General features: G+C 40.8%; 1 protein-coding gene across 1 annotated transcript; it reads right to left on the reverse strand.

Annotated features, from left to right (window-relative positions):
• Positions 1 to 21895: 21895 nt before the first annotated feature.
• Positions 21896 to 56895, reverse strand: PPM1A (protein phosphatase, Mg2+/Mn2+ dependent 1A). The gene is made up of 6 exons (XM_064460995.1): positions 56217 to 56895; positions 41047 to 41898; positions 39164 to 39281; positions 34118 to 34226; positions 32088 to 32145; positions 21896 to 29725 (listed from the first exon to the last, which is right to left on the reverse strand). Exons 2-6 carry the CDS (start codon positions 41878 to 41880, stop codon positions 29696 to 29698), a joined length of 1149 nt encoding a protein of 382 aa, XP_064317065.1. The 5' UTR covers positions 41881 to 41898; positions 56217 to 56895; the 3' UTR covers positions 21896 to 29695.
• Between the last annotated feature and the right edge of the window lie 4053 nt (positions 56896 to 60948).

A 60948-nucleotide genomic window follows, 5' to 3' on the forward strand; every position in this document is an offset into this window, starting at 1 on the left:
GTGTTTGCACAACTATTTTTCAATGGAGCAGCCCTCCCAAAGCAGCCTGAGAAAAAGGAAACAGCCCCAGAGAGTCTTCTGGGGCAGAGCAGTCTCCAGCATGGTCAACTCTTCCCTGAAGATGCTCTGGCAGCAATTTCCACATATGCTAACAACAGTAAAACACTGCTCTATATAGCATTCTTCTCACCAGCAGATCTTGAAGCACGTTATGACACCACCACTATCTCCTTTTCACAGGCAGAGATGATCAGTCCCCTGGTCATTCAGGAGGTCATCATACAACCAAGAACAGAAGAAAAGGCAGCCGAGTTCCCTGGCCATGGCTCCAGCCCCTAGCCCAGAATACTTCTCCCCAACAAGAGCTGGGGAAGGTGGTAACGCTACTTTTATATTGTTTGATGATGGGAAGTCAAGCCTATATCATAGCAATCTTGATATTCACATTTAGGATGCCTCTGATTTAAGTCCTTGTTTGACAGGTCTTCTTCACCTTGTGAAGCCCAACCTACGAAGGCAGGGCTTGTGAAACACAGGAGGCCGTGGGGCTGCCGCTGCAGGATTGTTTGAGGAACGCACCATGGCAGCACAACTTGCTGAGCCAACCTTCCCTCAGGTCAGATGGGATGCTGTGTCTTCCTCAGCTGAGAGCCTGGTGCCAGGGTGCCTCGAAGCCACCCGCTCTCCTGCCCACAGACAAGGGCTAACGGCAGCACACGCCGTTGGCCTGCCTGGTTCAGAGCTGGTGTCTGAGGAGGACGTGAAGGCTGAGTCAGGCTGCAGATTGCAAGAGCTGGAGCAGTCAGGGTAAACTTCTCTTGACCTTTCCCTAATCTGTCGGTGTTTGAGCACAAAACCTCAGGCTTTCATGCACCACACGGTTTCATTCATTTTTACGGCTACAGTCACGCTGTGATTATTCCAGGTTTTTCTGTTTCCATCCCCTGGGGCACGACGAGCCGGGCACAGACAAGACATCTTCTGCCAGCAGTTCCGTGCTGCTCTTTGTCACCGTGCTGCAGCGCTGTACCATGAGGGAACTGCTCCTCTCAGCCTTGCTGGGCTTTTTTCATCAGCTGAGATTTTTTTCCTGACAAAAGGAACTGGAGCCCTCTTGTGTTGAATTTTGAGGCTTGCAACAATCGCTTTAGAAATCCCTTTAGGTTAAGCCACCCTAGCTTCACCGGGATGCTGCGGATGAGCTGCTATCAGACGGAATCCGTCTACTCTGCTTGTCTTTACACTATATACAATGACACTCCAAAATAGATTTCAGCTTCAAAATCCACAGACTTAATTATAAAAAGGTAAATAAAAAATCTTATGATATAAAACCAGGCTACTCTTATCTCAGCTACTGAAAAAAGTTACTTTTTAATCACTGGAGTTTAATTAAAGAGTACAATATATGCCGACTATCTAGGTAGCATATATTAGAAAGAGGAGGGATGACTATAGGGTTTGCAATTTCTCTTGAATTTCAAAGCTGCATGGAATAAATCAATCTCTGTTCTCACTGGCTACACAGAGCTGATAGTGGATTTCCACTGAGGGGAAACTTGGTGCGAGTTTCCCTAAACCTGAGATCTTCCAGTATGTGGCTATGGTAGAACAGCACACACACTTTGGAAGAGGCAGCATCTTAATTGCTGAGAATTCCTGGGATTATTTGAAACTGATGTAAATAACCGGCGTTATTTTTCATTAATTTTATTAATAAATTATGCTTTTTGCCTCTTTTAGTGATGTCGGCTTCACAGTGAAAGCTGATGTTGAAACCACTTTAAATACAGGTATGAGCACTTTATTTTCAGAAAGTATTATTTACGCAACAACAGTCACATAATTTTTTCAAAGTTGGGGAAAACCTAGAACTATATTTGCCTTAGGTTTGTATGTGGGGAGGTATTTTTTATTTGGTACAATACCCTTCTGATAAAAGTTGCTATAAAACAATCTATTCAAAGACATTAAAGATGGTTTCTGTTGCAGACTCATTTAAGACATCCTAAAAAAATTGTTACCTGCGGTCTTAAGTCCTATATACAGGCTTCCAACAGTCTCTAGACAGGGATCTTAATTTTATGTTATGCCTTTTAAGGCCATTTAATTAAAAGTTACTAGTACTATTATTATTTTTACCATTGTTATTGTTATTTGCTGTAAATAGCAACGGTATTGTACAGATTTGTGGGATGACAAGGTCCTTGCCCTGTAACACTCACTCCAACTCAAAGACACACACTCTCTGGAATAACATCATGTAGTACGTGGTCTTGTAGAGACACACAGTCCATATGAAAGTCATCCCTAAAAGGGCCCAGGAATGAATCACTTTCTAAGAAGGGTTTTGAAGGTAGGTAAAAACAGTGGTCACATTATTAACATGAGTTTAACCCGTCTGCCACGAGTGCAACACTTGGAAGACTGAGACTCAAGACTTTCCCAGACGATGTACTCACTAGCAAAGACGTAGATGCAAATTATGTGCCTTTCACTGCTTTCATCTCCCCTGTCTCCAAGTCCAGCCCAAGACGTGTATTTCCTCTGTGAAAGAGAGAACCTAAGCTGTGGACCAAGATTCTCTCCAGCAACCAGAGATTTCCAGACTCCCAGCTTGTAAGACAATACAGGGACATGGCTTTTTAGGAACTGCTGAGACACCCTCTCAAAATTCAGGCCTTTTAAAGATGCTTCCAGTTGTTATCTTGTAAAAAAAATGCATTAATAAAAATACCCAAAAGCATTAATCACTTAAAAAACCCCTGTCTGCATTTGGCTGGCGATGTAGATATATTAAGTACAGGTGAAGGTCATATTTGATCTTTCTCCATTTTGCTTCCTAGTTGTCATCATATGTCAACGATCACGATTATAATCTGACACAACACCATCTTCAGCAAGTGATGCATTTCCTCTGCTTGTGGTTAAATACAACACCTACAGACAAAAAGACATTTTATGTTTCAAGACTGCAGGAACAACCACTGGTAGAGATAACTTATAGGTACTTCAGCTTTTACTGTCTGGATTGCAGAGCACATCAGAGATTGAACAACAGCATGCAGTTGCTGACTTTCACCCTGGCACAGCTGAAATGGAAATAATTGGTGCCGATAGTACCTTTCACTGAGAGCTCCTAATACCTCATGCAAACAGCAGCTGTGCGTCTGAGAGACACAGCAGTCTAACGAAGCAAAGAAGGAAGACTCTGACAGAAGACATTACGGTAATGCACTGTAATGGGACTTGCTGATTTGAATAAAGTAGCATGTTAAACACTCCACGGCCTCTTTACTGTATGCCATGGACCTATTTACAACTCTATATTTAAGATATTTGCACTCAATACAATTTGAGACAAGTCAACACGCCCAGATTACAATATTTTTCCATTTACTTTATTTTTAAAAATTTAAAAAGGATACATAGAAACTTCAGCCCCTGGTGGAAACCTGACAGCTATGAACAAGCTTCACGGCAGCATTCCCATCGTTTACCTCTTGGATGCATCTTTTGAAATGAAGCATTTGTCCCAAACCCAAAGGTCAGTATAAAGTCACCTGTCACTTGTAGAAACACTACCAGTCTTGGAAAATAGCTAACGCTTTTCTTTGTAATCATTAGTGTAATAAGCGTGCTTTATTACCCATTCATAATGAAAAAAAGGAAAACATTAATAAACTTACATATTAATAGCTGTAGAGCACCATAACCCATGTTATATGCATGGTATTGTGCCTCAGCCCAGGCCCTGGCTGAGCACACGTGTTCCTCCCAACTGAGTCAAGCACACACTGTAACAAAAACAGAAGATGGACGTGATGATAATGTATACCATTAAATTATTACAGTCTACTACTCCCTTGACCTCTGCAGCACTTTGTTCTTCAGCCATCTTTTGCCATCCAGCCTCTGTCTACGTCCAGACTAGAGCATCCATTATTCCTCCTGCTGCTGCACACCCTCCCCCAGAATATCCCCCTCTGCCATCTTCACCTTCTCAAAGACAGTTGGCTTCATCGCCTGTGCGGCGTCACCGAAGGGCCAGGGGCTGCCTGGACAGGCTGGGTGTTGCAGATGGCTGCTCTGTGGGAAGCTGATGGGGCTAGTCCTCTCAGCCCCCCCCAAGACGCTGGTCTTGGCCAAGGGAAGAATTAGACCATAAGGGCCTGATTCTCTTCCCATCCCCTCTGTCCACTGAGATCACAGCTTGCATTTATAAAAGGAGTCATAGTTTCTTTAAGCTACAAACATTTGTAGTTTTAATTAAATCTTACATTTAACTTGAAATGCAAACCTCTGTTTTCTTCAAAGTTCCTTGACATAATTTTCCTTAAAATTAAGGAAACTTGAAGTGAAAAATTCTCACAGAAATGGAAATGTTTAAACTTTTTAATGGCAAAATGGCTTTTTATGATGAGCTTAATTAAATCTATGCAATTCACAACTTCCTAAAATAGCTGAACCAGTGACTATTTGATTATTTATTTGACATTTGTCTTGGCTGAGAGATTTTGCAGCTAAATCTTTCTCCATTTTACCTAGGGACCTTGCTGAACTCTGGGGCTCAGAGCTGTGTATCTTGTGTGCTATTCTGAAAGCATCTCTTGTGTTGTCTTCCTGCTCCTCAGACACTGGTTTGCCTGGGAAGGTGGCATCTGCTCCTTAGTTACTTGACTTTGTTTTGCCCGGTACCCTCTGCTTAACACATCAGGGGCTCAACAGCGCAGCTGCTGGTGGTGTTTCTGCACACATATTTAACAACTTCCCTATAGGTCCAGAGATTTCCTAAAATCCTCCAGTGGAGGTGTGGATTTGGTGGGGCCACAAGAATTTAATGGCTGAGGGTTGCCTCTGGTGCCTGTAGATCGGGAACTCTCGGCTTAAGATGATGCTGAAGAACATGGTGCTGAAATCTACTGAACACAGCAAACTAAGAGGAGCTTTGTGTGCAGTTTTGCTGCCCCTATTGAGGGGTGAAGATAATCACAAGCCAACGCCATCCATCACGCCATGCGATATGAAGCTGAAGAGGAGGGCTAACAGCTTGGTATGCCTCATGCAGCCAAGAGCTGGGCAGGAGCACACAGGAACCCGCAGTGTGGCAGTCCCCAGCTGCTCATAGCTTCTCCACGGTGCAGGGAGCCCTCTGCAGCGTGCGTTGTGGGATAGGATGGCCAGCAGCGTCTGGCATGGGGGCGGGGGGCAGCCTTGAAGTCGAGCGAGCTGTGACACTGCGCTGCAATGTCACAAGCTGCTACTGCTCGTAGGGCTGTGGAGAATACATGAGAATTGACAGAGAGGTCAGGGAGATAATATGAAGGAGCTAAAGCGGCTGGAAACCTGGAGAGAAAATGACAAATTCTTTTGCACTTTTTGAAGCTGAACCTTATTTACTTCTGGGGACAGATGATCTGAAGAACTGATATAAACTAGTGGGTAAGTTAGAAATTTCAGGAGACTAAGAGAAACATGGGTAATGAGTAGGAGACGAAAAAGAGGCAAAGATGATTTTGTATCCAAAATCTATCCTACTAGAATTTTTCATTTTGTTTAAGGAAATATGCAGAAGATAACTCATTGGTTAAAAAACCCAACAACAATGCAACCAAATGTATTTATGCATGACTAGACCTGAAGTGTAATCCCTTCAATGACACGATGGTCACCCTGGGTTTTTTTTTTAGCTTATATGGGGGAGGAGGGAGGCAGAAGTCAGGCAGTAGCTCCCCTGACAAGGCAAATCTTTCATCTGGCATAAACCTAATGTAATTCCCTTCTTGCCACAGGAACCGTGCTGCGGACACTGAATTTCTGGTTTGTAACACTCTGTGAGCGGGTGTTACAGGGCAGGAAGCACTTGGCACAAGTTAGGTTCAATGGAGAGGAAATTTGCTGAGTGTCCCAAGTTTAAGAGCACCATGTTTTAAGTTCTGCAAATGCAGGAATGCAAACTGGCCAGCAAACTTTTGTGAACTGGACCACAAGTCATGATTAATTTATCAAGCTGTTCTAAATACATCAACTAAAATAATGGAAATATAAACAAAAGTTATGTAATTCCTCCTTGCCTGTGCTTGGGCCCTGCTTGTGATGGTGGAAATATAAACTGAACTAGAGCGTATAAAGAGATTTCCAAGAAAAAAACCTTTGTTTAATGTTTCCTATGCATCAGATATTCCACTTGCCTCCCAGATGTATATTCCAAATCATGCTTTTGCTGTTCACAGAAAATTCCTCCATCTATTTATACTTTCAAATCTATGATCTTATACATTAATAAATAGTAATGAAGTCCTGAAGTAAATACCAATGTTACGGTTTCACTGGAGATCTCGCTGACATTTATAACTATCTGCAGCTTTCATGGTTCAGGACACTGGCAAAGCTTACAGATCCTGTTAAACTTTATCATGTAATTGTACATATGGTCTCTCTTTTAAAAGTATAATGCATGGGGTTTATGGAATATTTCTGTTAGCAGCACTGCATGTGTTTGCTTGCTTTATCAAAAGCCATATTTCTGTGTGGGTGTATCTTAGCTGACCTACTAAACCCACCATTTTTCATCTCAGCTGACACCAAACAGCACACATAGCCTGGACTTTCCCAAGCTATGGAAATATTGCTATCTTGTGATTACTCACTACTCTGAATTAGTCATCTATTTATATGTCTGTCCATTTACACACTAGGAGATAATCCAACAAGACTAATAGCCATTTCACTTCTTGTGTATGTCTTTGTCTATCAACAGGATTACAGGACTTGGTTTGCCGTGGTGGAAAGTTTAGCTCAGTGACCCAAGAAATACTTTCCAATTGAATGTTGTCATTGCCCTGCTCCAAAAGGTGAGAGAGAGGAATTTCACAATACAGCCTGGAACTGAATTGGGCATGGGACAATCCTGGGCTGGGGGTTTCGCTGCTGGCTTAAGGCCAAGCTGAAGAGCTGAAGAGCATCAGTATCAATTAGTTTGAGTCTGGCTTCTCCCAGAGACGTCTGAGTGACCAAAAGGAAAGGACTTGGGATGGAAATTAATTTCAGCCTCAGATGCAGGTACAGCGATCTCTGAGCCAGTTTCTTGCTGAAAGCTCCTGATCACAAAATACTGCCTAACTCTGTGCAAAAAGAGATGCCATAACACACATTCCTTCATTAGACAGAGACCTAAGTATTTAGTATCTTGCATTTATACCAAAAGATGGGTAAGTAGAAGGGTATTCTCCACTCCAGAGAACTATGTTGAAGTATGACTTTGCGCCTTGTACAACAGGGAAGACCACGGCTGCCTCTCAGTCTCCCAAAGGTCCTCCCACCTGAGCAGGAATCAAATAGCTGCAGTCCCTGATCTCTGCTAGAGCTGTTGGGAAATCAGTATGTTCCAGGTAAAATAATGGTTAAAGCTCCCTTTTCACATGGTTAAACTTTCACACTCCAAGGGAGTCCCATGCTCAGCCATCCCCCATCTGACATTAGATTTGATGGAGGCCTTGGACAGTTAGAACGAGAGGAACTGTTCGGACAAAACTTCCTTGGTTTGTGTGCAAAAGATGTCATACAGGTAGAGATGCTGCCAGCAGCTCTGCACTGCCTACCTGGGATGATGAAAGGAACTTCTGTCACTTGCTAAAAGGATTCTGCCAGCACTTCTGAATCCCTACCACTACTCACATTTAAAGGAAAAGTATTGTGTTACATCTTTGGGAAAATTTTTGAGGATGAACCTCTGGAGACAGCCACCTTAATCCCCTGTCCAGTCACTAGTGATGTAAGACCTGTGATCACCACTGCTACTGCTAAGGATGAGACCTTGAAGGGACCGGCCAAGGCAAGCGGGAGGGACTACTATTAAGGTAGATACTAGATGTCAGAAACAGGTGGGATTTTTCTTGCAGGCTACAGGATGGCAGCTCTGAGTGCACAGTGTAAAACCAGCTTTTTAAGAGAATGCATGAAGGACTTTTAGACTCTCTTCTCTCCAGATTTCCAGAGATGTATTTATACTGGCCTAAAGTAAATGTAACATAGAGGAAGGGAGAACGGCTTGCTGCATATGCCACAATACAGATCAAGTCAAGCGAAAAAGCCAGTGTTGGTGGCACATGAAAAATTACCTCCCTGAAGCAAAGTAGGCAACGACTTATGTATGCTGGCTGGAAAAATTGCTTGTTCTACACACTTGTTCTTCTCCTACCTATACCTCTTCCCAAGTAAGGCTAACTAGCTTGGTGATTTTGCATATCACATCTTTTTATTAAACACAGTAATGCCTATAGATGCTGTCTAATGTAACATGTGAGAGTTAAAGCACTTGGCAGTGAATCGTGGGTTAAGACATGTAACTCCATCCCCAGTTATCCTCATTCTGATAACGGAGGGAAAAGCAGCAATGAAATATTTGTGTATCTAAAGAAAGGCTTTGTAAGGTCACGTTCTGATCCATATTTAACAGTGTTAAACTGCAAAATGACAATGAAGTCTGCTCACATTCAACACAAAACTGGAGAAAAGTGTTTGCCCTAAAGTCCAACCTCAAGGACCTGAGAGGGGTTGTACAGAAGATAAAGAACTAAGTTGCGTCTGCACCAATACCAGGAGCTGGCCCAGCGGTGCGTTCAGGCTGAGATTAAAGCAACTAAACTGCTTTCAGCATACACAGTGAGCCTGGTTAGGCGCCCTGCCACTGCCTCTGCTTCGCCTTCTCCATGGCTGAAGACTTTGTCCAACATGCAGGCACACGTGTGACCCCCACCGAATGCTCCGTGGCACCCGGTGTGCACAGACCAAGGGCAGTGCAGAGGTAGGCGCAGTCCTTGATGTGAAGACCAGCTGGTTGGTTTGAAGCCAGAGGAAAAGAAGCGTAGGGTAACGGGAGGGGGAGCGAAGGGTGAGTGCTGTTGGATGTGCGATGTCTGTGCCCCATTAAGGGAAAGCTAGTTGAATATTGCTAAAAATCACAACTGGAAAAATGAATTTTAAACATCTTTACGTGAACTCACTGTATTAGTGCACTGTTTCCTTTATTGGTTGGAACATCTCACTACTAACCCAATCACTTCTTGAGCTGTTTCCTTGCTAATGAGTATAATTACTGGCAGTTCAGATAAGCCCAACGGTAACAAAATAACATCCTTTCCACATTTTTTTTAATTCTGATTCTCCAAAGATGAGGTCTTTTAAAGGTCATATCTTGACAGAATTCCTTTTTTACCCTCCTGTTGTGCTAAAATAGATCAGTATTATTGACCTTGACAACAATGCCTGAAAGGTTTAGTGACAATCTATTCTGTATCAATGAGCACATAAAACTGCTTTTATGGGCTGGGGCGCTCCCTGTGCATTTGATAGCAGGCAGATCGGCTTTTCTTGACAAGGCATCGAGTAAAAAGATTTAATGTATCCATCTCAATGTGAATTGGATCGTACCTTCCTGACATGAGATCCCCAGCCCCAGGGAGAGCCGTGCTCAGTGCTGTGTTGCTGCATTAGTCACTCGTAATGGCTACATGAAGAAACAGAGCATGACAAGAGCTAAATAACATTGTGAGTATGGAAATGTCCAGGTTTCACCAGCCTCTCTGCTTTCCCAGACTTTTTAAACATGAAAAGCAATAAAATGCTTTTAAAGGGGGCTTTTTTTTTTTTAAACCACTCTGTTTTGAAGCATGCTTTGTAAAGGTAGATCTCACATGATGAATAAGGCAGCCATGGGTTCTGTGAAAGATCAGACAAGAACTCTATGTTGGCTCTTTAAAGTGGCTTCGGATTTGGGGTGGTAAAGCAGCCAATCTGCTAATGTTTGACTGCTCTCCTATTGCTGACTCTGCTTTCAGAGGGGCCAGTCCTCAGTCCGTGTATGCCCTTACACCTGCTCTGGGGCAATAGGTCCCGCTCAACTGAATTCTTCTTTTCTTCTGAATTCTTTTCTGCACTTATGCCTGTTCCAAAATAATCAACGAAAATAGGGTTCTAACTCTGTATTTGGTAAAACTCTGGCCAAAATGAAGGCAAAGCAAATGTACCAGTGGTGTCAGTAGGGGCAGGATTTCACTTGCTTAGTTAGAAACAGGTTTTGCCAGAATCCTGACTCTTTCCCCTTGAGTTACGATGATTACTGGGGGAGAGGGGAAGGGGGGAGGGAGAGGGAAGCACTATAACAGATAAATATATGAATAAAAAAGTGACACTAGAAAAGTGTACAATGGCTATTGTTATTCTGGTGTCCTGTATTAAAATTTTAAAGACAAGGCACATGAAGAAAAGAAGGCAAGATGGAAATTAAGAGCTTTGTTTCATAATTTACATTTCTCTGGTTTAAGGGGTTATAAATAATCCTTGTTAATGGGCTGAGTTACCTCCCATCATTAACCTTATCTCCACAATGCCTGTTCTATCATGCTGTTCATTTCAGGGTCAAAAAATTCATCTGGAAAAGCAGCAACACACAGCAGATTCCCCCAAACCCAAGCAGAGAGACATGTTAATCAGCCCCTTCACTACTCCACCACTGGGAAGTCAACCAAAGCTTGGTGTATTTGGCCTCAGGGTGTCCTCCCCTGTATTACCTTGTCTAGAAGTAGCACGGAAGCATCATGGCAACTCTTCGTGATCTCTTCTGGAGATGCAGGATTGTTGTCCAAGGATCAACAGCTTCTGTATTAGTCCAAAGGCAACTGGTATAATTGAAAACAACATTTGGAGAGGAAAGGTGTAGCTCATTGCGGCACACCCCCCAGGACTGGAGAAACTCTGAGTACAGGTACACCATTCTTCCCACCTGTGTGGGGAACAAGGGATGGAACTGGGATGAATGCTCGCCTGTGTACACGCACATTACTGAGCACCAGGGTTTATGCAGAGACCCCTAAAAATCCCGCTCCTCTTTTCTTCTCAAGAGCGCTACTTTCCCAAGAAAGCATGTTTCTGTGTTTCATATTTCACCCATATGAGCTTGTTTGATTCCTGCAGTGGAAGAAGGCACAGAGAATTGTGAAAAAAGAACTTCGATCATGGTAAACTCAGCTGCATTACACATCTCAATGGAAGCCAAGGACTACCACCATCGCTCACAACATCAGTTGAGCGCAGCATAGTTGCTGCAGGTCTAAGAAATCCAACTCAGATGGCTGGTAAAGCAAATTCACTGGCTTTCAGATTCCTGCTTCAGTCATTTAAAGGGTAGTTTGCAGATCAATGGGGTCTTGGAAAAAACGAAGACCCAGTTTATTTGAAATCCAGTCTTGGTTGGAACAAGCCACCGTGGGGTTCCTTTCCTAAGTCAGCCCACTACCTCCAGGTGTTGCTCTGGGAATGAGAACAAAAGGGGGAGGTAGTGGAGGATGAACAAAACCCCCCAAAAGTCAAGGAAAGAATGAGGAGGAGAAGAGAAAAGATTAATCATTCCATCACCAGCAGACTCCTGAGCAGGGCATTTGTTCATCCTGCATGAAAAGGCCTTCCCTTGCCATCCAGAACAATCACCTGGCATTTAGCTTGCCTTCAGCCCTTTTCCCCCATTTCAAGCATGTAATTATTTACACCAGGTGCATTGCTTCAACCCATCTCTTATGACGTCCCCATTCACAAGTAAAGGACTGTAATTTGCCAGCCTTCACTGAAGTTTCTTTGTACAAGTCTCCTACCCTGGGTGTAACATTACATTGACAAGCGGCACAGCACAATGGAAAGGGAAATAGAATTTACCCAGTGAACAAAGGGTATTAGTGCTCCCTGCCTCTAACCCCAGGTGACTGTACAGAGCTGACTGCAGGGTCTCTGGTGACAGAAGGCTTGGGTCACATAAAATCCGTGGGAGTGGCAGCCGTGCCGGCAGACAGCTACACCTGCAGCAGCCCATGGCTGTGCACAACCATGCTGCTTTGTGCCGTTGCTTCGGGTAAACGCTGCCTGTGCTATTTAAAGTTTAAATTAATGAAAGATTTTTGCTGGCAGGGCCCTCGCCGCTGATGGAGGGTATTCAACTCAAGCAGCGTTCATCCCCTCCCTTCCGGCTGCTAACAGAGATTGCCCCATCACTGCTTGATTCAGACAGCATGGTCTGGCCTTTTGTGCGTGGAGTTGCCTTGAACTTTGCTGATGTCTGCATTCACGATCAGGTGTTGTAATAGAAATGCTGTGAAAACTCAGATCGCGTGGCACCCGTGACGCTGACTCTTTGTTTCACTGAAGCTCCTGGAATTTGCCTGTTGCACCCACACAGGGCAGGACCGTCCCTTTGTGTGCAGCCAGTAACACTCCCCGGCCAGGCCTGATCCATGACAGATGCCCCCGGGCACTGCTGTAAAACAAATAAACAGTGGCAACAGTAATGAGAGGAAAGTGAGGTCTGGGGTTATTTTGGTTTGCAGCTCCTGTCCTTTGATTTGGGTTGATGCCTGAATTTGTGATTGGGTGCAGTTCCAGGCATGGATGAACCAGGGGATGAAGAGAGTCAGAGTGCTCCTGCCTTAGCCCTGGCTATGCAGCACACATGCCACTGCATGCGAAGCTGCTTGCAAGCACAAGTCCTTTTCACCCATCTAAATCGAAGGTGTCTCCCTCCCAGAAAAATCCCAAGGTCATGGACCACACAGGGATCCAAGTAAAACTACTGAGACGACGCCAGGTAAACACTGCCTCTCTCATCACTCCTCATTGCTTCTCTTCCCTGAAAAGTGTGTGCAATAACCTAAATGAGTCCTGGACACTAGAGGGGAGAAATTCCTGCTTGTTCAACTTCAGCCTATATCTCCCAGCCTCTGTTGTCTCATCCAGATTTACAGAGTGGAGGCAGTGGGAGCCCCGGTTGCTTCTTTTCAGCAGCAATTCTGGTTCCCAAAGAATATGTGGCACAGTCTGGCTGTGCTTTCTTGTGATCCTGCCCTGAGTTTTCCCTTTTAAAAATTGTTCCTAGTCTGACCTCCAACCAGGAGGCCAGAGGGCAGAGTAAGGTGCACTGGGGAAGGGTCACCACACCATCATTCACACATCACACCTGGAAAAGCAGTGCACCCCAGGGGTCAATATAGGGGCCAATACTGTTTAACCTCTTCATTACTGACCTGGGTGATGCCTTAGCGAGTTTGCAAGTGGTATTAAATTTGGAGGAGGCGTTGATACACCACAGAGTTGTGCTGCCATTCAGAGGGACTTTGACAGGATGGAGAAGCAGGTCAAGAGCAATCTCATGAAGTGCAACAAAGAGAAATGCAAAGTCCCGCTCAGTGGAGAAATAACCCTGTGCATCCGCACAGGCTGGGGGCCAACCGGCTGGAAAGCAGCTTTGCACAGAAGTACCTGTGGGCCCTGTTGGACACCAAGTTGCCCATGGGCCAGGAACATGCCCTCATGGCACAGAAGGCCAACATCCTCCTGGGCTGCCTTAGGCAGAGCACTGCCAGCAGGTCAAGGGAGATGCCACCCATGAAAGCCCCGTTAGAGTACAGGGAAATCTGTCTTGGACAGGTAGGCTCACTGGGAGCTTTTTAGCAGTGGTGGCCCTGCCTCAGCAGTGCTCTCGGCTCTGCTGCCATACACGCTGCACAGACGCTTGAAGATTTCCAGTCCCGCCACAAAACCTCAGCCCTGTTGATATCTGCCATGGGAACTCCCCACTGCATGGCCATTAAACCAGCGCTGCAGCAGATTCCCAGCAGGGAAAGGCAGGGTTGGCTGTGCTCTTGCACGTATAAAAAATTATGTTTTATAATTCTTCCATTTATTTTACTTTCCAATCTGCTGCCAAACTCAAATAAAATTCAGGGGAGGCCAGCAGTACAGAAGTCACTTCCTCTGAACATCCCTAAAGCAGCAGCTTACAACAGACTTGGAGAACAGCATGCTGCTGGCTGCACCAACAGGCAGCTTAGCTGAACTCAGCACAACTTTCTGCTAAAGCCCCTTCTGCTGTCTGACTTACCCCTGCTAGAGCACTGCTCCTTCTCACATGAGCATGCCTGTTGCTTGCTGTGAAGTACACACCTTTCTGCTCTTCCTGCAGATGCTTCTGACTCATGCTGATCTACCAAAGATTAGGGAGCCCAGCTTTTGAAGTGTTCTGAAACATGTGCTTTAAAAGAAAATAAATTAATTGAAGCAATATTGGTCCGAGCCCTATCAAGGCAGACATCAGACAGAGGCAGGAGGAATGTCCTTGAGCCTTTTTTTCCATGGCTTCCTCTGGCCCGCAGGCTGGAGGAGGAAGTGGGCAGATGTTTCAAATGGAGACATTACATCACTGGGTTTTTATATCCTCCATCTGTGTGAATTGTAGGACATAAGTGGGGCCAAACATAATTATTCCTAAAGAAATTAAGGTATGAGCAAGACACATGCACAGCCCCAAGGTGTAGCTTGTGCTACGGGAGAAGTTTGACTTCCCTCTGGGGCAAATGGAGACCTGTGCCTCCTTCCTATCACCTCCATCTTCTCCCTGTAAAAAACCTGCGGTTACCTGTAGAGCTCCCAGGACACCTGGCCATGCCCAGGACCATCTGCGCACTCACTGAGACTGGGGTTAGTGAGTTAAAACCAGGAGCACCAGAAAATAATTTTCTTGAGGGACACTTCTCCTCAAGGGCATTTGAAATAACAGTCTGAGCCTTGCTGTTTGATGCAGTAGATACTTCTCCCATGGACAAGTTATTTTAAATTGGAAAGGAATAGCATAAAAAGTAATAAAACCTGCCTATCTCCAGTTTGGACTTAATCCCAAGCGCTGTAGGAAATGGGCTCACCAGTGGGATCTGGATCCTATTCACTACACAAGCCTTCACCAGGCTTCTGCTTGCCTGTTTCTCCATGGTTTCCTCAGGTCACCCCACAACTACCCTTAAGAGATTTTCCTCAGCTGATGAAAAGAAGAGCACAGAAATGGGTAAGACGCTACACTGCAGCGTTCTCAGAGTTTTCAGGTTCACTTGGGTCCCAGGCACGACAACAGCATGTCTGTTTGTCCTACCCCACCACCTCTCACTGTCTGACTCCCAGAAAAGGAAGCGCTGTTTTACAGCTGAAGAGCAGAATTAGAGACACTCTCCCCTTGGAAAACCTTTGGCATCCCTAGGTGAAGGCTTTTGCTCAGGAAGAAGCATTGCAGACCACAGGTGTAGGTTTACCATATTGCTACATCCTGATCTTTGAAGCATACTGCAAATGCAAGTTTTTTATCAGAGACTACATATTTAACCTGTAGGTAAATAGGAGACCAGCAGCTTTTGATTTTCTATTAATTTTTTATTAATTATATTTCATTTTTTACTAATCCTATTTCATTTTCTATGATCTTTTTATTAATTCTATTTGACTTTTTATAAACTTTCTATTAATTTTTCTATTTTGATTTTCTATTCCATTTCCTCTGCTATTTTTTCACCATTCTGCATTATAATCAGTTGAGACGAATAGACAGACCTGGCCTCTTCCCATTTGTTACATAGGATTGTTTTGTTTTTCATTAACTTCTTTCTCTCTTTACTGCTTTTTGCTCTGGAAAGCATACCCTGTCTGCAAAGAGAAAGAGAAGGCAAATGCAGTATTTTGACCCTCAATTTTTTGTACAGATTTCTACCGCTGAGATGTCTGGACCTTGACTTCACACTGGCCACATTTTCTACTGCTTGGTTCTGCAGCAGCCAGACTTAGTGGCAACAGCCCAGATCCAGCATTCACCACTAACCAGGAGAAAGAGGCCACCCTATTCTAGGACATCTCCCTGAGAACAGGCAGACAATTATTTGAAGCGCAGGAGGAGAGAGGATGAGAAAACTTCAGTAGTGACAGCTGATTTTACAAGCATTCGCAAGTCTCATTTAAAGAAAGGAGATTACTGCAGGAAAATTCAGTGTACACAGCTGGCTGAAAAATCCCTCAAATATAGTTTCCTTTGACTCTCCCTTCTGCAACAGTTGGGACTCGGTCTGAAATTCAAATTAACTTTCATACCCAGCCTACAATTCCATTTTGTGCCCCAAAGCAAAATTTCCTGCATAATTGTGTGTATTTAGGTCAGTTCTCCATTGTTTGCTTCTGCAAAGAAAATAGCTGATTTGCTAGTGGAGAAAATTCCTAATACAGTTTTCAAAAGCACTTTTGCAATTAGAGATTGTGCTTCTGAATGAGACTGCAACGTAGGCGTGTATTTGCTTGGGTAATGTCTTGAGACTTTTTATGTCTGTTTTTGACAGCAGGGTGACTCCATTTAAACACAGACTGTATTTGACATTTATACAGGAATAAGCTGATTTGCCAAACTGTATTTTAAAAAGTAATTATCCTATTTTCATACTTCTATCAAATATTAACCACATGCAATTAATTAACCATTAACAAACCAACCAATTAATATTAATCTTAACCGAGTATATAATATGTGCAAATATTAATCTAACATTTAATCTAGAGAAATAACACTTATCATCTTTTCCTGTTCTAAGGTTATTCTCACTGCAAATTCTCCCTAATATTAACTTGGGTGAATTTCTTTTCTTTCTGAGTTTCTGCTGTGAGAAGTACTCCGTTAGTATCTTCTGTTTATGTTTGGCTGTAAAGCACCAGCCTCGTGCATAGACAGATCTGTATGAACGTTTTAACTCGTACAGGTATAGAATTAAAACAAAATATTCTGAGCTGAGTCTAACAAACAAGAAATCTCTCTTGAATGCTCAGTTAATTGGTTTAGACCAGGATCTATGCAAAGTGATGACTTCATTTCTGTATTTTGCAACAAAGCAAGAAGCACAGCTAAGAACATATTTTCTCCACATCTTAGAGACCCTTGGTCTGGTCTTGTGGCTTCATAAAAATTTTTGAGAATGTGTTGCCAGAACAGGTCCAAACAGTTTGAACACATCATGCAAAGGCCCCATCAGGGCTGTAATTCAGGGCAATGACACCAAAGGTTGGGCGTTAGAAAGCCAAATGCTGATGCTACGAGTAGATTTCTAGACATTAATTAAAAAATCAAAGCAAATCTGTACCACCCCTCTCCCCCAGACGCTTGCAAGGGACAACAAAGCATGGCAGATCTACCTCAGGATGCTGGGATAGAGGGGGGGAAAAAGAATCAGGTCAAAGCACACAATATACAAATCCTTGGGATGCCGTAGGGCACAGTATGCAACGACCTCAGACTGTTTTGAAAATCGATTACAGAAGGCCTTCAGCTGAATGGAGTCAATGACCCTATCTGTGCATGGCAAAAGGAAAACAGCTACATCTCCTCTGAGCTAATACACACGAGGGTTCCTGGTCCAAGATCCTCACGGTGGCTAGCACAAGGGGACCTAAGGAAACAGCCCCTCCCAGTTATTCTTCTTCAGACCAGGAGAGGAAAACATTCTTTTCATAAAGATTTGACTTCCATGAGATCAAAACAGATGAACCCCAGTTTTCCTCCTCCCCTTCAGAAAAACATCACCAGCTGTGCTAGGGGTCACAATGTAATAGACAAAGAACGTGTGTAATTCAGGAACTACAACTGCCTAATGAAATACATGTCAAAAAAGAGACAGCTGGCCTGGAGGCTTGGGCTGCCCAGTGTCTTTGTCTTAAGGTTTTCTCTAGCTAGAAGTACAGCAGAATTAGGGCTGGTGAAACGGGGTGAGTTTTATCTGGTATATCCAATTCCCAATGTCTTCTTTTTTGCACTTAAGCTTGCACCTTCAGGATTTGTAACTACTGTCCAGTTAAAGCTGTTCTGCTTAGACAGCGTACGCCACACCCAGCACATGAGAATGATGGGTTTTGCTCCCAGTGAGCAGAGCATTCAAACGCAGGACAGAACCATTAAGTGTGATTTGGGCAGCAAAGAAGTGGCAACATTAAGACCCATGATGCTCCAAGAGACAAAGGAAAATGAGTCCTATTGTGTTAGTACTTGAGAGAGACTCTGCGATATCTGTTTCCATCATCCTCAGTAAAGCAGGAGAACTAGTGAAGTTCTTGGTTCAGTGACATGCATCAAGTCTGCTCTCTCCACCACTGCTTGATGCACAAAAGATGTTTATGCTAACTATATAAAAACATTTTTAAACTGATAAAGATGAAGGAATTGGGAATAAGGTAGGAGACCACTACTTCTAAAAAACTTGTGAACTGGAGCACAGCGATTACACCACTTAAAACCATACATCCTTCAGACATGGAGAACATGATACACCAGCACCAGTTCACTAGACTAAACACATCTTCCAGGCAACGGTAGAAAATCGTCTGAAGTCAAGCAATGCTGAAGTAAAAAAAAATAATAAAGGATCAAAATTCGCTCCATTACTTTTCTTTGCCTTAGCTAATGTAGACTGTACAATTGTGTCTTCCTTTGTTTCTCTTTCTTCTTTCAGAAAAACCCATAGCAACAGTAGAGGAAATGAATTGCGGGTTCAGTGCCACAAAAACATATGAATGAGCTTACTTCTAAGCACGCAAGAAGCTCGCTGGCTTCAGCTAGGACTGAATGTTCAGCATATGCTGCAGGGCTCTGCCAACGCAGGACCTACCAAGTGGAAATGGACAAAATGTCTACGCACAGTCGGATAAGCTGAGACAAGATATTCATACTACAGCATGAATTAGCTGCCTGTAGAGACGGTAGGAGGAGTTTAACTTGGGTGCTCCTGCACCCAAGAGCCTCAAACCCCATTAGACCAGGTGGTGTAGAAAGCCAACATGCGCTAGTCCTAATAAGAGAATATGTAGAAAATGCACACAGAAAGAAAAATACACCTAGAGGATTTGCAGACTTTTACAGAACAGTCTGGCAGCTTCAGGCCAAAAAGAGATGGTTGAAGAAGAAAAATGAAAGGGTTTGGCTGTATGCGAAAGGTGGCAGAAGGAATGCGCTTCGTTGCATGCAAAGCAAGAACCAACCACAGAACAAGACCCAACCAATTTGTGTACGTAGGGAATATAAAAATTAGGCTAAAGGTTACAGTCTACCTAGAAACAAGGTGATAAGGTGAGTACAGCTCCTTATCAAATTTTAATATGAAAACTTTGTTTATTAGCTATTAGATAATGAAAGCTGGGCTGTGGCCTGGAGCAGCCTGCTTTAACACTGAACTCATGCCCATGCCAAGGTTTTCAGATGCAGGTAAATTGAACCCCTCACCCTCAGCTTAACATCTGAAACTGGGGCAAGGTTCAGCCTCTTAGGCTGGCCACCTATTAATGTTTTTTAACAGAATAACAAAGTTTTCATATTGAAACTCCTCTAAGTTTTAATAGTGTAAAAGCATTAAGTGAATATATTTTTGTAATTAAATATTTACATTATTTCAATTAATGCTTTACATTTCATTGCTAATATTTTCAGTAAAAGCCTGATAAAATCAGCCTTCTGTTTTGCTTTGTTCTCCCTGAAACTGATTCCTGATATCCTGCCAGTCTCCAGTTGATTACTGGGAGCCAACAACCACCAACTGGAGGGCGACTTCACTAACTTTCCTATTCCAATTGTATAGTCTTCTAAGGTAGCTGAAGGTGAGCATTAAAAACCCTCAAATAAACAAAACATTGCAACAACAGCAAAAAAAAAAACCTAAAACCACCTGGAAGTGCACACTTCAGGATACTTTTAATATGAAGTAAAATATATTAGGATTACTTCATATTCTTCAGGTAACAGACCCCCACTATATCCAGGACAGGGGTGAGCACTACAAAACTAATAAATTACTCTTCTAAAGCAATACTTCAAAAGGTTTCTGGCCTTTTGGAAAAAGTAAGTTGGATAAATAGGAAATACAGGGGAAAAAAAGCACAGCTGCGAAAGACCTGGAGGACAGCCATATCCAAATATCCTATTCCTACTGTCTAGATCTTAGTCTAGGGACTCCACAGGTTATTTTAAAAACAGACCAGAACAGCTTTTGTTTCCTTAAATGGCTTTTTGTGTGTGTGTGTGTGCTTGTAACATACTTTGAATTATTTTGTTGAAGTAAATTATACATAGCTGTTTTATCCTGTTTATGGGACAGGATTTAAGTTTGAGTGGAAGGTGACTGTTCTCACCAAGCTGTACTTGGTATTCACGAGCCAGCAGCAAACTCTGACACACTATGTCAGAGCAAAGGGGAAGAGCCATGATACAGCACAATTCTCCTGAAGAGAATCACCAGGACACTGGACAGTGTCACAGACACTTCTACTGCTAAGGAGGAGAGGTAAAGACAAGAAAACGCATACAGCTAATTGTATTTACTTCAATATCTGCTCCTCTGTACAAATAAACTCACTGGTTTAAACGTCTATTCAGCAAACTCCTAATTCAAGATAACTCTAATTGGTATGTCGCAGCAAAATTTTCAGTCCTGTTTAACAGGATTAAAATCCTGGCTAGCAAATCCTAGCAAATATTTTCTTAACGTAGAGGGTGAACACCAGAAAAAGTCACTAATTGGGAAAATAAATCTCTCACAGCTGTGGCTCCTACGTAGGCTCTTCGAAAGGCTGTAGACCAAAAATTTTAAGGTCTCCCACTTTCAGTAGAAACATCAGAAAGTTTGCACTAACTTTGATAACTACAAATTAACTTAATCAATATATGATTTCTTGTTATACTGATGAACTTCCAGTCCTGCAAGCTCACAAATGAGAGCCATACACCGATTTCATACAACTCCCAGAGCCTCTCTCAGCATATGCGTATTTGCAGGCAGAATTGTCTTAGTTATTTCTATCAGTAACTGTAAACAATTCTTCTTGCTACTCTTTGCCAAAATCACCTTCATTCCTTCAGAAAATCATATTAAACTCATATTCTTAAAAATTGCTGAAATCTAAAATCAAAATCATCATTAAATGATTTAACTGGGCGTCAGTGCTCTACCTCCTTTAAATGAACCCACATAAATGCTATCTAATTAAATTCAGACACAATGAACACCTTAAGTTAGCTTAGTATTTCTATCTAAACAGCTCAGATGACATTCAAATTTATTATTACACGTCAAGGTTAAAAAAACCCATTTAAATTCACCAACAATGCTATTCAGAGGTATATTATTCTTTGGCTTTGAGGAAAAATACACTAAAATATAAATTTCCAATTAGATGGGATAAACCATTCTTTTTATAAACTTTGAGCTAGAAAACAAAGGGATATACTCTGTCTCCCATGTTTGCTCCGTTAGTGTGAACCAAGGCTAACAGTCAATCATATCACAGCAATTTCAGTTTTTTAATCCACAGAAAACACTCCCACATTTTGCTCAACAACTCAGTAGTTCCGATTTTTAATCCTTAAAGGGATGGGGCTGAATCTTTAGGAAAGACAACCTTGCTTCAGGTCACAGGTGACAGCAGGACAGCCTCCCGCCCCCTCCCGTTTCATTTGTAGAGTCCATGTCAGAACCCTACCAGCTCTCTGTCTATAAAGATTTCCAGGGAAGGCAAATGCAAACAGATAACATATAGGCTCATTCTCCCTCCAAATCGTACTGGCTAAATCCAGTGTAAAGATGTGTTTCATCCTTTAGTGTCCTTAAATTCTTACAAATTATATTACAGAAGTTTATCCTCTATTTTACAGTACTGAATCAGGGCAGAAGACACAAACATATTTCGCTCCTGTGTGACTTGGTTTTCCAAAAGTCGGGCATCCTAATCAATCCCTAGCTCTCCCAAAAACCCCAGACTGGGTGGTCTCTGGGGAACACCGTGGCTGGAGCCAAGCACATGCTGCTTTATCTTGGAGTTTCAACATGTAAGGGGAAAACCAGTGAAAAGTGGTTTTTTTTTTTATTACTGTAACTAAAAATGATCAAAATAAGCACTCAATATTCCATTTTAATACAACTGCCTTGAATCAGAAAAGGCCTCATAAGTTTGTAAATTAGCAATAATAAAACAGATGTGAAAATGGCGTATAGCATACCACTCAAATACACACACATGATGTAATTGCCTGTTTTATTTAGTGGAATCATTTTTGTAGATTAGAAATATTTCCAATTCCCATTTGCTCCAATGCCAGCCTCCACCATCGACAGGCATAACGCAGTTTGTTCAACTGATTCCAAACCGAAAAAAAAATACAATCTCAAAAAGTTAAGTTAGAAACCAAGTTCACACATTTTCTTTGGGACCAGGAATCTGTACATAGTACAAAATATACATTTATTGAACTTTCTGTAAACACACAGCTTGAATTGTGTAAAACTGTAAAGAGTGGGTGAACTACGTGGAGAATAATTTATTATATATTGTTATACATTCTACTTCAGGAAAATAGTTATGCTCTTGTATATTACTCTGTTAAATTTATAAATTCCATAATGAAGCCGTGTAATCTGCGAACATGCTTTTCAAGCTTAATTCTCTCCATCCGTAACGCACATTTATACAGGTCATCAATGAAAAAAGTTACACTTTCCACAAAATAGATATAAAGAGGTCATGAATTTTCTAAAAAGACAGGCACAGCATGTCACTACAAATGAGTTGTATGATACGATGTCGACTCAATTCTGCGACAAGACAGGTGAAAACTCTCTAATTCAGCATGTTTGTACATGGTCTTAGTAACAAGACAGATGCTAGAAACCAAAACCTCTGCTTTAATAGACTTAAAGCAGCCAGTTGCGGAAATCAAACCTCACACTCTTCAAATATCGAGCACTCCCTGGCTAGGAGAATCTAGGCTTTTGTCTCGTATTAACCCTTCACTGCTAGCAATTCAGTTTCCCAAACAGTGAACTACCCGGCACGATTTGCCAAGAACATTTGCGTAATTCAGCACTGACTCCAAGAACTAGATTCCTGGCACCAAAGAGTTAGATCTGGTTAATAAATACAACTTAACTCTTGGTACTCAAGGTCACTGTGAATCACACCATCAGCAATAAAATGTAGCCTAGGAAATCCCAACTTCCAGCATTGCACGGTTGCGCTGCATTAACCCGCAGAACGCGTGGCAACGGGTACTGCAGCGTCTCACGTACTGGGGCCTCTGTTGTGTCATGCCTGGCTTCCAATGTCAGAATCTGGAAATTTCAAGTTGCTGCAGACTTGCCAGCCTAGCATTAAACACTTGGCAAGAATAAAAAGTCCCCCTAAAAACACTGACAAAGATCCTTTCAGTATGTCTATCACTACACATGGAAATAATGTTATGTAAATTCAGCACATTTATTGCTAGATTTTTAGGGTCTCACTGTTTTTCCATCCCATTTTGGGTTTCATCCTTTCATTTATTCTTTACAGGTAAAAGCACTACATCAAAGACCAAACCTCTTAAACTGCACCCTTCTGATGTTTTAAAAGAAAAAAATGCTGACTTACATGTTTAAAGAATTATGAAATTATCTCCAATCAATCTTTAACATTACCACCTTCTTCCCTTTGGCTTTGAAAAGCTTTTTCAAAACCAAAACTGAATAAAGATTACAATTCTTTCTCATTCCAAGTGGGACATTTCAGGCTCCAACAACACATGTGCAAATTTTACATAGTGAGTGAAGCTCCATCAATGTCAGCAGGAAGTAAAGTTAAGGACGTGCCTCATTTTCCCAAGACTATCTTAATTTAATTTTTCCCTGTAATTTGAACAAAAATTCTGCGCTTCAGCCTGAAATCCCAACAGTGAAAATGAAATCAGCTACTCAGTATTTCCATTGCTCCGACTGGAATTCAATAATGCAAGAGAAAGTACACTGCGGACCTTAGTCTATAGTCATTGATAGAAGTAGAAGTACATAACTGAGACCTGCCAGTCTGCTTTCTCATTTTTCTTCTCAAAGATATTCCTCAAAAGAAACAACAATGGCACCTCCTTCAACTCTGGAGGCTTACTCTCAGTATCTATGAAGAGTCCTGTCTACTTTAGCTGCGAAACCCCCGCCACGCTCCCGCCAGCTCTTCAGAGCCACAGAGTTAATGGAAGCAAAAATGAATTTCAGTTTTGGCTCTCTTATTGAGCGAGCGGAGAAGTGCAGATGTAGTGCTCTTAAAGGAGAATGTTACTATCTGACACAGCACTCACCCTTGCAAATAAATGGCTGGTTACACAGTAGTAAGGACCATTGCTTTTCTTTTTTTTTTTGGGGGGGGGGGTGGGGGGGGAGGAATAGCTGTCTAGTGATATTTTAAAAAGCATTTGGACAGGAATCAGTACAAGTTAACTAAAAATCTGGCTCGGCATACAACAATACTTTAGAAATCTGACCTGTCATCCCAACACTACTGAAGTTTTGACACTTTCAGTATAGAACTATTAATTCTACAAAAGGCATTTTTGAAGTTAAGCCCACTTCCCCAAATTTTGTGGTTTCAAAGGTTAGGGGTTCTGTTGTTGCACTTAAAGCAAGCCTCCCCCCAAACCCTTTCCTAAGACACCGTTATCACTCCCGTTCTCTTAGCTTGGAAGCAAAGACTTCATAAGAGTGTCTACATGAGGGGGAAAGAAAAAAGATCTGGTTTACTGCTACTTAAAAGGAACATCAAATAAAAATATAAATAAAGCAAGGAGTATGTATAGAGCCTATGTCACTACAGGCCAACAACTCTGACACAATCAGATTAAAGCTCCAGACATTTTTTTCACATATTAAGTAAATAGCAGAAATATTTGTAGATTTTTCTAGAAACAAGTTTTCAATGGAAGACAATGTAAACTCAGCTTTTAGCATGCTGTGTATTATTTTTTTTTTTTACTGGAAAGCATTTAGTGGTCCATGAGAATAAAGAAAAGCTTTAAGTTTTACTACAGCTTCTTGAACTTCTGTGAATCAATGCCACGGCGCAGGTGACTGCTACCTTGTTTACAAAGCAACATTATTAAGCAAAATAAGACTACAGAGAGGTTCAGAAGGTGCACGCCTGGGTCTGCAGAGACCCGTGCGCCATGCAATCGCTCCACAGAGACAGCTCAGAAAGAGCTCACCAAAAGATCGGGTTCTCTGATCAGTACTCCACAGGTCAGTCAAAAGTACTTAGCCCCAGATTGCTACTTTTAAATTTTGCTCCATTTTTACAGCTTATAGCAGGAATCACATTCATTTTATGCACTACAGCATCTTAGAAATCCACGTGTGGAGCCTTTTTACCACTTGCAAAGACTTTACACCCTGTATTGGTATACGAGGGCTCAGGTCGCGGTCATCTCAAACACATGCAGCTGTAGGAACAAGGGGCTATACTAGTGATCTAGGAGACGTTATTTTCACATCTCATGAAGCTTGGCACAGAGTAACAATTCCATTGCTACAGAAAACCGTCAGGTACCGCTCTATAGCTCTACACGGTTTTGCTGTTTCTGAACCTGTGCAAGGTACATCAGGTTTGCATTAAGATACCGTATTTGCCAAATGATGAGGAAAAGGGTAACATTTTACTAACGGTTAGTCCGTTACAGACATGGCAAGTTTAAATATAATGAAATTTAAATATACCAGGTTATTTGTGCATAAAAGCAACTCAAGAAGGTGCAGGTAAAGAGGAAGGTAACACCTCAGCATGATGTAATCCTGATGTACAGTGAAATATGGTTAAACTGGACCAACCCTATCATTAACCTAATTGTGGCAGCCGTGCTGTCTGTCCCATAGGACAGAGCTACATACATCTAGAGAAAGTGAACAGAAAATAAGTTTGTCAGCAGGGAACTCATACACAAGATGACATTAAAACCAGTCTCATGATCCCAGTTTTAAGAAAAAGAACATTTACCAAAGCAAAATGTTTGTCTTAAGTATAGAACGGAGAAAAAGATCTGCAAAGGCTTCGATACTCCCTGCACAGGTCAATCATTTATCTGTGTTTAGGGTGTGGTTTCCCAAACTGCAGCAGAAGGGGTGGTGCAACCATTTCTTTGCTCTCAGTTCTGTTTCCCCACTCTGCATCTTGCCCTAGTACCAGCATCCCACAGCTGGATTATCAACTCACCCAGCTGAAAACTACAGATTTTTTTATCCCAAACTGCACAGCCGCGTAAGCATGACTGCTGGCATAGAAAGGGCAGTAGGGGCAAACTTATAGCAATAGTTCAGTCTTGACAGAAGTTGATCATGGATCCATATCCTTAGTTCATCAGTTACTGAAGTGAAATGCAGCAGGAAGTCTGTCCTATCGCAGAGTCACAAATTAAGATGAAATTCTTATCAGGGAATCCATTGAAGTGCAAACTGTTCCCTAGTTTTCTTAAATCACCTTTTTAAGTTTCCAATTCTTGAACTGAGCAAAACGGCTTAGTTTTTAACCTATACAGTTGAGCCAGTACCAGCTTTGCAATAAACAATTTACTGGCTGCTGATCAGTTTACCCTGAGTACATGTTAAAATGATTAGCTTTAGCACCTGCACAAATGATCAAGGTAAGTGCTACCATTACTCATCTGCTGCTTAATACTCATCAGGCATCTCATGAGTATGACATAGCCTAGGATTACCGCAATTCAGCATAGTTTAATGACAAGCAGATTAAATTTTTCTCTCCGATTCTGACTTCTGCTGGAAGATTGAAATGATTGATGGCCACGTATCACGGTCTTTGTGGTGCTGCTTCCTGGCTAGGCCAGAGCAAGCCAGCTAAAAGGCTCTGGCTTCACAACCTGCACAGGGCCTGCTGATTTCTGCCCACCATGTGTACCAGGGACTCCTCTGATACAACAGACTTACAAAGCCTTGCAAATCTAGGACCCTACTTAATGTAATTGCATTTAGTTAATCCAACACTGGTTTTAAAACACATTTTAGAAGCCTCTGTCTTGAACATATTTCAATGCTGAATTAGTGAGAATTATTTGAAACAGCTGTCTATAAAGCAGTACAGGTATTCTCCCAGAACGATCAGTGAAACATTTAATCTGGCTGTAACAAAACTCACAGAAACTGAAGCCAGTGAAGCTGTCAAATGAAGAAGGAAAACAAAGTTGCACGGCATGCAAAGCAAACTAGCTTTACAAATGTCATTTCCTTTTAAAAACAAGCAAATTGGGACCATCCTATCTGAACATGTATTTAAAAATACATCTTTTAACATCACACATTTTTCATTTTTGTCACACAGGAATCTTTTTCCAAGAGGGAAATAAATAGCACACAATACTTAAAAATTGCTGCCTTGCCCCTGAGGTGCTAATGTTTTTAGCATTTAAAAAAAAGTTTCTGGTGCAACAAGGAGATGCACAAAGGTGCAAAAGTGCCTTTTTCTTTTCAGAGCAGTGAAAAATACAGCTTGCCTCTTTTCTAGGATGCTTTGTATACTTAATTAGTATATTTTGTAATCAAAATCTGTATCTAAAATGGCAGTGTTTATGCATACGTAATAGATTCAGTGCTCTGACCTCACCAAAACGCTGAACATAGGCGGGAGAGAGAAAGGCCTGAAACGGGCTTTCTTCCGCTACCCTCAAACCTAGTTACATCGCCTGTAGCAATAGCAGAATTATTTTCTTTCTAACCTTTAGGAGTCCTCCTGAGAAGAGGCTTCAAATATCAATTGTCACTGAGACAGGTTAAGTGATTATAGTTTGAAGTATGGCTTTTCACACCACAGTTTTGCTTCCGATTTTTAAAGTTTAAAACTCAAAAGGTTCCACAGTCCAGTTCAAGGTTTTGCAGTTTCCAAAACTAAACTTTAGTCTCTATGAAAAAGGGCAGAACTGTATCTGCCTCATCCTAAATTAGGTTTAGCTTTTTGCACTAATACGCCATGTATTATTAAATATGCTTGTTAAGTGCCTGTGAAGCTATAACTTAACATTATTATAGTTTTGCACTCTACAACAAAATTAGACATTTTAAGCATTTATTCATAGGTAGGTAAGGAACTGGTTCTTTAAGCAAAAATTGCTATAAATTTATAAATACAAATAGTGCTTATGTTTTCTTCATTCATGCTTGAACAGATTACAAATTGAATACAATGAAGTTACGTTTAAGCACCCCACATAGACAAGAGGGATAAAAGAAAAAAGTTTGCTGGTATATACTAAATTCCAAGACACTATAAGTTACTTTTTCACTGTTCAGTGATCCCTAACTCTGCATTAGTTTTAAGGCTATATATACAAATATGTATATTTCAAAGTCAGGGAAAGACAAATATAGCAAAATGCATTGTACTACATTTTCCTATCAAAAGTAATTATACACCAAGTTTTGATTCTGTTTAACTGCAGTAAATGTTACAATCTACTTGTTTTACTGATTTTCGTTTTGGGGAGTCTGCCTACTAAATGAGTAAACTACATATTAAATACAATATTCTCAACCAAAAAGACGATACAAGGTGCACAAAACAGCAGTTTTGCAAACACGACTGACTTGAAAACTTAATTTCCGTATGCTCAATGGGAGAAAGCTAAGCTTAAATCAAATTAGTTTATTATCTTATAAAATTTTAAATTAGAATTTTAAACAACGAACAGTTAAATATTGTCAACATGCTATATCTCAAATCACAAGTACTGTTTAACCACTAGTCTCTCGTTCTAAGTAAGTGGGTCAATTAAAAACACACACCATAAAATGTTAAAGATTGTCAGGCTTTGACAAATGTATTTTTATCAAACAGTAGGCAAATTCAAACCAATGCACATCTTCAGTGGGGAGAAAAAATAAACCACCAAAAAGCCTGAAAAAACCCACACTTGTAAAAAATAGGGTAACGGATTAATCTCACATCATCCTCTAGCATATGGCTATGTCTTGGGCAATAATCAAAATCCTTCCCATTTTAAAAATGGGCTACCAATTAATAAAAATATTCTTCCACAAGTAAAATATCATTTACAATGGCACTGACTTAATTTTAAAAGGCAGGAAAAAAGGAATTACACATTTATGGATAAATTTCTTGTTTGTTAAATCAAGCTTTATTGATAAAATGGAATTCAAAGTATTTTACTTGGAACAGCAGCAGACCCAGCCAATCAGGATTGTAAAAATGCTGCAGACTCCTACTATATGTAGAAAGCTGCCCGTTCGTGCTCAGTGATTAGTAGTTTAAGGTAAGGGTTAATGAAAAAAGAGGTGCAAAGAATCAAGGCATTCTAATCCCAAGATTCGTATGCGTATGAACATGATACTATTAATAGGGCATGATTTAACTCCCACTGAAGTCAAAATCAGAACTCCCTTTAACTCAATGTGAGAGCACGAGTGCGTCCAAGAAAATGATATACGTTTGTTGAAGAATGTGCACTACAAGTTATTTTTCCATTGCCAAGCAAATTCACACACTGTAATTTCTGGTAAGTTGCCCACGAGTTCAGCCCTCATAAAACAAGAAGTTGTCTTTACAGTTTTGTGCACCTCTTGAGCACCTAGCTGGCTAGGCTGCTGCTCCTTGCAATCCAAAACCACAACATGAATTTCAAGGGATATATATTGTTGCAACACACAAGCCAAACATTTCTTCTAACCTTTATAGTGATTTAAAGCAGTTCATAATTAAATATGAGCATTTTGTACAAAGACAATTGCACTTTACAAAAACAAAATCATACAACATAAATTGCTGGAGTCTGATTTACAACATGAATTATGGTTTGAAATCACGTTTACAGAAGTCTGTTTTACAAAAAAAGATCAGTTCCTGGGCTAGATGTCGTACTGCTGTAGTCACTCTCACCAACACATCATATTCCCTTCTTTAATTAAGGTTGAGGATGGATGTTAAGAAGGGTCGCTGAGGTTGGGCTGCACTTTCATTTGAAGGATGAAACGTGAACTCCACAGCTAGATGAGCAGTTTTACCACATATCATCAGTTGAGGCAGAATCCTTAAAGAAAAAAGAAGGAACCCTTTAAAGTCTGGAGTGCCCATAGTTACAGCAGTTTCTGGATAATCCAGACTGAAAAGGGTTAAATGAAAATGACTTCAGTCATTTTAGGAGTCTGTTTTCTCTCCCCTTTCAGAAACAGCATTTAAGAATATCTAAAATCCACATATGCTTAATTAATGAAGCATTAGCACCAAGACATTTTGTAATAACCTTATCAATGCTCAAAATACCATCCTAGGCACATTACGCAAAAGCATTCCCAGAGTAGTTAGAAGCAATACAAAATGGATACACTTACTACATAGATGTGTAAAAAGAGCAGGATGTGCCTCATGCCATTTGTTATTATCATTACCGTCTTTCATGTTTTCAGCCCTCCCTCACTGCACAGGAAGATAGAGTCATCAACTGACACCCTGTTATAACTCAGATCAATTTTAACACTTATAATTTAAGGTTAGAGAAGTGTAGTTTGGGCAACTGCAGGAAACCCTAATTTTGGATAGTAATAAAACCTCAAGTAAAAAAAATGTATCTAAGAAAAAAACTGGAAGCAGAGACATGCCATGCTCTAAATCATAACTGTATGGCCAGGCTACATGGCATTACAACCATGCATCCAATACCTGAGTATCCCTAAAATTTGGTCCATTAGGCCCAGAGGCAACAGGGGATTCTGTGTAACTACCACACCACTGAAAAGTGTTTAACCGATTCCTGCTATCAGTTGAAAAACCTAGTACAAATAAAATATTTCATTCTAATAAGTGTTTAATCTATTTGCCTTTGTGTCACGTCTGTTTCCTTTTCCTTTGCTTAGACTGTTGTATATTCAGCTTTCTCTAACTGCCTCATCAGTTGGATGTGCAGGTTAACACCACAACTAAGAAGTGGGACCACAGGTCAGTTGCCAAAGCAACAGTTAAGACAGTAGTACAGGCATCAAAGAAAACTGCTTCTGTACAGCGATCTCTGTTTCAGCACTACCTGGTACCTTCCCCTAGGTAATCAAGGGCCATCACAGGCTTTAACAACAGTCTATGCTGCTGCTTCCACAGCTACTCTTCCCTATCATTACTAAGACTGCAGGAGGTAGAAATATTACTCCTCTTCAAACGCACTGCCTTACCGATTCCTTCGAGGGAAGAGAGGCTAATTAAGTCTCTAGCAATGCCACATATGACAATTTCTTAGCACTGAAGTTCTGCACCCTTCATTCACACTGGCACACAGAATTCATTACAAACCATAAAGAACAGTTGGCACGGAGGTGTAGTAAAAAAAGCCAAATCACTAAAATTACCCTTTGTAAAAGTACCACCTCCAGTTTTTTCTTCAAGACCAGAAGTAGCAAAGGAGAGCAATTATATGAAAGACCAAAACAGTTATGTTTGTTCCAAGTGCAAGGTTGAAGCATAAAAGCAGCAGTGAGTAAAAACGTAGCAGCCGCATGCCAACTATTCAGTATGCAAATTCCTGTATCCAAGCTGCCAACATCATCGCAAAACAAAAACTTGTGTACTGTTCTACAAATGTACAGTAACATAATACAGAACGGATTTTAAAGGTGAAACATCCTCTTTCAGCCACTACTTAGGAATTTCTATGCTAAAGATGTAATGAGAACTGCCAAAGAAACTAGCACCCAGTTGTAAAGCCAATGCACAATTCTTTATGTCTGGATGCATTTCACTTATGTTACTCCTAAGCATCTAAGTGATTTCTGCTTATAGTTGGAGGATCAACTTAACTAGGTACAGCACTTTCAGTGACAGAACATTGTTTCCAGTGGTCTTAACTGCAGTTGGGATCACGGTTTGTACTTTAGAGTTTTGGGGTTTTTTTTCCCCACCGACAGTAGATTCATGCCATGTTGATCACTGATGCAAGAACCTGAACCGTACACACTTGTTGTAAGATGTGCCATGTTTAAGAACAGAAGTGCTTACACAGTCCATTTGGAAAATTAATGTATCCTTAGAGCTGACAGTTACAGATCTGTTTAAACTATAAGTACAGGCTTTTTCTTCTTGATATTTGGGGAAAAGTGTCTCCAATTTGAAAGGGAAAAAAATATACATGACACTGCACCATTCAGCAGGAAAGCGTTTGGAAACCCAGGTAGGATTCAAATAATGAAATTCCAGAGGACAAAGGAATCAACCATACCGGAGTTTTGAGACTGATCAGCAGAATGCAGCAGAAAACAATTACAAAACATAGTCCAAAGAACACAACATTGCTATTGCTTCTTTGGGTGAAGGGGTCTTTTAACAAGAACTAGCAATATGTCTCTTTACAAAACAGTTAAAATAATTGGGGTGGAGGGAAAGATAACGTTAAGAAGGAGGATACTTACAGTATCATCATTCCTGTAGGGGTTCAGTCTGTTATAAACGGCTTCAATCACACTCCGTCTAGAGAAAAAAAAACCCAAAAGATTTTAAGGTTTTAAATTCAAGCATCTTGACAGTTTCCTCCTTTAAAAAAGTGTGCTCAGCATGTGTAAGATAATTAATGATAATAATTTAAAAAGCTTGTAATTAACTTTAATCTCTGGAATTATCAAGCTTTAATATTGATGGGAAATATATTGAGAAAATATTAATAGAAAAACTGCAAGCAACCTGTAAACAAGCAACATGGGTTTGGCATTGGGGTTTTTTTGGTGTGGTTTTTAAACACACAGGGTGAAAAGGTTTTCTTGAGAACTGATACTCAAAAAAAACCCAATGCAAGGCTGAAGGAAGAGGAAGCCTTTGCCTTACCCAGCATAAGGAAACAACTTTGGAGGGGAGCAGGAAGGAAAGAGGGGAATAAGAGACAGGAATTATAGATTTGACTTTAAAAGCAACTTTCTTCCAGATCCCCCTCTGCAGAACCAAGTATGATGAAGTAACAGACTACAACTGCGATACAAAACAAACTTCAAAGAACAACCTTTTAACTGCTCATGAATGCATGCAGAGGAATCACAAAGGAGTGCATTAGAAGAAAAAAGCAGATGATAGGCTTTATAATCATCCTGTAACACCGAAAAGTCAGGAACTACCATGCAGCAGTATAAACATCATAGTGAATCTACTGATTGATTATAGGGCACAGAAGAAGGGGCTGAATTTAAAGCAATAAACACAAGCAATTACACACAAAGCACATTGCTCATATGAGCTGGAAAGTTTCCCTTATCTTTCAAGAAATAGATATCTTTGATTCTAAATAAAGGCAGGTTTCTTGAAAAACTTTATTTTCCTTCCAAATTGGCAGCAGTGTTCTGAGTTACACTAACATCCAATTAAATCCATACTTCCATCAATCCCTGTACAAACTAGCATCACGAAGGCACAAACCCCCACGGAAGTCAGTCACTTCCTCACAACCATGATGCTACCACTAGCCAAACGAGGTTGAGAAAAATCAATTTGTATGCTGTACTTCTTGAGTGACTAACTCATCCATGCTTCATGACTACAGCAACACATCCTTAATAGATGCTGCTACTGTACGCGAGGTGGCCATCTCTTCTTTTCCTAGTCAAACAGTTCATGTAAGAACAACTTTGTTTTGTAGAAGTAATCTTTGCAGTTCTTATAATTTAATCAATTACATACCTAGAGTCTTCATGTTTTTTGCTGTAACTACACAAAAATCGTATTTTGAAGCATTAAAAATATAGTCCGTACCATATGTGCCCAATCCATTTTAACACAGCACAGGTTCGCAAACAATCTTTTAAACCACAAAGCACTTGGTTTGGCGTGCAAGTGAGCTAAGCACATTGCTTCCTTAAAGACTTAAAAACATCAATTTGATAAGCCACTGTGCATCAACACTGAACTCTCTTCAAGGACAAAGCCAGCCTACATAAAACTGTAAATTTAACTTCCCCCTTTTCTTCTTTGATAGACTCCTAGCTGGTTTTCAGATTTGCCACATGCAGAGAGATACAAAAGCAAACTTTTAAGCAATTACAACATTGCTTTAGCTACAGACAAGAGAAGAAAGCTGCCAAGCAAAACATCATATGCATATCACTTCTTGTCGAAGTGTAGGACTACATATCCATGTAACTACTAAAGTCAGTGCATTATCTTTGCATCTTCAAATATAACCTCCCACCCAGAAAACCCAGTTAATTACAAAAACAGACACACTCAGGCCACCCTTAAAAAACACTCAGTCTTTTCCAAAACTAGAGTTTGACATTTAATTTTAGTAGTGATTCATAACTCTGTCCTTTTCATTCAGAACAACTGAGTAATAAAATCAGAGAACAGATCATCACCTTTTGTCCTGTACCCTTTCTCCCCTCCCCCCACTTTTAAGAGTGGCCTTACAGTTAAGTTTCAATTTAAATCAAAAACCACATGTATACTGATGTGAACTCACTTGCTTGCCAATTCACCCCCTGGCGGGAGGTTTGGGATGCTCTCAGTTGCTAACGTACGCATCACGTGGACTAAGTCTGGGACTCCTTCACCCTGCTTCTTTATGATCTCTGGGAATCAGAAGTACTTTTTTTGTAAGTGCAGTCCAAATTTAACTTAAAAAGATTGAAACACTCAGTTTTATAAAAAGGCAGCTTAACTTCTGCTAATATATATATTAAAAAAAGATGACAGACCATATTCAACATGGTAATTGTTAACTTTGGCTCCATAAGAAAAAGAACCTTTAACAGATTTGACAAAGATACACTGCTGTCAACATGCACACTGGTTTTAGAAACACACAGCTATCTAATAAAAGTGAGGAAAAAATTCTTTAATGGCTTTCCTGCTATACATCAGATATAACAGAAGATGTAATATCTTCCCAGCAAAATGTCCTGGGCACGAGGCAGATATTAACATCAGCTTTACTGCTGCAACAGAAGATAAAAGGTTGTCACCACATAGAAAGCATAGTATTTTCAAGAAACAAAAGGTCAGACTTATTAAAAATAACTCCCATGGCTGTATGTGTATTAGCCAACACTTGTACCTCACTGCATTACAGCAACATGCAAGTTTCAAGAACTATTACATACAAATTAAAAGCCAGAGACATCTAAGACAGTTCCATTCTCAACTCACTTAGGGGACATGTGAATATTGGGCAGTTATTTAAAGCTGATCAACTTTGGGGTGAAAAGAATCTGTACTGTAGCCACAGTCATGTTTCCTAAGAAAGTCATTCTTTAATTTTACTCTTAGGCCTATTTCCACCCCCACCCCCCCAAGTCATAAACACACAATTTTATTTGAACTCAAGAGGTTTCAGACCATACCACCCCGGAGGAGTCACTCTTTAAATAGTGATTTTACAAAATTTACAGAACAAACACATGTTTCAAAGTGTACCTCATCAGTTTCTCTGTAAACACGAGCTCTTAGAAATTGTAAGAGATATTAATTATTAAGACTTGCCACTGTCGATCTTCAAGTGAATACTGCAGCACACGTACAATAATGTGTACATATGTGCATGTATCTACACATGCCATGTATGTACACACATGCTATTCTTCATGTAATAAAGCATCTACACAGCTTGAAGAGTAGTTGGAAGTCACCAGTACCACCTTTGAAAAACACTCTAGCATTCAGTTTTTGCCCTAAATGATAATTCCAGAAAAGCATACCAAGTTTCCATTTTATAATTTAATTAGTGAGATAAGGTGCATTAAAAGCTTTAAAAACCAACATGTATCCAGTCTTTTTAGTTAAAAAAATTTAAAACAATGTTAATTACTTTTTATGCATGTAATAGGTGTTCAGGGCTGCGTGTGTTTACAAAAAGCATCAGCTCTATTTTGCAGTCAGGCTGTGTAAACTATTTGCAAGGTACAGTAGAAGCACTGTCTAGCCCTCAACCAGTGTCAAACTCTGCAACACAAAGCTTTATGCTGTTTACTTCGAAACCTATATTTTAAATACGTGACACCATACACCATAGACACCTCAAAAACTTGCCATTTCCTCAAAATCTATAGCCAAAATTCATTTTACCATCTAGTATTTAGTAAATAATCTAACGCTCTTAAATCTGAATAAGAAGCAAAGATCTCAGATTTGGTTTGCCAAGTTCCTTTATTGTGCAATTTTGAACATCTAGTATATTCTACATTGTGCTAGTGCTAAAGTTCTGCTGTACAAAAATAAGGAATTTGTAGTTTACCTATGCTACACAGTTTCACAACCTGTATCTGCAGTACATTTAACATACAGTCTCCACTAAATGAATACATTTGTATTTTGATAAAACTATAGATACAGACTGAATGAACACTGAAGACACAACAAATGGAGTCGGTCTGCTAGCTGTGTTTAATTTATTGGAATTATCTTCTTTCAATACATCTTACAACCCTCCCCCCAGCCTTTAATTTAATTTAAACCTTCTACACATTTTCATGGCATCAAGTACTGGAAGAATGTACTTACAACCCTAAAAATAAAGTATTCAATACATATCTGATTTTTCATATTCTGAATGGGAATTCCACAGAAAATTTAGGAAAAAGTCAGAGCTTTGATTTTTTTTTAAATATTGGGAGAAACATAACAGCTAACTTAAAATTATTTATCTCTATTAGGTATAAATATTGCAAGGATTATCTATTATGGAATGTTTTTATGTTAAAAAAATTGAGAACAGAAAAAAGCTTAAACAAGTTTCTTTTTAGAGTCAACACATCGATAACACATATTAGTGCAAATAATAGCAACACATTTTGGAATGATTGATTACTTCTACCATGAAGTTCACATGATATTTTAGGAGCAACACTGATATATTGCAAGTAAGGGCACAAAGATGCTTCTCCACACTTGCTTCTTTTTCCATTATTATTTATTGTAGCTATGAATCTGGACCACAAAACACATCAAAATCAGTAAAAGGAGAGTCCTAGGTAGCATGGTAAATAGAAGAATTTCCACATTTTTTAAAAATCTGAATCGGGTCTCCTTATTCAAGATGACCATCAGTATTAAGCCCTATTCAATCTTAAAATTTGCACTATATCTTAACAGTATGAAGATATATTCTGGGCTGAGGGAATAAAAGTACAACCAGAAAAAATGCACATTAGTAAGCATCAAATCTCATTTCTTGTTGGACTACACTGTGTACTAAAGTGCTTAAGATTAAATAATACGCATTTTCACCAAGTTTCTATTTTAATGGATTTTAACTTTAAAACGATATTACATATTAGTAAGATCATTCTAAAAGTACTCTCTACATATTTTAGTCCCTTCAGCTTAAGATCAGGCTTTTAAAGTGAAGCACTTCCATTCTTAAAGTATCCTAGGATAACAGCAAGATTATCCACTGTAGTGTTGAAAGTTTCAGATGCTGTAGCAGTCTACATTACTAGCCTATACTGCATTATCCATTTATACCAGGAAACAATTTAACTGCACAAAAATTAAGTTAAATTTAACAAAGTTAATTGACTAAAGTTTTACTTTAGTCCAGCCTCTCAGCTTCCCTAATGAGTAAGACCTTGAAGGCCAAATTCTGCACAGAGCTGATACAAATCACTGCTGGTTTGAATAGTGTTTACTACATATTTATTAATTTAAATATCATCTTTGTGCAACAATAGACAAGAGATTGACAACAACTCTAAAAAAGAAGCAAAGACCCTTGAGGGGAAGTACAATGTATTTCCTCAAGTTATTCAGACACCATCCCGTTAAATTAGTATTAAAGTGCTTTGTAACTACACAGAGAATCCTTCTGCCTCTATGGAAGTATGACACTTTGCTCATCCCTGAAATTTTGTATTTGTATAAATGCAAAGTACTGGCAGCCAAATTCATTGTCTGTACCATAATGACGTGCAGTTCCAGTGTTTAGGTTCTTCATTTACAAAATGAAGTGTCTGTACAAAAAACGTCAGCTTTCCTCACCATAACGTTCCGGGCTACAATGAGGCCAGCTAAAGATGCAGCCTTAACTTGAACATATTTTCGTATTCTAGGTCATGGGTTTGTCTGAACTCAGACAAAATATCTAAGATACAAAGGTAATACTTGCCCAAAATAGTAAATTAATGTGTGAATTTACAGCACACTTGTTCCTCACCAGTTCTGTGAGTGGGCATACATAGTAAGCTCTTCAAACGCCTGGTGCAAAACTGCTCGCTGCTTCAAATGGAGAAAGCCATCTGACACTTAGCTCATGCAGTGTTACCATGCACTTGAATATTCCTGCTATGCTGTCAAAAAGATTCACACTATTGCTTACTGTGCACCAACTTCTCATATTAGGTGAGTGTTAGATTAAAACACAGAAATGTCTGTCCGGACATTTGTTTGGGGCTAGAACAGATGTAGTTTGCCAAGACCTTGCAAATGAGGCCTTTGAAAAAGGAGATGCTTTCTGAAGGAGCATCAACACAGGTAGTAAGTGCTTTAAAATGGCACATTAATTTGTCTGAACCCAGAATTCCTGTGAAATTTCAAGCTGCACTGTGTTATCTTCACGCAAGTTAAGGAGGAAAAAAGTGCACAGTATATTCCTCTAGATTACTAATCGCTGATACCATAGTTGCAAAGAACTCTGCGTATCGTGCCCTGTGTACTATTAAGGATTCTTGGAGTATATACACATAACTAGGCTTGTAACCTGTAGGTCTAGAGGACTCTGCTTCAAAAATAGACTTAACATATGCAAATAATGCATACAGCATGTCACAAGTTTCAGAAACTCCAAGCTGTGGTCATCGTTACACACCAAAAGGCACTATAAATCCAGTTTTAATGAGAAATCTTTTAAATCAAATTGATTTCAAATATCAAATGCCTAAGACTTGCAGTTTCAGTTTAAGAACCCCTGAAATACAGATTTAAAGCAAAATTTTGAAGTTACCAGAGTAAGATGGGCTCCCAGCTTTTGTTCATCATGAATGCTTAAATTAGCTTTGACAAATTTCTGATGTACTTTCAAATAAGTAAATATGTTAGCAGGTACCTTAAAGATGACAGTAATCAAGCTATAACCCTACCATAATTGGATAATATTATGGCTAATTTGTACATAACGATATGGAAAAATGGCACTCAGATTACCATCTTCACAGACACTTTGCAAGATATTCTGATTATTTCATTTATCTCCATATAACAGGAACCAGGATTTACTGGTCCGAGGTTAGTGCTGTCAACGGACTCATGAAGAACACTGAGCACAAACAAGTTATTTCTTGGCCATCATGAATAATTTTCAGGGCTATAGGCTGCTGCATTTTCATAGGAGAATTTTTTCAGGACATACAGCAGGACTACATGAGTGCCTTTTTCAGAGATGTTCCCTAGATGGCCAATGGCACTTGAAGGTCTATTTAGAAGCCCGTATGTGTTAAGAGTTTAGTTGTTGGAGGGGGAAGGGGGCCAGGGGGGCTGTTTAGAAACAAAGTTACTTATTTTTTTTTAAATGATCCACCTTCTACTCTGCTTTCCAGGTACTTGTCCAACTCTGCCTCTCTTTTCACCGCCTCTGGCGATACCTTTGGTGCATTCGGAAAACAGATCAATATCACGCTCATGTTGTCTCGACTTCCCTGGTGGAAAAGAAAAAATTATTTGAGAATGTATACACACCAGGCTAAACACACAAAGCATTTTACACACAAAAATTCACAAATCATATGGTATTAGAATACAACTTCTACTGTTTTGGATTAATATTATCATTAGCCTAAATTTCCCCCCACCCCCTTACAGAATTTCAGAAGCCTGCCCATTCATTCAGTACAACTTTTAAGTCACTTTGTTCTTTCCTCTTTTATGGTCTGAAGACTACGTGGAGCCAATTACAGACAGCCCATTGTCTTTTAAAAACTGACTTTACTAATGAGTGATGTGTAATTAAAGTTATGCTCCACCTTGTTTTAAGTACTATCAATCATTCTGGGAAAGCAGCTATTAGATGGGTTAAGAAAACCATTACAGCTTAAAAGCACTGAGTAGGGAAGTGCTGAATTCAGACAGTGCTTCCACCTAAAATCACAGCTATTAGGGTTTTTTCCCACCCTCCTTTTCTTTTTAAAAAAAAAAATGAACTGCAAGCAAGAGATGTTCAAAGACCAGCCGGAAGGGGCCCAGGCCTTTACAAAAGCATTATTTGAAATGGACATATTTGAAACCCCAACCAAACAGAACCCCCTAATACTTGAATACCTTAAAATACAAACACATTCTGCTTACGAAAAGTAACTGTTCCATTTATTTTCAATATCCCTGTGTATCTATATGCTTAACTTTTAACACCAATTAAATCTACTGAAGTCAGCAAGATCAAGAACAAGCCAGTGTTTAAAACAAGAGTATATGGGTATATGGGGAGGTGCTGACAGTTGGCTACTGCAAGGCTTACAGCATCCACAAGCCACTGTTCCTTCCCTGGTATTCGTCTTCAGGATTACCAGACAAAAATGGTAAACAAAAATATATGCATTATCCATCTGCAAGTGTCAGAAAGCAATTACATTTTTCCAAAAGGGAAACAATGACCTTGTTAGCCATGTGGCAGGAGTGGAGATGCTGCTTGTTTCTTTAGTATCAAACGTGTTGGCTTTTTTACATTATTAATTATAGCTTGCCTTGGGAAAATTAAGTGTGAAGCTATAAAACTCAATACTACTTCTGTAGCTGCACCATCCTGCAACTTACTAATACAAAGTAGAAATTACTGTAGACAAGATTACACAGATCCATTAAACAAAACAGACCTATATTCTTCTACTTGAGCTAGTTTCTGAGCTGTATCACACAAGACTGAACAAGAATACAGTAATTAAACCAGGAAAAAAACCCTAACTTAAGTCAGATCTTCATATAGTCAAGAAGAAATTTTACACTGCAAAACTATGAAGCCACAGTTCATTCATTCTGCGTTTATCTTGGTGCAATTGTGACAGTAGTGTTACTATGTGCCCAAGAAGGGAGGGAAAGATTAGGAAAAAAATATTGTCTAGCCTGATTAAGTCTTAAGGTTTTGTAAATTATGTTATGAAACAGAAAAGGGCAGTTTTTGTCCTTAGCTTGCCCATAAATTCCCATCAGCTTCTAGTTTCCCAGTGATCGCAACATATCTGTACATGATTTTAAACTCTTCGTTAACCAGAGCCATCCAGAAAGCCATACTGTTTCTGTTGTGTGTTCGTTTCCCCTCTATCACCATTTTTGTGGAAATCGTGGTAATTACTGTGAAAGTCACAGTAACATAAACCATCAGATACTTCTAGACTGGAATCAAAACTTATTCTTAACTTGTTCATAAACTTCTAATAGTGAAAACACAATAAACCTCTCAAGTCTGGCTACCTTGTACAAGCAGGTGTCAACTATCTCATTGCAAACTTTCTCAAGGTCATCAGTGACTTCAAGCCTGGATCTTACAAAGTCACACAGCTCTTCATTTCCCATAACATCCCAGATACCGTCGCAAGCCAGTATGATGAATTGATCATCTTCTTCTGATCTCTCAATTTCATAAACTTCAGGCTCAGGTGAGACCAGCTGTTCTGTAGGACCTTTCCCATGGACACATTTGTAATCAAAGTCCCCAAGTGCCCTTGAAACAGCAAGGGAGCCATTCACACGCTGAATCATTACAGAGCCACCTGCATTCTGTATACGTTCTTTCTCCAGTGGATTACTTGGTTTGTGATCCTGTGTGAAGAAGTGAACCTTCCTGTTTCTACAAAGTAAACCTCTTGAGTCTCCACAGTTGATGAAGTATGTATGTTGGGGAGAAATCATGACACCCACAGCTGTTGACCCACTTCTGTCTGCACCATGTTTCTTCTCAGAGATGACTCTCATGTGTTCATCAATTTGCAGAAAACCTGTTCTGATGCCGTTCTTTACACTTTCCACAGATGGTGGCCCATCTGGCCCTTTAAAATCCTGGTTGCTTGTGATGTGATCTAATAAATGCTCACAGCAGTACTTGGCAACCTGTGATCCAGCGTGCCCATCATATACAGCAAAAAATGACCATCCATCAAGTCCATTTGGCAAACCAATCACGGCCGTATGTGCATCCTCCATTTCAACTCGCCAGCCTTGCATACTACTCAGACCGTAACGAAGCCCATTCCCTTGCCCCTGGGCATTATGCTTCTCCATCTTTGGCTTGTCTAAAAATGCTCCCATGATGACCTTCCTTCAGTTCTGAAAAGAAGAAAAAAGGGATTAAGATATTTCTTAAACATCTCTTGTCTATTGGAAACATTGTAACAGATAATGTTATGATGACAAAAATACACAGATACAAAGCTGACACTTCCATGCCTCTCAAGTCAAATTTACATTGCTTTCATCTAATTTAAACAAGGACACTGCTACTACCTGAGCCGCACTTTTTGTATTTTTGTAAGTATTTTCAGCTGTTTTACTTGAAGGACTTTTATTCTACTATCATTCATGGTTCTGACAAAAGCCTATAGTATACTTACGTATTAAATTAGTTTGAAGGAGGACTTGTTAACTGGCACACATCTGAATAGCCACACTCCCTATGATTACGGAGCCAATGAAAGAGTTCAGTCTTTCCAGGGCAGTAGCATTCTCTAGATCCCTACCTGCTGGCCACAGAGTCCTTCTCACTCACTGCTTTTCTGACAGTGATGGGGAAATGAAAGCAAACTGATGAGGTTTTCTTTTGGGGGAAGAGGTTCGGGGTTTTTTGTTTGGTTGGTGGTTTTTTGTTTTGCTGAACAGATAAAATGATCTGAATGATTAAGATGATGCCAGGCTCTGCACAGAGGCAACATTGGACAACTAGAAGCAGGACTTGGAAGGAACAGAGGAGCTGTCCCGTTAGGCAGCAGCAAGCCATTACTTTGGCTCAGCCATCTTGTGAAAGCTCATCCTTAGATTTTCAGTTAAATTACACAGCAAGCTTCTCAGATGTCCATGCTGCAGATCTACTTAAAACCTTAATGTATTCATGCTTCACTGAAAGACAACTGCCCTGACAAGTCTAAGGAAATCTGTTTGGAAATAAAAATCACAATTATTGTCAATTCATGATTCCTTATTCAAGCCAGATGAATATACTGCACACCCTACCCTCCTCCACCTCCCATCATCAGGATGTGATGCAGCAAATACTCATGCTTAAGAGAATAAGAATCATATTTGCAGGCAGTGTAAACTGACTGGTTTATCTTCATGGCTTTCACACCCTAAGCATCCAACCCACCCTTCTAATCCACATCAGTTTATTTGTGCATTCATTATTAAAAAAAAAAAAAATCATACAAAATAGGCCACACATTTTACATACTTGCAAATTCTGCCCTGGGAAGCAGAGTGTGCAAGTCTCTGTTATACAATACAAGGTAATGGAACAAACCTACGAGCTTTTCTGTTTGAAGACAGTGGTCAAAAATTAACTGAGAAGAATCTCTGAAACAGATTCTACCTGAGGCCCAAACTAAGCAGCTGCACTAGCAGAAAAGTTAGTACACTGGGCATTTTAGAAGGTTTTAACTTGTATGTGGAATACATTTGATCAGTTTTCTAAGTGATAGCATCACTTTTTGATAACATGCTTTTATTGCAATACAGCTCCAGCTATAAGTGACACTGTATATCCAAAAAAGCTTTTTACATTGTCTCTTCCAGACACTATCAACCTTCCTAAAGCATCTGTATGTGTTAGAATAAACAGTCAAAAATGTTTATATTTGATCTCACCACAACAGTGATCCAAATGTGAGGCACAGGGACCAGATATACACTCTTTGGCTCACATGTTTTTGTTAACAAAAACAAAAGCCACACACACTTCAGCTGTATGGGTGGAGATGGCAGCAGCAGTACACCTCTGCTTCCTCTCACCCCAACACCTACTCTGAGGTTCTTCTGTCTCTTCAAGGCAACACAAAATATTGATGCCCACACAAACTGTAACTAGCCAAGAAAATATAGTGAACACTGGTCCTGTATCCTGAGCACATGCATGAGGTTCACATTACTGCAGTTGCTAGGAGAAAAATACTTTCTCTTCCCATGCAACTCTAGTGAAGTCAGAGTGATCAAAATAATTACAGAATGCTGCCATTTATCAAATGGGGATTATTTTGCAGAATAATAGACTTTTTATTCATTCCATAATAGCAGAGTTTAAAATAATGCCTAACGTTAATTTAGAGCTCAAAAAGCAGAAACCGCCCTAGCAAATAACACATTTTTGTGAAGTGTTTTTGCATTATTACTGTGTTTAAAACACAACAAAGCAGAGAAGCACTAGGAACAGGATCTAGTCAAACTGACCACAAGCACTGTCAAATTTGGACTCAAAACAGGAGTATTCCTTCTAATATCTCACATTACCAGGTACACAACATTCAGACAGACTTGTGCTTCGTAAACCGTTTTTTCCTCTCAGCAGTTTATCATGTCAAACAATTAAAAATACATACAGGCAGGCTGTATGCTGTTCTACCAACTCATACAGAACTGTTAGCACACTTCAAAAATTAACAAATCCACTCTCCATTAAAAATCAAGTTGCCTTATCCCTCCCCAGAAGGCAAACTGAAAGCTGTTGCTATTCTAAATTAAGCCTTGTAGGTGAGATGTTGACACATGATTATTCAAGGGTGCGAGCTACCCACCATAGATGCCAATACAACCAGACAGAAGGATAGCCACAGTGTGGTCATGGGACTTCTACTTAGGAAATTATTCACAGCCTATAGCATAAAGTAGTCACCTTCTGTAAACTGCAGCAAAAGACTGCAGTTGTCATCCTTACAACACTCTAGCTAATCATACTTCTGCCAGAACACCAGTCTAAACCTGTAGGAGAGTAGGCCAGGTTTTAAAAATCCTCACTGTATCCGAAAGTAAGGCGTAGTTTACTTGTAGATAGGATGAATATGCCAAGACTTTAGTTCTTCCAGAATTTCAATTCTTGTTCAGAAAAATTTGAGATTAATATGACTAATCTGTGTATTCTTATGAATCAGAGGCTACCTACTACCTCCCCCCCTTTTGCATGGCTAAAACCTGAAAAATTTAGAGTCTTAGTTATAAAAAAACTAGTTTTCAAAGGAACACAAACCCACATACACAGACAAAAACACCTGACATAAGCAAGCCGTGGCTCCTTCCTACTAAAAATATCTTTTAGATATGTTTTTGAGTCCATATCTACGGAAACATCTTTCACACGTCAGTGTCTACCTAAATCACTAGTACGTTCTTCATTCTTTCATGGGGTGGTTTGGGCACTATACTGACTGAGTCGGAATGACACCTTTAGTTAAGCACATAACTCTACGGAAATCAGATTAACCTATAGCAGGTGCAAGCGCCCAAGTTACAGCATGACTTTGTTATGTAATAACACTAAAGAGAGAAGTCAGACCCAAACAGCCCACATACATGATGTGCAGTAAAGCAACAGATTCTTAACATGGTTTAACTTCGCCCTCTCATGTATTTTAGTCACCTTCCTCAACTGGAATCCTCATCTTATGACCCTTATTGTCAAAATAATTTTACTACCCTCCCCCTTGCCCTTCTTAACCCAGCCACACATTTCTGCAGTTGTGTTAGAAAACTGCAGTCTCATAGTGAGACACAGAACCAGTGCTCTACTCTGGAAGCCTCACCTTTCAGGATGCTTGAGTGATGCACATATGTGCTAAAGGAGACAGACATTCTTCCTATTGCTATTAAAGCCAAAATAAGATAAAGTACACTTCAGTCATGAAGTTTAGGGGCAAATATACACCACCCACTGTTTTTTTTTCTTCTTAGAGAAGTACAATGCTGAACAGTATTACAAGCAACAGTGCCCTGTAAAAAGATCAGAGGCGCAACATTCTCTTCAGAAATGGTAACTCTAAAATATCATCTGGCACTGCAACTGCCACATCGATTAGTCAAGCAAACTTCAATTTTAACCTAAGATGATTGACTAAAAGATGGCTCACCATCTCCATATCACTGCCTTCCATTAGTTTCTCCTAAAAGTGAAGAGCTTTCTACAGTCTAAGTTCCTGAATTTTGGCTCTGAAGACAGAGGCTTCTGAACAAAACTAAAAGTGGAAATGGACCCCTACGCATATAAATGAATATGCAGAGGACACATCTATGAGTGTATCTAAACCATGACTTCTGAAACACTGATTTTGTGGACGTCAAACTGAAGGACAGCCTCCAGCAGGTGCACGAAAAACTCAAGTTGCAGTTTGCAGACAGAAAAGCAAGAACACTGTACAAGGCCTAGAAGAATCAACACAAGTAACAAGATCTCGGATAAAACATTAGGGTGCCAAAATTCAAAGGACTGCTGCATTAGAAACAAAACTGAAATCATGAATGGAGCATGCCAAAGAGTCAGTAGCTAAACCCCTTGAAAATACACAACTAGAGAACAGAGTGGCAAAGACATGGAGGGCAATCAGTATATGCGACCATGGATACACATACTACAGATACATTACTGGAATGTATTAGATCTCTTTGCCCCTCAAGTTGTGCTATCCAGACAGCTATACCTGTCTATAACATCTTCTGATACACATGCAAATAAATTTTACTGTTTTGCTATTTGCTTGATGGTTCAGAAGGCGGCATGTCTTAAATTGTTCACGAAGGACAGTGAATGTAACTCCATGTACCCCTGTAAAAAGACATTTTTTCAAGTAATTCAGACAAGGATTGTCTTGTCCAAGAAGGCCAACCACCCCCACCTGAAACTTTAACAATATGTAATTTAACAATTCTTTTTAAACAATGTTTGAGTTGTATTCCTTCCACTAAGATAAGCTGCTTATATGAACCACACTGAAGTCACTGGCACTTGTTCAAACTAAGCTAAGCAATGTCACCATACTCCAATTTCCTGGAACAATTCTCCAAGTGGCATTACGCCCTGTGTTGTAACAAGCACCATAAAGAAAGATTACAACCTTTACGTGAACTACAGGACACAGAGCAAGTCACCAAATTATAGAGACTGCTATTGGCTAGAAAATGGGGGCTTGATCACTTCAACTCCAATCTGATCTGTGGTGCTTCTCCCCCTGCCTTAAGCAGGCCAGCTGCAGTAACCAGTCAGCACGTAATTGTGCAAATGTGGAAACGTTCAGCAGTTAGCGCCCATTGAATGAAAAACAGAGTACATAATGGATGCCCCAAATCAATTAATGTTAACAAACAACATGTCAGAGATCATCCCAGGGATTGGAAGAATGATTAAAATAAAACAGAACACACAGATGAGGAGATATAATTACACCACAGTCATGGGCTGAATGAAGTAATGAAAAAGCTTCTTGCCAGTGAAACTATTTAAAAACTATTGGAGGCTATATGATTGAGTTCTGGCACTCATGGTTCAACAACATCAGTAAAGTACCAAAAATTACAGTTGATGTTTCTGAATATGTACTTTCAGACACAGGAATACGCGGCCAACTAGAAGATACGTATTATCTAAGAAACAGAAGTAAAAGGACAGAAATAGGGCTTTTTTAATAAACATGGACTAATACACAATTTCCCCATCAGAATACTTGCTTCTTGCTTCTTGGAGATGCAACTGTAGCCTGCACTACATTTCAGTAGAACAACTGCAAATAGGAGAACATAATACGCAACTAACTGTAGGGGTAAGAAAGTTTGTAATAACATTAACAATTTTTTGGTTTAGGACAGATGTAGGAGCATGAGGCAGACAAAGGGAACAGGAAAAGGCAAACAGCTGGAAACATTAATTCAAAGAAGGTGAAGAAAAATATCAAAGCTCTCAGAAACAGGCCCTCAGACAGGCAAGAATGTCTATATGTGGACGCAAATGAGACAGGGCAAAAAACAACCCAAAGGTAAGCAAGTTAATGACTTTGTGTACAAGGGGAAGTATGAATTGTTTCAACCTTTCCCCACTTACCCTCCCTCTCTCCCTGTAATTAATACACAGCAGCGATTACAACTTCATACCACAGCAGAAAACACGAAATCACTGCACCTCTGATACAGACACCTATGAGCTCTGACCTCTTGATAGCTGGTCCGCAGGCACTGCCATTTCACTGAGCTAGGTTGTTTTGCAAGTTGTTTTGTTTTTTAAACATAACTTCTGCTTACAATCCTTTCTCCTTGCTAGGAGCTGACAGCCCTTCTGAATGCCTTCCCATACTAAGCAGCAAAATATTTTATCCCACTTGTTTTCCTATGTCAATTGATTTTTCACATATGTGTATGGCAGGGTCTGTGGGATTTAGGAGGGGATTGCTGAAGCCTCCAAAAGTCTTCCGGAACACAGAAGGTAACCATTTCTAAGTTAACACCCTTCTTCCAACATGTTTCAGCTTTTTCTTAAAACAGCTTTTTCTGCTCCTACCTACCTTTCCTGCAGATAACTAAACCTGTTCCAAGGTTAAACTAGGAGCTGCTATTCTCAATATGAATGTACATTACCTGAGGTTCAAACTCTCTCCAGAGGAGAGGTATGGAATCTGACTTTTGAAAAAAAGGAAGCCCTGGACACTGAAGATGACAATTCATCTCTAACAAATTGCTCCTGCAGAAATTTGAAAGACAGTGATGTAGTTTCAACACTTCTTTACGGAGTTGTTTTCATTTTGCTCTATGGTCAGTTACTGAAGAAAATAACTTATTTCTAGAATCACTAGGACCACTGCTGGGAACAGAAAAATCACTACATTGATTTTGAGAGGAGATACAACTTGCATCCACAAGCACCAGTCGCTCATCAGGATCCTAACATGACTGGCACTCTCAGAACACAATTAAGGTAATATTTCCTGGCCCAGACAGAATTCTTGCTTCTTTCTAAATATTTGTACTACAAATTAGAGGTGGGAATGCATAAGAAAAAACCCACTAGTCAGCACTATCAAAATACAAGCAGCCCAATCACTATGAAAAAATGTGTAGACAACCAAAATGGCATTAGCAAGTACTATGAAAATCAATGAGGTGGCTCTGCATAAATTCATATGCTGCTGTCTAAACAGTATGAGAATGAAAAAGCCAAGGTCCTTGCTTGAAAGCATTAATAGGCAGAAAACATGCCCATGCTGGTGTTTAGTTCAGCACCTTTCTGGTTATACTTCATTTTCTAAAGATTTCTTACTTGAAAGTGTTGGAAGATAAACAAAAGACACCCCTTTTAGACACAGATTAGACGACTGCTTTGTTAACAGCACACAAACTCCTACAGACTCCAGCCAAAATTCGAAGCCTGAGTGAAGCAAGCGCTGTAAAAAGGAGCTGGAAGATCCAACGAAGCTGCAGTATACGTAGACAGAGGCTGGGAGAAAGAAAGACCTTTTTTCATTTTATGTATCAATGAGATGCAGCAAGATTCAAATTTTTTGAAAGAGCAAGACAAACAAGTGAAAGTAAGAATTCCAGCCAAACTGCTCAGGTCAGAAAGAACATACAGTGCTACATAGCTATTCCAACAGAACACAGCAATAGTTTCACCAGAAAGAAAACATGGGCAACAAGGAAAGAGAAAAAGACCACACAGAAGAATGGAGTTATAGCAAGTCATAAAAGTTGAATTACAATTTTTCCATCACTTGTAATAACAAGCAAGAGTGCTCTGCCACTGTCATCTACTGTCCTAACACGACATTACCCCACTCAGACATTGTGGGCCTAATCAACAATTCTTGAGTACAAACCACCGAAGTCCAAGAACTGAACAAACCTGAACATATCAAATGCTTCGGGTAATAGCTAAAAATTCCCTGTTCTTTAAACTTCTTTTTTTAATCTCTCATTTACAGCTTGAAGCCTCAGTAACTTTGTTCACTGCTAGTATTAACAACCAAACAATATCTGCCATTAAAAAAAGTTGAAGCTTCATAGAGAAATGTTTTCTTTAATGGAAGGACCACACTATGCTACTGCTATTTCTAGGTCAGAAAGCAAAAAAACCAACTAAACAAAAAGCATTTGCTTTTCTGTCAAGGTCAGCTAAATCTATTCGGAAAAATCAGACAGAACTAGAGTCGTAGCCCATCTTGCCACTACCCAAAAGAGGAAAGTGAAGCTCTTGGGTTAAAAAGCCTCTAAATCAGAATGACTTCTTAGAATGACCAGGGCTGTTCAGGTTTTTCAAAAGCCACTGGAGTGAAGTCAAGCTGCCAACAAATTGTCTTTGCCAGTGTTTTAGCTGAAGTGTTAAAATAAACCAGGAAAAAGATGCTACATGGAAAAACATCCCAATGGGATTATTTGCTAAGACTCCAAAACCAAAGGGAGGCTTGAATAACAAAAATCTAAAAAATAACAGAACACCAAGTGCGTTAATTGAACCATTCCTGAAATACAGCAAAAAAAATATTACACTCACACACACTCTCTCACCTGTGCTGCTCAAGTTCAGGAAACTGCCACTTTTTTTACAGTTAACATAATTTGGTATCGTCGTCTGTGGTAATGTATACGACTTCTTACAGAATCCCACCATCCTTGTGTCACACTGTTTCACCGATAACTTAGATTTTAAGGTGTTTGTGGTGAGGTTAATACAGTCCTATATACCTTAAAGAAAACTGAACACATGGATTCGTTACACTATCTCCTCTTTAGTCTTTGTGTCTCCAGTTGCTCACCAAGGTCACTGCTTTCAAACTTCAGATCTTCCTAACTTCAACAAACACCTATTTCTGATTTGTCTTATGCGTATTTGTCAAAGTGGAAGAATAAAACTCAAGCAAAAATAAAGTTTATACAGATAGTGTTTGAGAGTAAAATAAAAATAAACTATTTTGAGAAAACACAACCAGTATGCATGCACCCAATGATTAGAAAATGACTTTTGCATGAAGGCTGTAAAATTTCCTGTTTAGCCAAGTACTCAATATTATGAAATAATTCAAAGCAAGTTACACAGGCAATTTCCCAGACCTTTCATTTTACATTAAAATATTTGTGGGGTTCTAATCTCAGCAACATTACAACTATTCGGGTGAGGATATAGGAAAGCAGCATACAGGTGACTTAAAGCCTGATGACTATACGTGGGATAAAATAGGAAATGTTCTGAAGTGTACAGCTGTACCCTGGCTTTGCTTGCAAGGAAATGACATCAAAACTATGCCAGAAGCACATTAAGATCTGGAAGTCAAATCCTCAAAGCTTAGGAAAAGCCAGAGTTTGTTCATTTGTACACACACAAAGCTTTTATTTACAAAGTTATTTTGCCCTCACATCCCCAGCATTCCTTTCTCACTAAAAGAACAAGGGTAGATGATGACTGCTACAATAAAGCAGACTTTCCCCCCCAAGACTACATAAAAATATAAAAAAAGAAACCATGGGGAAACCCCCATGGTTTTAGCCTTTTATGTAGACAATAACTTTCAGGACAGAAGGCTTTCCTCTGAGGGTCACACTGATTACCCAGTTCACTTCTACCACTATCAATGCAGAGTTGACAGATTTGCCTATGATGAACAGGGCAGTAAGGCGTTCCCCTGAGTCCAAACTCAAGTTCACTGCAGCTGTCAATATTCTGGTTACTAAATGAGGATATTGCCAAATTCACCTGTTCTTCAAAATACAAGCAGTGCTAAGGCCAGCATTTCCTAGCTTACAGGGCCTCATTCTACAGCCTCAGAATGGTTCTTTAGAGGCCATAGTAGATTTTAAAGAAGGGTCTGTCCAAATACTTACTATAATTGATTGGGGGAACCAGAAAATTATTCACTGATAGAAACTGATTCTTTCTTCATGAAATGTTCCTACAATTTAATACTAACCAGTGACCTGCCCACATTTTTCTATATTCTGTACCACTTTCCAAAGACTGGATTTTACTTTACTTAGCAGGCAGCTGGAGAATGCCCTAGTCTCATCTCCAAACACAAAGTGCCTGGGCAGAGTTTACACAGTTCTTGCGGCTGTTGCATTTTAGGGTATTTCACAAGTGAAAAATACACCAGAACTTTATGCACAAACAGCTATGATATATGATCAAGAAGAATCCAGACTACCATTCAAAGTCCAGATCAAAAGTACAGTTGGCAGTTAAAATGAATTGTATGCATAGATACAGAAAATTCTTCAAGTTACAGCTGAGACCCAAACATGAAAGCACATTTCATCCTCTAGGTCACAATCCAGCAAGGCATTTAAGCATGAGAGCAACATCATACATCTGAGTAGTCCCACATAATTCAGTCGCACGTGGTGTATCAGCGTAAGCACATTTAAGTGCTTTGCTTTATTTAAACTGCAGCTATCAGAATACAAGTCATGTTACACTTGCGTTTCTTGGGTTTGCAAACTACTATCTTGGAAGACTTCAGAGACCTTTTTATCTATGAAAATATTCTTACCTGAATCGAGAACTAAGGTGTCAGCAACAAGGAGGCTAATGTACTTTTTCCTCTGTGTAAACTGCTAGCATTTCTCTACATTTCCATATTGAAACCTGATCGGCCAGTTTTGGTTTTTCCTTTGTATCACTTAGATGCTCTTTTGCTAATATACTGCTATAAAGTTTACCCTTTGAACAGTAGAGGTGTACTTCATCAGAGCTATCTGTAGATGAGGGAAGTTTTTACTCTGTTGGTTTAGTCACATATAAACACCTTTTTAGAAGAGCTGTTAAAAAATCTGAGCAACTGTTTCATATATATATAAACACACTCTCTTCTGTAGAGATCAGTAGTAAGCTGAAATATCCATTAGTTAATTTTACCAGTATGTGAAAACAAAAAAAATTCAAATTAACACTCAGTAAAACAAAGGCTTGTTCAGTTTAAACACAAACAGAAAAGAATGTAGAGACCTAACAGACATCTGTAACTTAGTATGTGGTTTAACACAGAGCAGAGCTTCACAGACAGAAAAATAAAAACCCAGACCTTATAGCAGACAGAAATATAGAAAAGCAGATCTTCCAGCATCAGTTTAGCACCAATAACACTCAGCTAGATACTACTCTATTCAGGAACAAAAACCAGTCTGCTTTCTTCCATGGTTTCACACTTGCTTTCTTCTCCTGTCCCTATTACAATTTCCTTGGTCTAAATATTTTTAGTCTTATGATTTAAGTAATTTACTCTAGCAATATTAAACCTTAATAAACCTCAAGTTGTTCCTTCACAGACAGGTAGCAACAGGAGCAACATAAAGAAGCAACAAGAAGATCATGCATCTCCACTGTGATACACTCCACGTCATAGCTCAAATACAAGAATCCTTCTTAAACAATATTTTCATGCACTGGCTAATAGAATGTACATAAAATACCATTAAAATATCATTTTATGCACATTCTGTGGATCTTCTAAATATCCTAGGATCACCAGCATTTTTTCACAGACTACTTATTGTTTACATGGACTTTATACTTTGCAATTTGCCATTCTTTCAACAAAGAGCATTGTAGTTAAGCATGTTTAAATCTTACAGAAGTTTATTTCTTATCCTAGTATTTTTAACTGAAATTTGGATCATGGGACTAAAACTACAGCTGTCAGTAAGAATTCAGCAACAAAGCAGTATCCAAAAAGAGCTTAATTTTTAAAAGAACAAAGGAGACTACAGGTTGCATAATGTAAAGTTACAGATGATACACCAATGTTTAAAACAAAGTAAAGTGAGGAACAGTATATGCAAAAAGAGGAGCAAAAATCTACAAAGGGCCACATGCAATGGTAAGAATAAATGTTGTTTGGCTCAGGTGTAGCTATGCTAAGCCACTATTGTCCTGACTTCAAACATTGTATTCGTTTTGTCTCTGCAGACCTGCAACTCTTTTTAAAGACTTCAATAGTAACAATTATTTTACACTACTTCCCATTCCAAAAGTTTCTTATTTAAAAGCACAACCTGCATTATCCAATCACTTAACTCCAATGCCGTTCTGCTTAGCTAATTACGTAAAAAAATACTTTTACATCAGAATAGACTTGAACATGTCAAAATTAAGTCAATATTATTGTCTATATTTTAGGAAGAAACATTACTGTTAAATGACTTCTATTTAGGTCATCTTGTGAAAGCAGCTGCTTTGTATTCCTAGTTCCACTAGAAAGGAAAAGTGCAACAAGATCTCTTATTGACAGCTGCATACAAAAACATACCAGTTACATAAGTTTGCAAATTATACTGTGCCAGAGTTAAATATTTAAGCATTTTACCGACAAGTCTTAAAATGCTATCTCAGCAAGAGTTACTCAACTTCACTACATAAGCTGCACTCCAGATAAGGAGCAACTAGCTTGATTTTATAGAAAAAAACTTTTTTTGTATTCTGCTTTAATTCAAATTGCGCTGAGTTCTGCTTGTTTAGACCTGCAAGCTTCACCAGTCATTTGGCGTTTCTACCTCCCCTCCTTGGTTTCAAAAAAAGTATCTCCAGCTTACCTATAGACAGTTAAGTAAATACTTGGGAAACAGGTACAGTTTTCTACTGTACCTCAAGGGGAAAGATTTACCAGCCAACCACCAACCAAAGGACTAAACATAATAACCAGAGCTAGGCCACGTCTGCATACGAGCAAAACACAGTTATGCCAGAAGAGCTTGAGAGTACAGACCAGCTCTCTCCAGTACAAGCTACGTTTATCAGAGGGTTTTATCAGATAGCTGTGTCCATGAGGAAAACATTAATAATTGGTATGATGCATCAGCGAGTCTTTCACCCTTAGTCCAGTCTTATGTACAAAAGGTTAACCCAGGAAAGCCTGGAAGGGAAAGCTTTAGGGCAGCTGTCCCTCCCCCAGTGAAAAATGCTGGTACACCTATCAAATTAATCTTTCTTCAACACCTTTCCTTTGATTGCTACTTTGACTGGATAGGTAAAACACAAAACTTCGTTGACCACGTTTTTTCCCCCCCATCCCCTGTCTCTGATGTTATTAATAGAAAAACTATGAGGAGTAACAGAAGGGGAGCTATCAGAGAAATGTGGGCAGAACTTGCACAATTCTTGGTCATTTGGCAATTCATGCAGAGTCCTGAGTAACAGCAGCCATCTCACTTCAATTTCACTAGTCCTTCACAAGCCCTGCTTGAGCCACCTAACTACTAAAATGGTACGCGTACAGGCTCAGCAAAGGGCTACATAGGCTCTTATTTGGAAAGTAATTTCCTAGAATCACAGATTAGAACTTCTACATTATAAAATGGTTCTACTTATTCTGATGCTGAACATCACAACCTAAGGAAAACACATCACCTACCTTGAAACCTACCACTCTCAGGATCTAAAACTGCCTTTTGCTTTAAAAAAAAAAAAGTTCCTCTGTATGACATATAGGACCTTATACCTTGAGGTTACCACACAGGCGATCTGAATGGCCAGCACTTTCCCATTTAACAAAAGGTACAATGCAAAAAACGAGTTCCTCACAAGTACTACTGTAAACTTAAAGGTCAGTTTTGCAACAACAAAATTTTACCATAAACAACGGCAACACGGAAATATTTTAATTGTACTATATAAATACAAATAGATAACGAACAGAGGTCTACAAAATCAATTCTTCTGAAACTACTGATATGCACTGAGTCTTAAAGTTGTACCGTATCTAATATAATAGTAGCTAATGTAATAAAAAGGTTAGACGTATGCTCAGGACTCCGGCATTTAACACACAATCCCAGTTATCCAGTACATCACTACACAACTTTTTAACCGAGGAGAACACTTTCCCCCATCTCAACATGCGCGCTGTGACAGATCACAGATCATCAGCACAACCTTTGCTCACGACATTGTTTTCAAAGGCAGCGAAATCTCTCTCGAACTTTAAACGCCTGTAAGGCGTTGGCAAGGGAAAACCGCCCGCTGCATAATAATGTCACTATTTGGGGAGTACTCGATGCTCCGACCCTCACTAGGGTGGAGTGCTTTATAAATAGATACGTTTTGGGTTTTTTTTTTTTTTCCCCCAGTGCCGTGCCCCAAGCGTTTGGGTGGTGATGGGAGAGGAGGCTGTTTATAGCCATTATTAAATGAACTCTGAATCGACCAAGAAAAGGAAGGGGGGGAGAGAAGTAAAGCTGCTGCTACCTAGGCCGGGCTCAAACCCCTCTGCTCGCGCTCCTCCTCCTCCCCCCATGCCCACCCCCCACGGGGCTGCCATGCCACCCCCCACCCTTTTGCAAAGCCGCCTGCAATGCAGGCGCTGCGCCGCCGATCCCGGCCACCCTCAGACCCGGGCGGGGGACTCCCGGCAGCGGCACTCCAGGCAGGCTCGGCCCCCCGCCGCCCGCCACTCCATTTCCCTCCCTCTCACCGCCTCGACCCGGTACCGGCTGCCGCCGCCGGCGGGGATGGCGCCAGGCCCCTCACCCGAGCTGCGGGAGGGCCGATCCCCCCGCACTCCCGCAGGGCCACCCCCGCCTGTTTACAGGCCCCAGGGCCCAGGCGGCGGCTGCCGCCCTCCAGCGCCCCGCCGCCGCCGCCGCCACCCCCCACCCCGCCTCGGCCCGGCCCGCCGGAGGGCCCCGCACTGCGCAGCACGACTTACCCCCCCCCGGCCGCGGCGGAGGACGCCGGCTGATGGCGGCTGGCAGGGCCGTGCTCCCGAAGGTGCGTGGGGGCGAGGAGGCCGGGGGCAGGCGGGGACGGCCGCGGCGGGCGGGCCGGCCGGGGGAGAGGGGAAAGGAGGAGGAGGAGGAATGGGGGGCACCCGGCTGGCGGCCTCGCCTCAGTTCATTCACAGGCGGCGGCTGCGGAGGGCGGCTCACTGCCCGGGGGGAGCCCAGCGCTCATCTCGCCTCCGCTCCGCGCCCGCCGCCGCCCGGCCGCCGCCGGGCCCCCCTCCCCGGCCCCCTCCCTCCGAGCTCCTCCGCGCCCACCCGCGCAGCGCCGCGGAGCGCCGTCCGCCCCCCCGCCTCGGCACCGCGCGCGCACACACACGCACTGCGCCGCCTTCGCCTTCCTCCTCCTCCTCCTCCTCCTCCTCCTCTTCTTCTTTGCGCAGGCGCGCCGGCCGCCGCCGCTCCCCTCCCCCGCGCGCCGCCGCCACCGCGCGCGCGCGCCGCAGGGGGCGGGGGGGGGAAGCGAGTGCGCGCGCGCGGCGTTAAAAAAAAAACAAAGCAACAAAACACCAAAAACGCGACAAACGCTGGCTTTCAGGGCAAAAACCCGCCTCTGGCGTTAGCGGGCGGGAAACCCGGATGTCGGCGGGAGGAGGAGGGGATGGTGGGTGGAACGAAGCCGTTAGAGGTATTACATCACCCTCCGTCCCCTGACCCGCCCCCTCCGGGCCTGGGCCGCACTGAGCATGCGCAAGGCGTCGGGGAGAGGCGCGAGGTCGGGCGGGGCGGGGGTTGGAGACGTCGTCGGCACCGCCCACTTCCCTGAGGGGAGAGGGTGGGGCGAGCGGTGGGGAGCGATCTTGCTCCCGGACCCGCTCCGGCTCCTGGTCCCTGAAGCTCGCCGCTCGCCGAGGGATCGGGCAGCGGGCCCGGGCCCGGGCCCAGCCCCGGCGTTGTGTCTCGTCCCCGTGAGGAGCCGACGGGCGCCGCTCGCGGCGCCCCTCGCTCCTCGCCGGGCTGAGGAGAAGCCAACTTGCTCCTCTCCCGTCCCCGCAGGGACACGCTGCGATATCCTCTTACCCGGCTAAACCAGAGCCCTGCAGGCTTCCCTGCTGAAAGCACAACTGCTGGCAAAATCAGCGGCGGATTACCAGTAATGAACGCATAATGGGCTTAATAATCCCATGATTTTCAGCTACCCTTTGATGGAGGCTGGCCTGTTGACAAAAGGGACGGGAGGGTGTTGAGGGAGCGACTCCCCCCGGCAGTCTGGCGGGAGCAAATCTGGAGCAGCTCTTCGACAAACCTCTGTTACGTGTAACGGGGAGGCGGACGGCAGGAGCGGGGCCTGGCTGGCAGGGGGGTGATTCGGGGGGACACACGCCCTCCGTCCGGCGAGTTCCAGCAAGCCAGGGTTAGATCACGGTGCTGGGGGTTTTTGAAGGTGGAATGGATGCGAGGAGTGCTTCTAACGGGGATGCGTGGTAGTTTTGAGGCTGTGAAGGAGGACCTGTCTACAGAGGGAGATACGGAAGAGGGCTGGGGAAAGGTGAAGCGTGTAGTTAGTTACGGAATCAGGAAAGCTCTCTATTTTACATAGTTTCCATCGTTAACAGCAATCAGAGCAAACAACCATATGTTAAAGTTTCCCTAAACTGAATGTTTGGAAAGCCCTCAAATTGCTGGTTATGTTTCCCCAGCCATCTGGGATGACAGTCAGCGCAGCTTCAGCCGAGGACTGAAGACAGTTAATTGAGGCCTCTTGTGCAGATAAGACCTACAAAACCAGCATAGCCCTACCTGGAGATAGCTAAAAAAGCTGTAACAAATATAACAAAACCTCACCGTTGTAGGCCTTTCCTGTAATAGATAAACTGACTGTTTCGGGGTGATTACAAAACCTCCAGTTTCCATTGCTGGCTGCGACTGAACTGTACGTTTGGAGCTGATCACGCTGTATTCATCCTAATTGTGTTTGTTAGCACGATACTGAACACCACTCAGTAGGGCTCGATGTTGTGTTAACTATTTCAGGCCTTCGAACTGTAGTTAAACACAACAAAATTTGTTAGTGGAAACAAACCTTCAGGGAAGTTCAAATGCGAAGTATTCTGAAAATATTTTGGGGTGTGCAGAAAATATGCTGCGTATTCCACAATGAAAGGGAGATTTTGGAAGGTTGTGGAGTAATTCCCATATTTGTCAAGGCAATTTTGAATTTCCCCTTGGTATCCAAAGACAATTAGTTACAATTCTGATGCAGTTCAGATTTTAAAAACTGCTTTTAAAAACTTCCCCACCCCCCCCAGACTTCAGCAATACACTGACAAGGTAGAGATTATGCAGAGTTGTTACTGCTGGCGTGTGCCATGCTTCTCTAACCTCTGCACTTAAACATAAAATTAATTTTCACCCTCCTTTTCCACTTCAATAAATCTCTCCTCACACTTTGAAATGTATACAATTGTGGATTTCACTGAGATTCTGTGTTTCCTACAGCTGTGGCTTTGTGTGTTGTTTTTTTTTTAAATAAAAGTGAAGGAAAACATGGCCCGGCTTTTTTGCGATGCCCTAGTTTTAAGCTGCAGGAATGTAATGACAGCAGAGTTTGCTGCTGTCATTTTCTATTTATATGTTTTTCTTGGGAAATTGGATGGAGTCAAATTACCACAGTATTTTCTTAAAGTGTAACTTTTATTTAGTTTGCTAGTTTTGCTGGGCCTGTTGTACTGACAATGGTAATAAATATTTAAAAGAAATCCATATTTAATTAGGATAAACCAGCTGTGTGTAAGGTATGCCTCAACTGTGGATGTTTGTAGCTGATGAGACTACATCTCCCAGCATACAACTCCGTTTTCCCTTCAGCGTTAGCTCAAGGTGGAATCCAGCTGATGGGACCTGTAGTCACTAGAGTCATTAGCACCTCAGGCAAGGAGGCACTAACAAGAACCACTGCAAAATGCTTTCAACACTGCATCATAAACCATGACTGAATTATTGAGAAGAATCATATTTCACTGCTTGCAATGAGAAATTTCTGTTAGCACAATAAAGCATATTTAAAATGGTGTGCAGTTCCACAGGATATTTTTAGAGAATATTATTTTTAGAAGATTTTTTTTCCTGCTTCCTGTTACAGCTTTAAAAAAGTCTTTAGATGGATGGTACTTGGCAAGAGTATATCTAAAAAAAAATAATCTATGTATCTAAATAGATATTTGCCATCTATGCACACTTGGTTATTGCAGGCAAGAGGATGGGTTTGTCCAACATATTAATTGAAACTGTCAATTCAGAAAATTCCACACTTTGTCCAATGAAGCTGTTCCCAATGACATAATTTCCCATAAAAAGAGAATTTGGGACTGCAGTTACCACTGGGATCACACGGCAATTTAACTGCGTCTTGGAATCAGTTTCCATCGCAGTGGCCATATTCTGTACGAGTCTGCTGTAATCTCTGCATGTTGCCCAATGCTCCTTTTAACTTTTTTGGTTTTAATACCAGTTGGTTAAACTTCTTTTATATTAAGGTGTATCATGAAGTATTGGAATTTTGTCTGTATATTGTTTAAAGAGGGGACAAATATTAACTGTTGTGTTGCATGATTTAGATTTCTTGATCTCTAAGTGAAAAAGCTGTACTTCTTTCAGTGTCTCATATGTGGTTTGTTCAAAAGGTCAGGACAAGTACAGCCTTTTGGTTTCAGCTTCCCTTACTTATCATCCCTGCTTCTCTTATTGTCTACCATGAGCATTTGACATAGATGGGAAATAATGTATTTTAAATTACTCTGGAGCCTAAAAGCTGGTAGACTGTGGGGTTTTTGCTTTGTTTGGAATAGGATTTATATCACCTAATAACACTCACCTAGATATTAGCCATATAATCAAGCTGTTGCCCAGGCTGTCTTGGTTCAGCAGAGAGAGGCAGGTGCCTTCAGATGATCATCACTCCCATGCTTACGTTGGTGTCTAAAGCAGGTTGGGCGAGTTGCCTTCTGATGCTGACTTTTTCTCCCCTGTAGTTTCTGTGACTACAGAAGAAGCTGAGATGACCACCCAGGCCAGACCCTTAATTTTTAGATGGCTAAAATTAATTATTTACCTGTGGTGCTTAGCTGTTATCTAATAGAAATCCTCCTACTCATGATACTTGTGGCCTGTAACAGTGCGACTGTGAACTTGCCAGAACTTTATACTTGGCTTGTGAAGTACTGATGCCCTGCCCCATCTCCTCCAGTGGGCTGTGCCTATTTTTAGAATCTAAGAGCTAGCTGGATGACTGCGCTGCAGGCTTTACGTCTTCTTGGTACTATTCCTGCAACACCCTAGTGTGATGACATCTGTAGGTGTCTGCTCAGGCAGCTGTGCCATTGGGAGCTCCATAAAATGCCAGTACTGTAGCTATGATTAATAACCACATGATGTTTAAATCATCAAAAGCACACACCTAGGGTGTATCCTATATCCAAGCTGAATTTATCTGGGAGATGTCACAAAGACTTTGGACTTCTGAAGAACGTGGTATGCCAATGTCCCGCATTCTTGAAATGTAGCAGTTCTGACAATACTTGCTTTCTGCTAGAGTCTTGAAAAGTGCTATGGAAACTGCCACACTTTGGCCCCTCTGAGACGAGATTTATGCTCTCCTGATAGCTTTTTAAAACAACATTCAAACAGTTAGGACATTTGTTAAAAACAGATGCTAGTAAT

This window comes from Phalacrocorax carbo, chromosome 9, assembly GCF_963921805.1.
Source record: "Phalacrocorax carbo chromosome 9, bPhaCar2.1, whole genome shotgun sequence".
Taxonomy (NCBI): Eukaryota; Metazoa; Chordata; class Aves; order Suliformes; family Phalacrocoracidae; genus Phalacrocorax; species Phalacrocorax carbo.

What these genes read in the sequence shown, in the direction of transcription:
- PPM1A (XM_064460995.1), bottom strand. Translation starts at nt 41,880, where the DNA reads ATGGGAGCATTTTTAGACAAGCCAAAGATGGAGAAGCATAATGCCCAG. An exon ending in TTGACACCTGCTTGTACAAG is followed by an intron (nt 39,282 to 41,046) that starts GTAGCCAGACTT and finishes CTTTTCCACCAG; the next exon opens with GGAAGTCGAGACAACATGAG. An exon ending in CCTACAGGAATGATGATACT is followed by an intron (nt 29,726 to 32,087) that starts GTAAGTATCCTC and finishes TTTTTCTTTAAG; the next exon opens with GATTCTGCCTCAACTGATGA.